This window comes from Cetorhinus maximus, chromosome 19 (genome assembly GCF_964194155.1).
Source record: "Cetorhinus maximus chromosome 19, sCetMax3.hap1.1, whole genome shotgun sequence".
Classification (NCBI taxonomy): Eukaryota; Metazoa; Chordata; class Chondrichthyes; order Lamniformes; family Cetorhinidae; genus Cetorhinus; species Cetorhinus maximus.
The window spans coordinates 58697462-58769550 of record NC_135897.1 but is presented as its reverse complement, the minus strand read 5'-3'; the positions used below and the strand labels follow the sequence as shown (position 1 = coordinate 58769550).

General features: G+C 43.1%; 1 long non-coding RNA gene across 1 annotated transcript; it reads left to right on the top strand.

The window, feature by feature from the left end:
• Positions 1-34309: 34309 nt before the first annotated feature.
• On the top strand, positions 34310-55383 carry LOC144694204 (uncharacterized). The gene is made up of 3 exons (XR_013579677.1): positions 34310-34469; positions 46412-46496; positions 55144-55383. It is a non-coding gene; the product is annotated as an uncharacterized LOC144694204 (long non-coding RNA).
• Positions 55384-72089: the final 16706 nt, after the last annotated feature.

Below are 72089 nucleotides of genomic sequence, written 5' to 3'. Positions count from 1 at the left end.
AGTGGAGAGCATTCCATCTCACTCCTGACTTGTGCCTTGTAGATGGTGGACAGGTTTTGGGGAGTTAGGAAGTGAGTTACTCATTGCAGGATTCCTAGCCTCTGACCTGCTCTTGTAGCCACAGTATTTACATGGCTAGCCCAGTTCAGGTTCTGGTCAATGGTAACCCCCAGGATGTTGATTGTGGGGGATTCAGTGATGGTAATGCCATTGAACATCAAGGGGTGATGGTTAGATTCTCTCTTGTTGGAAATGGTCATTGCCTGGCACTTCTGTGACGTGAATGTTCCTTGCCACTTATCAGCCCAAGCCTGAATATTGTCTACGTCTTGCTGCATTTGGACATGGACTGCTTCAGTATCTGAGGAGTCATGAATGGTGCTGAACATTGTGCAATCATCAGCAAACATCCCCACTTCTGACCTTATTGATGAAGTAGCTGAAGATGGTTGGGCTGAGGACACTACCCTGAGGAACTCCTATGGTGATGTCCTGGGGCTGAAATGACTGATCTCCAACAACCACAACCATCTTCCTTTATGCTAAGTATGACTTTAACCAGTGGAGAGTTTCCCCCCCGATTCCAGTTTGCTAAGGCTTCTTGATGCCACACTCGGTCAAATGTGGCCTTGATGTCAACATCAGTCACTCTCACCTCAGGAGTTCAGCTCTTTTATCCATGTTTGAACCAATGCGGTAATGAGGTCAGGAGCTGAGTGGCCCTGGCGGAACCAAACTGGGTGTCAGTGAGCAGGTAATTGTTAAGCAAGTGCCGCTTGATAGCACTGTTGATGACCCCTTCCATTACTTTACTGATGATGGAGAGTAGACTGATGGAGCGGTAATTCCTCGGGTTGGATTTGTCTGGGAAATCATCTGTGAGGCATGATTATGTGAGTATGACTATGTCAGGCTGATGCTTGACTCTTCTGTGAGACAGCTCTCCCAAATTTGGCAGCCCTCAGATGTTAGTAAGGGTCGATAGGGCTGAGTTTGCCACTGCCTAGGTCTAGTCCCATTTGCAGCTGTTTGGTACAACTGAGCATTTAAGAGTCCGGGTCTGGAGTCACATGTAGGCCAGAAAGATGGCAGATTTCCTTCCCTAACCGGCATTAGTGAACCAGAATGGTCTTCACAACAATTGACAATGGCTTCATGGTCATTTTAATTCGAGATTTTTATTGAATTCAAATTCCACCATCTGCCATAGCAGGATTCAGACCCAGGTCTTCAGATCATTATCCTCTGTCTAGGCTTATTAGTCCAGCGACAATGCCACTACGTCATCACCTCCCCCTAGGTTAAGTGGCAAAGATTTGGCAAATGGAGTATAATGTGGGAAAATGTGAAATTGTCCACTTAGGCAGGAAGAATAAAAAGGAAGCATGTTATTTAAATAGTGAGAGATTGCAGAGCTCTGAGATGCAGAGGGATCTGGGTGTCCTAGTGCATGAATCACTAAAGGTTAGTACGCAGGTACAGCAAGTAATTAGGAACGCTAATAGAATGTTATTGTCTATTGCAAGGGGAATTGAATACAAAAGTAGAGATATTATTTTTTGGTTATACATGGCATTGATGAGACCACCTCTGGAGTACAATATTGTTTTCCTTATTTATGGAAAGATATAAATGGAAAGGGAGCAGCTGTTCCCCTTAGTTGAAGGGTCAGTCACAAGGGGGCATAAGTTCAAGGTGAGGGGCAGGAGGTTTAGGGGGGATGTGAGGAAAAACTTTTTTACCCAGAGGGTGGTGACGGTCTGGAATGCACTGCCTGGGAGGGTGGTGGAGGCGGGTTGCCTCACATCCTTTAAAAAGTACCTGGATGAGCACTTGGCACATCATAACATTCAAGGCTATGGGCCAAGTGCTGGTAAATGGGATAAAGTAGGTAGGTCAGGTGTTTCTCACGTTTCGGTGCAGACTCGATGGGCTGAAGGGCCTCTTCTGCACTGTGTGATTCTGTGATTCTGTGATAAATGCATTGGAAGCAGTTTAGAGGAGGTTTACTAGACTAATACCTTGAATGAGAGGATTGTCTTATGAGGAAAGGTTGAACAAGCTAGGCTTGATATCTGCTTGAGTTTAGGAGAGTAATAGCTGACTTGATTGAAACATATAAGATCCTGAGGGGTTTTGACAGGGTGGATGTGGAAAGGATGTTTCCCCTTGTGGGAGAATCTAGAACTAGGGGTCACTCTTTAAAAATAAGGGGTCGCCCATTTAAGACAAGAGTTGAGGATAAATCTTTTCTCTCAGAGGGTAGTGAGTCTTTGGAACTGTCTTCCTCAACAGGAGGTAGAATCAGAGTCTTTGAATATTTATAAGGCAGAAGTCAATGGATTTTTGATAATCAAGGGTTATCGGGGTAGGTGGGAATCTGGTGTTGCGGTTGGGAATGTGGAGTTGAGGTTGCAATCAAATCAACCATGATCTTATTGAATGGAGGAGCAGGCTCGAGGGGCCGAGTTGCCTACTCTTGCTCCTAATTCGTATGTTCATATGTTTGTAAGTTATGCAACTGCGAAAGGAAAAAGGAAGCAGGCCATCAGGAATGGAAAATAGCTCTGGACCAGCTTTGAGAGAATCAAGTATTCACTTTAAGTGTCAAAGTAAAATGCAAACCGAGGTCTGGAATTGTTTGTCATGTTCAAAGTCACGTCTTTTTTCTTTATTCGTTAATGGGATGAGGGCGTCACTGTCAAGGCCAGGATTTGTTGCCCATCCCTAATTGCCCCTGGACTAAGTGGCTTGCTGGGCTATTCAGAGGGCAGTTAAGAGTCAATCGCATTGCTGTGGGCCTGGATTCACATGTAGGCTAGACCAGCTAAGGACGGCAGATTTCTTTCCCTAACAGATAATAGTGAACCAGATGCGTTTTTATGGCAATTGATGTTTTCAATTCCAGATTTGTTAGTTAAATTTAAGCTCCACCAGCTACAGTGGTAGGATTTGAATCCTTGTCCACTTGGACATTAGACTGGGACCTCTATGTATTAGTCCAGTGACATTATCACTATACCACCATCTTCTACCTAGAACATGGTAGTTTAAAGTCCAAGTTACCTTCAAAAAGTGTTGGTTAACATTGCTTTTAATTTGTTTATTACAGTAAAAGCCTTAAAACTTGAAATCTTGTCATGTGACCTTTTCAGTCAGTTACTGGGGTGCAAATATCTTTTTGAAAGTTATTAGTTTCTACTGAGATTTTAACAGCATTTTGCAGCTGCAGGATACTGAAGAACCCATTCCCTGTATTTATACCAAACCATAGCCTGTATTTATATTAATCTGACCTTCAGTCAAAACTGGTGACACAGATCCCAATGCAAAGACTCTAATGTAGGAATGTGAACTTTGCAATATTATAGACAAAGGAGGCTGTCCTGCATCTGTATGCCAAGAATGATTTTGACATGCAGTCAGGCACTTGAAGGTTTCATAAAGATTAAATGAACCAACGTCCTCATGGTTAACATTGAAATTACATAGGATGTGGTTGCATAAGATGTACACTTTATTGTGCTGAGCTCAACTCTCCAGATGTCTCTATTTTTCATCTTCCAATCTTACATTACAATGCTCTCGCTTTTAAGCTCAGCTAAAATGGCCATTACATCACCTCCTCCATGACATTCGCTCTTGGTTTTGCATTAGGCATTATTAACTCAACATACGAAGACTCTAAAAGATTCCATGACAGGGATCTCAGGACAGAACATCAACTCCCTTGTCCATTTACTTGGAAAGAAAACAATAACCTAATAGATGTATGCATGATAAGATGAGAGCTATTGAAGGTTATTTTATATTACAGCAGTTTTAACCTTACAGATTTGTTTATAATCTAGGGCAGGATTTCCCCCTTGTCGGCCCGCATGCCAAGCTGAAAATCCTGGCCCTACAGATATGGCCTGTTTGCTTTATTTTTGGGTTCTTAAACTACAGAATTAAAAATGAAAACAAGCTAAGTTTTTTTTTCATGTAAAATTGATTTCTTAACTTTTTCAAAATTTTAATCCCAAACATTTTCTGCAGCTTAAACAGACTGCCTGCTCCATAGTAGACCGCTAATACATCCGGCCATTCTCTCACACATGCCTGCAACAACAACTATGCAGGTTGGTACACAGCAACAAGTCTCCTTTGTGTAGGATGGGCCTCTGAGATCTGCAGAGCTTGCCATTCAGTAAGTTATGCCCTGAGCCTCACTTTCCACTGCCTCGACTTTTGCTCACAAGTGTTGTGTAAATCACTCTGTGTACATTTGCCTCTACCTCACTTTTTATCCCAATTAATGGAATCTGAGCCGGTGCTTGGAGAAGATTGAATGAGACATGGTGCTTTTTAAAATTCATTCATGGGATGTGGGCTTCACTGGCTGGGCCAGCATTTATTGCCCATCCCTAGTTGCCCTTGAGAAGGTGGTAGTGAGCTACGTTCTTGAACTGCAGCAGTTCATGTAGTGTAGGTACACCCACAGTGCTGTTAGGAAGGGAGTTCCAGGATTTCAGCCCAGCCACAATGAAGGAACGGCGAAATATTTCCAAGTCAGGATGGTGAATGACTTGGAAGGGCAGTTCCAGGTGGTGGTGTTCCAATGTACCTGCTGCCCTTGTTCTTCTAGGCTGTAGTGGTTGTGGGTTTGGAAGGTGCTGTCTGAGAAGCCTTGGTGAATTCCTGCTGTGCATCTTGTAGATGGTACACACTGCTGCTGCTGTGCATCGGTGGTGGAGGGAGTGAATGTTTGTGGATGTGGTGCCAATCAAGTGGACAGTTTGCCCTGGACGGTGTCCAGCTTCTTCAGTGTTGTGGGAGCTGCACTCATTCAAGCAAGTGGGGAGTATTCCATCACATTCCTGACTTGTGACTTGTAGATGGTGGACAGGCTTTGGGGAGTTAGGAGGGGAGTTACTCGTCGCAGGATTCCTAGCCTCTGACTTGCTCTTGTAGCCACAGTATTTAGATGGCTAGTCCAATTCATCTTCTGGTCAATGGTAACCCCCAGGATGTTGATAGTGGGGGTTTCAGTGATGGTAATGCCATTGAACATCAAGGGGCGATGGTTGGATTCTCTCTTGTTGGAGATGGTCATTGTCTGACACTTGTGTGGCGCGAATGTTACTTGTCACTTGTCAGCCCAGGCTTGGATATTGTCCAGGTCTTGCTGCATTTGAACATGGACTATTTCAGTATCTGAGGAGTCGCGAATGGTGCTGAACATTGTGCAATCATCAGCAAACATCCCCACTTCTGACCTTATGATAGAAGGAAGGCCATTGATGAAGCAGCTGAAGATGGTTGGGCCGAGGACACTACCTTGAGGAACTCCTGCAGTGATGTCCTGGAACTGAGGTGACTGACCTCCAGCAACCACAGCCATCTTCCTTTGTGCTAGGTATGACTCCAACCAGCGGGAGTTTTCCCCCTGATTCCCATTGACTCCAGTTTTACAAGGGCTCCTTGATGCCACATTCTGTCAATGCAGCCTTGATGTTGAGGGCAATCACTCTCATCTCACCTTGGGGGTTCAGCTCTTTTGTGCATGTTTGAACCAAGGCTGTAATGAGGTCAGGAGCTGAGTGGCCCTGGCGAAGCCCAAGCTGGGTGTCAGTGAGCAGGTTATTGCTAAGCAAGTGCCGCTTGATAGCACTTGCTATCCCTTCAATTACTTTACTGATGATGGAGAGTAGATTGATGGGGTAATTGTCCGGATTTGACTTGTCCTGCTTTTTGTGTACAGGACATACCTGGACAATTTTCCACATAGCCAGGTAGATGCCAGTGTTGTAGCTGTACTGGAATAGCTTGGCTACGGGCGCAGCAAGTTCTGGAGCACAAGTCTTCAGTACTATTGCTGGAATGTTGTCAGGGCCCATAGCCTTTGCACTATCCAGTGCCTTCAGCTGTTTCTCCATATCACATGGAGTGAGTCCAACTGGCTGAAGAGTGGCATCTGTGATGCTGGGGACCTCCGGTTGCAAATGCTTCAGCCTTATCTTTTGCACTGATGTGCTGGGCTTCTCCATCATTGAACATGGGGATGTTTGTGGAGCCTCCTCCTCCAGTGAGTTGTTTTATTGTCCACCACCATTCACGACTGGATGTGGCAGGACTGCAGAGCTCAGATCTGATCCGTTAGTTGTGGGATCGCTTAGCCCTGTCTATCACTTGCTGCTTATGCTGTTTGGCACACAAGCAGTCCTGTGTTATACCTTCACCAGGTTCACACTTCATTTTTAGGTATGCCTGGTGCTGCTCCTGGCATGCCCTCCTGCACTCTTCATTGAACCAGGGTTGACCCCATCTTGATGGTAATGGTAGAGTGAGGGATATGCCGGGTCATGAGGTTACAGATTGTGTTTGAGTACAGTTCTGCTGCTGCTGATGGCCCATAGCGCCTCATGGATGCCCAGTCTTGATTTGCTAGATCTGTTTGAAATCTATCCCATTTAGCAGGGTGGTAGTGCCACACAACATGATGGAGTCTATCCTCAATGTGAAGGCAGGACTTCATCTCCATAATGACAGTGCGGTGGTCACTCCTACCGATACTGCCATGGACAGTATGTTTTTCCCTCTTGTTGGTACTCTCACCACCTGCCGCAGACCCAGTCTAGCAGCTATGTCATTTAGGACTCGGCCAGCTCGGTCAGTAATGGTGCTACCGAGCCACTCTTGGTGATGGCCATTGAAGTCCCCCACCCAGAATACATTCTGTGCCCTTGCCACCCTCAGTGCTTCCTCCAAGTGGTGTTCAACATGGAGGAACACTCACTCATCAGTTGAGGGAAGGCGGTATATAGTAATCAGCGGGAGGTTTCCTTGACCGTGTTTAACCTGATGCCATGAGACTTCATGGGGTCCGGATTCGATGTTGAGGACTCCCAGGGCAACTCCCTCCTGACTGTATACCACTGTGCCGCCACCTCTCCTGGGCCTGTCGTGCCGGTGGGACAGGAATTACCCAGGGATGGTGATGGTGATGTCTGGGACATTATCTGTAAGGTATGATTCCGTGAGGATGACTATGTCAGGCTGTTGCTTTACTAGTCTGTGAGACAGCTCTCCCAATTTTGCCACTAGCCCCCAGATGTTAGTAAGGAGGACTTTGCAGGGTCGACAGGGCTGGTTTTGCTGTTGTTGTTTCCGGTGCCTAGGTCGATTCCAGGTGGCCCGTCCCAGACTTTGTAGCCGTTTGATACTGAGTGGCTTGCTCGGCCATTTCAGAGGGCATTTAAGAGTCAACCACATTGCTGTGGGCCTGGAGTCATGTGTAGGCCGGACCAGGTAAGGACGACAGATTTCCTTCCATCTCGTGAGCGAGATGGGTTTTTACAACAATTGACAATGGTTTCATGGTCATCATCAGACTTTTGAATTCAAATTCCATATCTGCCATGGTCGAACCCAGGTCCCCAGAGCCTTACCCTGGGTCTCTGGATTACTAGCCCAGTGACAATACCACTATGCCATCGCATCAATATCATGGCCTTAACAGAAACCCTGCAAAGAGGCGATGACACCTCACCTTAACTGAAACCTTCCTGTCTGGCTATACCTTTCATCACTTGTCTCACCCAGACCATCAAGGCGGCAGTGTGACTTTTATCACCAAATCACACATTGGTCTATCCCCAGACTCCTCTGGAACTTTCCCCTCCTTTGGGCATCTCATCTTGTTCTACGTCTCTCATCTCTCATTTAAAATCGCCCACCGCCCACCATGTACCATAAAAGTTTCTCAATGAGATATCGTCACTGCTTTCCTCCCTCAGCCTCTGCACAGAGTAACTTCTCACGCTCAGCAATTCCAACCTTCAGCTCAAGTCACCATGCTCTCCCTCCTCTGAGTTCATTCCCTCCTATCCTCCCTTAATGTCTCCCTCCATATAAAGTCCCCACCCTATATCACACCCATCCGCTGACATTGCTATCTCACATGGCATCTCTAATCATGTTGTTAATCACAGATAAGGCCATCTTTCATCACCAGCTTGTATAATTTTCCACCCACATCTTCCTTCCAAAGTTACTCCCTATTGTTTCTGCCTTGGGAAAATCGCTCTCCCAATTCATTTACACTGCACTTACTGTCTCACCTTCGGCCCTCCATTCACCACATTATTTCTATGGCTTCTGACCTGCTCAACTACATCCTCACCAACAGCTTTGACCCTCATTAAAACTATTACTCTCACACACCTTGGGCATTCCCCTGACCAGCTGCCACCTTTGCTTCCTTAAGTCCAAGGGATGCAAACTTGAACAGATATGACGGACAATTGGTTTAGCCATTCACCACCATGTTTGGTTTGACCATACAAAGCACTTTTGAGTCCTGTTCTTGTCTGCTAAAACTGCTCACTATTCCAGGATTATCCTGGAAGGCAAAGATGGTTTCTTTTCTGTACTGAGGAGCATCTTCTCAAATTCATCTCCACTGCCTCCTCCACCCTCACCTCCAACAAGCGTGAGCTCCTGAACTTCTAAGACTGAGACCATCCAATTGTTTGCCTCTTCCGCATCCCTCCCTTCCCCTAGCCTACCAAATGAAACTTTCTCTCATGTTACCCCCTAATCCTAGCCCTGAACTAGCATCTTTCTCTAGCTTCTCTCCTATCTCCCCTCATACTCTCTCCGAGCTCATCTTGTCCATAAGGCAACCTCCTTTGACCCTATTCTCACTGCACTATTGACCACCCAACTTTCCTTCCTGTCCTCTATGTTAGGCTGACACTGTTAATGGTTCCCTCTCCTCAGGTAAAGGCTCTCTTATCTCCAAATTTGCTGTCATCACTCTTCTCAAAAAAACCAACTCTTCACACCTCCGATCTTGAAAACTACTATCCACCTCCAAACTCTCTTTCCTCTCCAAAGTTCTTGAATGTGATGTCGCTTCACAAAAACATGCCCATCTTCCCCAGAAATGCATGTTTCACTTAGGCTTTTGCCGTCATCTCTGTATCAAAATGGCTCTTAGCAGAGTCACAAATGATATCCTATGTAACTGCGATCAAAGTAAACCAACCTTCCTTGTTCTTCACCATAATCTTCCAACCATCAGGGTGGGATTGCACTCGTCCATTCTTATCTATACACACTTTGCAGAGAATCACCTGCAATGGCTTCTCTTTCCAAAAGCAAGGGGAGATAATTAGTGCATGGCAGTGGCCTATGAAAGAGAGCACATCACTCACAGCATGACTGTCTAATGGATATTGCACTGCTGGACCCTCATTTGGTAGAGCAGCGCCGACCAGCTCAGGACTAGTCCTGGTCATCGCCGGCCAGCTGGATGGCCCTGTTTTTGAATTGTGTCAGAACTTTGATCTCCAGCATCGCTCCACCTGTCTCCGACCTTTCCCTCCTGTTGTGAGCCAGTTTGTCCTGCATGGATAGAGATGGGGAGAGTGTATCAGGACGCCTGCCAGGCCAGGTGATAAGTGTGCCTGGCCTTTGTGGGTGGTGAGTGGTCCCATGGACGGGAAGGGGAGAATGATGGTGTATGGGAAGGAGTGAATAGTGATGTCCCTTGAACTGGCAGTGAGTGAGGGCCCTGTGGGTGTGTGATGGGTTTGTGAGTGTGTGAGTTGGAGTGATGAAAAGAGTGATTTATCCTGGTGGAACTGAGGAGATCATTCATCCTTTTGCGGCACTGGATGGCTGTCCTCCTCTGCAGGCGTTTGTGCTGACCACTGCTGCCACCACCTCCCAAGCTGGGTTGGTGACTTTGCTGCCCATCCTGTGGCCAGAGTGGGGGAAGAGCATGTCCCGGTGGGCCTCCACGGCATCCAGCAGTCACTCGAGGGAACCGTAATTGAAGCCGGGGGCTGCAGTCTTTTTTCCTTTGCTGGCCATGTCTCCCGGGCAGCAGTGGTGAGCTGGTGGTGATGAGCACTTTGCTGGCGGCTGCCTTTTAAAGATGGCAGCCAGCACGATGCAACAGCAGGGTGGTGGCGAGTGAGAGCCCACCCGCCATGGAAACGGCATGTTTTGAAGGAATGAATAAATAATGAGGCGGGCTTGGGACGATACGGCGTGAAAACGTTTTTGTCGGCGGGTAGTACTCCATTTTACCCGCCCGCTACCGCACTTAGTGCAATTCTGGGAAAATTCCACCCATGGAGCTTTTTCTATGGATTATCAAACTGATTTGTATTACACTGTACAACCTTTTATGGAATAAAATCACCAGATGGCACAATCTTACCTACACATGTTTTTTTTTGTCTAATTGAGCCTTGACCACTGGAATTATAACAGAAGCATACTCATCATGTGGACTATTTGAATGCTTGAATTATGCTAGTTCATGAGAGTGAGCCAGCTGGCCCCCATATTGATTTGAAATGATGAAGTAAGATGTGTTGGCCATGTGTAGCTCAAGCATTACAGTTAACAAGGGGTATAAAAACTAAGGAAGCAAACACGGAAATTGTACCTGCATAGCTGCATTTCATTTAGCATGCACAATTTAACAACATATAATTCTAATTATCAGTTTCCTACTTGACTCAATGTTATCAATTAACTTAGCGTGAACAAAGTGCAGCTCCAAAGATTGATTGCAGCAGCTCACATGATATTTCAGCATTTTACAAAAATATTGCACGTGAAAAAACCTAGCTGGGAAATTATAATAAGTAACATTTACTTAAAATGCCATACTATGAGGATGGCTTTTGACATCAAAGGCTATTCTGACAGAAGCACAGTTACAAATCAATTAAAAATAGAGGGTATAAATACTTATTTCACTTTTTCTAGGCCTATCAAAGCTGTAATGTTTTCAATAAATACCTTGTGTGAAAATGGTTCATTAGACAGGAAAGTTATTGAAATGATTGCCTTCCATTGCATGTGAGAATCTGGAGCTGGGACGGTTGACAAATATTTTTAACTGAAACGTATATAACAGGTGGTATCTAGTGGCTCCACAGGCTCTAAAACTGTCTGACTGGTATAATCCTATGCACAGATTCCGACTAAATGACTCCAGGATGGCATAAGCAGTAACATTCCAGAACTGTGAAGCTGTCTGTGAGTAGAAGACAGTTGAAAAGAAACAGATGCAAACCTCCTCACATTTTAAATTTAATTTAAAAAAACAAGAAGTTAACTTTTGCATGATTCTACAGTAAATTAAAATGAAGAATTTTCATAAAAGACGATTCAGCGTAGAGACAGAATTCTTTTCTCATAATGGTGGTGTTTCTAGAAGTAAAGTGTGTTCTTGTGCTCTGTAGTAATAAGCGACCTATTAAGCAGAGAGCATACAACATTCTGAAAACTTTTGAGGTTTTGGCTCCACATTTTAATCGTTCAGCTTCCTTCTTGGTTACCTTGGAGTGATTTTCAGCTGCTTTATGCCCTGCTTATAAAGCATCTGGCAGCTGAAAATGGCAGTGAAACAATGGCTGGAATTTTCCAGCCCCATTGGCGTCGGGCATTATGGTGGTTGTGGGGGGGGCAATATGGCGAGAACGGCAAAACATTGGTTTCACGCCAGCGTGAAAGCAGAACAGGATCATTCAATGATGTCCGCCATGGAGTGAGTCCCACTGGAGGCCGGCATGAATCCAATTTGCACCCTGGTAATGGATGCAAAGTAAGGCCCGGCCAGAATCGTAACCCCATGCCAGATTTTCTGTTACACCAGCAGGAAAACATGCTGGCCCTGAAAAAGACTGGACAAGTGTGATGTGCAGGAGTCAGGGCTTACCTTTATGGCCTTGCTCAGATCGCAGACATCCAAGCAGAAGAAGATGCAGGAGCCCTACAGCTACCGGACCCTGGAGGATCGCATGCTGGGTGGATTGTCATGGACATAGCTCTACTGCAAAGCACCTCATGGAAGGTGGAAGGTCTCCGTTCGAACATCACAGTCCTGGCCATGGACTGCTATGGATGATCGGCGAGAGGCGGAAGAGGAAGGTCTAGGTGTGAGTGGGAGAGGAAGAGGTATTCCGGGGTGGGGGAGGGGTCGGGGTGAGGTTGAGTTGGGGGGGAATGAAGGCGTTGGGGTTGAGGTTGGAGGGGAAAATGAAGGTGTTGGGGGTTGAGGTTGGGAGAGGGAGGAGGGAGCATGGGGGAGGAAGGTGTAAAGGGAGAAGGATGCAGTAAGTGGAGAGGTAGCTATAAGGGGAGAGGATGGTATAAGGGAGGGAAATTGGAGGGGGAAGGAGTTTGGCAGGGGGAAGGTGTCCAGGGGGAGGAATGTATCTGGAGGGAGGAGGGAGTAAGGGTGGAGGAGGGAGTAAGAGGTGGGGGATGTTCAGGTGAACATGCAAGGGAGGGCTCTGTGTAGTAAATGACTCCTCCTGGGGAGCAAAGTGAGGGCGGGTATGTTAGGAGGGAATGGTGACTGTGAGAGGGCGCAGAGAGGGCCAGAAGAGTGAAGGTGTGTTGGTAGTGCTAAAAGGGATGGTGAGGGTGGCTGCTGGGACTCAGAGGCAGACATGGACTCTGGAGGTGGGAAGGAGGAGGTCGGGGAGGTCAATGTGGATGAGGTGGGATGCTCAGGAAGGTAGGCAACATACACGTTCACGTAAGGACAAGGGGCAGAATTTTGCCCTTGGCGGGGGTGCTCGGCAGGGGCGGGCGGGGACCAATTAAGGCCCGCAAGGAGCTGCCTCAGGGAGATTGAAGCGCTGTGTAAAAAAAATAAAAATTTAATAAAACATGTCCCCTCAAGTGACTCTGTCACGTAGGCTGAGACATGTTTTTAATTTGAAAATAAAGTTTTTATTTAACGTTTGTTTGCTTTAGGAAACCGCATCCCACTCATGGATTGAGCATCATTGCGCATCATTTTACACTCGGGCATGTCGGGCGCGCGCCCAAGTGTAATATTCTGCCCAAGGGTTTGGGTTGGTAAGTGATGGTGGCGAGGTGGAAGGTGAGGAGGTGGAAGGTGATGCCAGAGGCATCAACAATGATGGGGAAAGGACGTGCATGACTGGTGAAGGGGAAAGAATGGGGAAGCTGATCCAGAACTTCACTACGACCATTGTTGTCGAAATCAAAAGTGAGCGGAACCTCATGTTGGATGGGCACAGATGATGCATGGGAGTGTGGTCAGTGGGTGGGCGGAGATGCAGGTCAGCTCAGATGGACAACTGAAAGAGAACTGTAGGCAGCACTGAAAATACTCAGGACAGTAAGATGAGTGTGATGGATGAAGGCTCCGTGTGCGTGGGAGAGTGCCTGCACCAGGCTCCGAGAGGCCCTGCCACACACACACTGCTCCCTCCAGAATCACAAGTGGTCTGGCTGTATGCAGCTGAACTGCAATGGGGTGGTTGGGGTGGGGCAGGGTGGGGGGGGAGGGGGGTGGCTAGCAGGGTGGCCGGTGGGGGGACTCGTGAAGCTTGTAAATGAAGCTTAAAGACAACATTACACATTAATCAGTGAAAGTGAACATATTTTCAGATTATAAAGTGACAAAATGTGTTTACCTGTTCAACCACTTGTGATCAAGTTTCTTAACTTTTCTAGGCCTACCACTTCTAGGTACTGCCCTGGCATCTGCAGCAGGGGTGGAGACAGCCTGTGCAATAGTTAGCCCTGTTGCCTCTGATGACTTTGGCGTGCGTCCTCTGAAGATCCGAGACCATGAGGGCCCCAGCTTGCTTTGGCTGTCCTTCTGTGGACCAGCTGCTCCCACTGCAGTAATAGAAGATGAGGTTGAGGGGGGGTCACAGACAAAGGGGATTTGGAGGGAGCAGACAGTCTCTGAGCTTCCTGAGTGGATGACCCAAGGGTGTCCAGCTGCTGCTCTTCCTCCTTTCGGGTGCCCGATGGCCCCGGTCTGACTCCTTGAGGGGAAGGAGCACCTGGAGGGATGTTGAGGTGCTCAGTTTTTCGTTCGTGGTGTCACTGCAGGAACTCAACCATAGTTACCGTGATGGAGTGCATGTCTGCGCACATCTCCATGTTTTGTTGGACCAGGGTCTCCATGGTGTTCACCATCCTTCCCATAGAGACCTCCATGCATGAACATGTGGGCACCACTTCATCAGAAAGCAAGTGGACGCACTCCTCCGACTTGCATGCTGCTCTATTGAGGGCTTCCAACAGCTCTGCATGATGTTCCCCTGCCTTCTGCTGACTCTCCACGATGAGTTGGGAGGCTGAATCCAGGGGCTCGTCATCTGACTCGGACCTCACATAGCCTCTGCTCTGCAGTCCTCTGAGTGCCAGGAAGCACAGCTGAAGCTGTCTCCTCCTGCTGCAAATGTGTACCCATGCGGTGACCACCAGATTGTGAACCTGAGTCTGCTCTAGATTTAGGTCCCACCGAGGAGTGTATCTCTGCGCTGGTGGAGGGAGTGGGTAAGTGCTGTGATGGGTCTTCCAGGCTGCTTATGTCCAGCTCTTCAATGGAGGATGTGTCCTCTTGGCTGGAGGTGAGGACATGGATGGAGCTGAGGGACAGGCTGTCTGAGGGTGTCGGTCATTTGGCGGAGCTTCCTGTGAACCAAAGTAGAGATAATTAGTGCATGGCAGCCGAGCCAAAGGCAGGAGAGAGAGACATTCACAGTTGCATTAAGAGAGGGATGATGGGTGTTCAACGCCGACCTCACTGTTGCCGCAGGCACAGTCCACGTCCTTACCAGTCAGCGTGATGGCACGCTCCTCAAAGTGAGCGAGGGCCACTCCACCCCTTGGCCTGGGACCTCCTTGCTGTTATGAGCCAGCTTCTCCTGCCTGAAAACAGATGGAGAGAGTGTGAGCAGGACACAGGGCACTGCGTGGAATGTCTGTGTGGTGAGTGGAGCCATGGATGGGATGAGGATATGAGCGCCAGAGGATATAAGTGTGACGGAGATGTGAGGGTGTGTGTGAGAATTAGTGGTGTTGTCCATTGAGGTGTGAGATCCCTGTAGATGTGAGTTGAGAGTGATGAGGTGGTTGACTTATGCTGGCAGAACAGATGAGAACATTCACCCTCTTCCTGCACTGGATGGCTGAGCTCCTCTGTGCTTCGGTGGTGCTGGCTGCCACTGCCACTGCCTCCCAGGCCAGATTGGTGACACTGGTGGACCTCATGTGGCCAAAGCCAGGGTAGAGGACATCACAGTGGCCTTGCACTGCATCCAGCAGGTGCCCCAGAGAGGCGTCACTAAATTGGAGGCTGCTGTCATCTTTGCTTTTGGGACCATCTGTTGCCTGAAGCAGTCCTGGTCTGAAGACATGAAGTAGGCATGCACTCTGGTGCACTTTAAATATGGCACCCGGAGTGAGGAAGCTGAGGTCACGGCAAATCCGAGCCCACCAGCAATCCAGAGTGTTTCCTGTGAATGTATTATTAATGAGGCAGGGCAGGAATGCAACAATACAGCGCAAAAACCTGCCATTGCGGCTGATGGGTAAAATGACTTTTTTCACAGCCGCTTCCACACTTTGTGCACATCTGGGACAATTCCACCCAATGTTTTGGTAAATGGGTACCCAGCACCCCCTGAGAAAACAGGTGTTAAGCAAATCTAGATCAGGGTTCTGCCCCACATAGAAAATCCTGTTTTCTATTTTCATGTACCAATGAGTTGCTGAGGACTGAACATTACATTAGTGCAATGTAAATAGGATTGTTTCAAACAATTTTCTTTAAAGCTATTGTACTGAAAATGCAATATGATTAGCTTCATAATGATGCAATGTCAAGAAACTGTTATTTCAATATTCTAGTTAAATTTTGGGCCTTTACCTCTGCAAAACCAATGCATATCTTATCACGTGTTTCATTTACTAATAGGGAAGGAAGCATCAGGAATGTAGAATAATCTTTCTTATAATATCACTGAAAAACATAACCAGAAAATTTTTCTTTACCTTGGGTATTATTCTATACATTCTTAGTTCACCTGATCTCAAACTTCTTTGTGGTGTATATGTATTGGTCAACATGTCACTACTGATACATTTACTGAATTTTACAACAACACTAAATGCTGCTCATTTCTAAGTTAATGTCACATTTGTGAGTCATCTAGACAAGCAGCAGTCTGCAAAATTCCTTCAGTTCAAACTCCTTCAATTTGTTTGAAACGATAAATGACTTTCCTGTCTTCCTAAGTAACCTTCTTTCTTTATATAACAAAGACAGGATAGTTGGAGCATCCTCCCATCATAGTTCTGTGTTTGAGTGCAATGAGCCCCTTTTTACAATGTCTTGTAAACACATGTTTTCGTCAAGGCACCATCTGTCACCCAGTGTATGACTTACAGATCCCTTGTCATGGATAAATACCTGCTATCCTGGCTGTGATTCTAACATATAGGCCCAGAAATTTGATGGCACCAAATACATTTTCAGGCCCAAAGCATTTAATATTATGAACGGATTGTGCGCACTCATTATGCACTGCCAGCCGCCATTTTGGTGAAAGCAGAAAAAGAGGTGTCCAGAGTCCACACCTGAAACAGGTGTTCGTCCTTTTACAAAATTGGGCTGCTCTGGATGCAACTGATGCTGGGCCAACTGCATTCTGGAAAATGTGGTTTACATGCACCTACATGTCCTTGAAGGGGCTGCTGGAGGCTACCAGCAAAAGCATAGTTTTCTTTTCCCAACATCTTTACCTGAATGTGGACCAGGAGGTGCAGGAGAGCTCTCCCAGGCTCCACTGCAGAACCAGGGCCTGCTTCGCCTCCTCTCTTGCTTCTGATTGCCTCCCCTACCCCCTTGATCCCTCTTCCGGGGTCTTCCTGAGGGGCACTGCTAGTGACTCAAAATGTACATGCTCTTCATCTGAGAGTTGCCTCTGGATGCCCAGCAGTCACATAACATTTGGTGTAGTCTTAAAATGGTATTACAATATTATAAATATCTTAATACCTGTGCGATGTTGAGATGCCAATTACCTCCATTCAAGGTTATACTTTGAAACAATTGTGCTGAGCATGATCATGCTGAAATTAAAGTGAAAGGATGGCAATGTATATTTTCTTATGTTGGTAACCTGAGAATCTAATACTTAACTTGCAAAACTATCATTGTTGGACTTGTCTTCAGAGCTGGAGACAATGCCCTCCTTGACACTTGGCTCTTTCACTAGGTATGGAGCATCCTGTTCCTATCAGATCAAGGCAATAAAGCAAGCAGACAGGCTGCTGCATACACTGTGAATTCCCTCATGTCTGGTTCTACTTCGCTGCTGTAACTTTACAGGAAGCAGTGCAAGCTGCCTCTCTGGTGGCCACAATGGTGACAGGGACAGAGCCAGTGGCTAGCCAAGATGGATATTCTGGTGGGGGAGGGGGGGTACTCTAAATCTGAAGATAGGCAGCACTTGCAGCTCCACAAAGGCAGGTAGGATGGCAAAGAGTGGCAATGACAGTTTGGGCTACCAGAAGCAAAAACCGAAACGTGAAAAATACTTCTTTCCTGCTTTGCCAATGGGAATGTCTGGGGAATTGATCATCCATTCCAGCTGTATAGCAGGCAATCCAGGAGCATTGGCAACCATATAAAGGGCAGGTAGGTATGTTTTCTCTGGCATTCACCTGCACCCTGTACAACACTGCGTCTGTTCCTTTACTTAAGATGCCGCTGTATCTGACCTCCTGCCTATGTTGGCACTGTGTCAATTCTCCTCCTTGTGCTTCACTGTGTCCCTTCCCACCTCCACTAACCACACCCAATATTAGCACTCTTTCCCTTCCTGTGTTGGCGCTATGGAAAATGATAAAGAAATGAAATTGTACGCTGAGTAAAATGGCCTGCCAATCACTATCTGCCATCTTTTGGTACTGGTGTTGATCAATTTCACCCCTGGGTCTTTTCCTCTGTTGGCTGGGTGCCATTCCCCTTTCCTGTGTTGGCACAATGTCTCTTCCTACCAATGCTGCACTATCTCTACTCCTCTCTCTAAGTTGCACTGTATCTCTCTGGCCACTCATGCTGGCACTGCACTCCATTGTGCCCCCTCCCACTGCCCTCCAATCTGGCATTGTGTTTTCCCCTCTCCACTCTCCACTGCAACGCTCCTGTTTTTCTCCCATTTACTTACCAGTGTGACACCATAGCTTCCTGGGAAAGAATCTAATATCCAGATAATACCAAGTACCAGTATTACACTACCTCTCAAATCACTATAAACTTAAATTTTGATTTACACCACAATATTGCAACCAAAAATTTGGAATTGCATTTTTGCCAATTTGTTGCAATTTCACAGACTGAATGTAATTCTACAACCCGCATCACATTTGGCTAATTAAAGTGAAGGACTGAGGAACACCAAAATAAAGGAACAGGATACAATATTAGAAGCAATCAACTTTTTTCTCTTTTACTTAGTTGAATTTCTTTTCTGGGAGGAGGGGGAGGGGCATTGGCATTCATGGGAACGTGGTACTAGGTCTTGGCTTACCATGGCTTACAGCCTAATTCAGGTTCAAGTCCGGTCTGGCAGGAAATGCCACACAGTGTTTCTTTTTTACTTTGGAAGACAGACAGGCAGGATTTAGGGACTCAGCAGCCTATTAAATCATCCAGTCATCAGGGATTTTCAGAGATTACTCTGAAAGAACACACAACTGAGGCAGACTTTCCCACAGATTGTTCAATTACTCTATGTGTACTGCATAATCCATTCAGCCAGCAATACAGGCACTTTGTAAAATAAAAAAGTAACACACAGTTTTTAATAACTAAGTGACTTTAATTATCCTGGGAAAGTAACAGTTGCCTTGGGCTCTATGGCACATATTCATAATTAACGTTACAAAGAGGTATTGTGAAAAAATAAACCATGTTCATTACTATTAGACTCAAGATTTTCCTGACTTTAATGTGCTCCAGTTGAAAAGCGACAGTTTAAATGATTTGTAATGCAATCTAATCTGCCAGCAACCAATCAGCTACTGATTTCCAAAGGACGACAGTACCAGCAACAAATGTTTAATATTTTAACTCTCACTAAATACTTCACATTAAATGCAGATGTATTTCGATATATAATGTAAGTATATATATGAAGGGTTATTAGACTAGTTATCATGAATCATTTCAACTGAAAGGGTGTCTTCAGTTCAGCCTTATCAGTCTCGTGGATTTGTGAAAGCTGCCCTAATTGTCTTTGCATGCCTTAGTCTTGCATTCATCTGCTTGAGAAAGGTTTTATTAAAATGCTAAATTAATGACTTAAAAGAAAAACTATTTTCCAGAATAATCTTTCAGAACAAGGTTGCTGATTCCCCTCAATGTGCTATAACTATCCTCCTTGGGAGAAGGACAGAAGTAGAAGTACCTTTGGAGTCATGCCTTGATGACATGCCTGGTGATGGAAGTGTGTAATCAAGTCAACCCTTCATTGCAGACTCAGTACTCTTAACACTGACCTCACAAGTCTGTGATACAACAGGGCATTGTTGATAACTGACTAGCCAACGTAGCTCACTAATGGAACCTGCAGTCGTAGATCTGTCACAGGGCAAGGGATTCTTCCTGTTCAGTTCCAGATAACTCTGCAAGCCAAGCCATAACAGGTAGGATGGTTCTGGTAGGACATGAAGCAGAAAACTTACCAAGTGTCTTCAAAGGTAAGTGGAATGTTTTTACCTACTTAAACTCCAATAGTACCCTTTTTCACGCATAAGGGACTCTAAACCTCAGCCCTATTAACCGACTCCTAAACTTTCAGGAAAATGGGCTGTCCTGATAGAGACATGACATTCACTGCAGCAAGCAAAAATAAACCTGAGTGATAGAAACTTCTCAGTGGCTTGTTTTAGAGAATTTTAAATATGATGATAGATGACAGATGCATCTGCCAGACAGACAGCTGGCCAAAAATGAAATTGCTGTGTTATGAAGATTGGAAAATAAGCGTGTATCCATGATTCTCGACACAAGTTATTTCATTTTCCAGCAATATTTGTGGAGGCTGGATACCTTCACTCAGGGAGAATGCAAATCAAATGGTTTGTTGCCCTGGGTTATTTTTTACAGATAGTTTTTACAATATTATTAATTGAACATAGTGGTGTCCAGCAATAACATTGTTACCTCCCAGCTGCTGACGCTCGTTTCTCAATTTTGTGTATCAATTAGCATGCAAGACAAGCAATGAAACTAATGCTTTGAGGGGGCCTAAAATATCAGTGAAACAATTTAGGACTAAAAGAAATGGACAAGTGTTATGCATTTTATCATTTTATGTGTGGATATGTCCGAATCATTGGCTACTCTACGGAAATGGTAGGAGTCTCAGGTAACATCTATACATGCATACTTTTGATCAGGAGCCATCGTAATAATGCCTAGGAGCATAGACGTTGGCTGAGTTTCCCTTCCTTGACCCAAGCAAAGGGAGGCCAATGGCAGCATGCCTGCTGCTGCACAAACTGAGGTCAGCTAGTTCAGCAAATGGAAACAAAAGACTTCTAATCATGAGTGCTTCCATGGGAGAGATTTGTGCATAATATGCTGCCACATGCCAGATAATGTACGTTTCAAGATGATAAATTACACTAATCGAGTCTGTATTGCTTAATGCACGTAACCCTTTATTTAAATAGCCCTTTACTTATTTCTGTGTGAGATGAAGGAAAAAGATGTGACTGCCACAGTTGACAACTTTGACTTGACATCCACATGACACACAACTGAAGGTTACGAAATGCCCTGAAGTTGGAGCTGAGGGTCTTCAATGGAGTGGGCCGAAACCTCACTTGAGCTATCCTTTGATCATCCACAAGGTCGTCAAAGAAGAGTTTAGCTTTTCAAAGGCAAATGAATCACATCCAGATCATGCAGAGTTTTGTTGTAAAATAAGTCTTATGGAATAAAACCCTCTATTAGAACATATGATGGAGAGATAGCTGCTTGATGGAAGCTGTGAAAAATTAAACTTGTTAAATTGACCAAATTAAATCTCTGGTGGCCCTGGGATATACAGCGATGATGTTCTCTTTCTTGTTTGCAGTTAGCAAGAATGTTATTGCTTGACTTATCTGCCTGAACCAAGATAATTTAAAAATAATGAAGCAATGAGTTTAGCTGCAGTTGGTACTAGATGCATACCATAATGTTCCATAAAAACAATTTAAAGCATTCTCTGTGGTAAATGAAAGTACATGTATTATTTTGTCAAAAAAAAACAACTGTCACAATAGTTACCAAAACCAAATAGCAAATTCTTGTGGTTTTCAAAAATTACATAGTATAAATGAATTACAACTAATTTATGACCTGAAAGCTAATTATGACCCATCATGTAATTCACAAAGCCTCACTTAAAACTGTGTGATTTCTTAACAAAAGTGTTTGTTTACATTTGATGCAAAATAAAGAGGTTAATGTGCAGTCAATTGCATGATCCATATTTATGCCACGCAAATTGTACAACTTTTATGTAACCCTAGATAATTGGCACCAACTAGAAAAAGTAATATGTAATGGGTTCATAGTAAACATGTACACAGCAAAATATTGTCCAAATATAAACTTAGTTTTAGTAAGATCTTATGAGAAGGCAAGTTTTGGCACACTGCTTGGCATATTAATGTATAAGAAATGCTTGCCCTTGAAAATATGTCAAAAATGTTTTCATGGCCTTGTTTGTTCTGAGAAAGGATCCTAATCCTATAAACAGGTATTTAAAAATGTAAATGTTGGCCTTGTCAAATTTTAAAATGTATTCTTTATCTAAAAGCATTATGCCATAGCTACACAGCAATGCAATGATGACAGTCTAAGCCTCAAGCTTGCTTTCATCCAGCCAAGCCTTCTGCAATGAAGCATGCAGACTGTGGGAAAGGGCTGCTGAGGCACGCGCCAGATAAGATCATACAATAAATGATACAGCTCTCTGGAACACACCATCACTTTCATATGCAAACACCCTCATTTGGCCTCTATTCTTTTTATCCTGTGCTACTCACCTTTCTCAAGTATTTCCACCACAATAATCTGTCAGGTAGAAAATAACTGAACAGGCCCACTATTCTTCTCCCTGGTTTTCCCATGTCATGGACAGACTACAGTTTTTTTAAAAAAAAAATAGTTTTCCCTTTTATCTTCCCCTTTCTGGCCTCTGAACAAACTCCCTCTATTTCTTTTCTCTGAATAGGGCTTGACTAAAGCTACAGAAAAAGGGTCTTTATATTTTTAGCCCTTGCAACTGACATGGAACTGTAGTAGCTCTTAATTACTCAGGAAGTGACAATGTCAAGGGTTTTGAAGGCAGCCATGCACTTCTTATTGATTTCTGTGCATTGTTACTAGTCTAGCATCAGGATTAAAGCACAACACTTTTTCAGTGTTTTGATTTTTTTCTAATCTCCACCAAGAATCATCCAGTAATTTGGATATTAAACAAAAAAGGATGTTTGAGGTTGACTGGGAAATCCTAATTGCCAATTTGCAATTTATAAAGTCAGAACATGACCAATTCACTGGTACTTGAGTTGTATTAAGCCATGCTTAAAAAGAATTGAGAAAATGTTCTCACAATGTGGAAAGCATGTTGCCGTGCTTAAGTCATATTGAATATTTTATGTTTCTACAAAGAAAGCTGTAGAAATATCTAGATAAATAAAGCTTTCCTTTTCTTTCATAAATAAAGAGAGCTGAAGTAAATGATCTATTTCTAGTAGCGTGTAATTAATCTCTCCAGCAAAACGTTCTCAAAGGCAATAGTAAGATAAATATGTGAACATTTAGAAACAAAAGACTGAAAAAGACAGCTGGTCCATCTAGCTATCGTAATGTTACAGTGTAACGTCTACATTCTATCACCCCTATCTGCCCTTGCCCTCTACCCACCAGCCATGTAATCCCTTAGGAGGGACTAAAAGAAAAGATAAAAAAAACCTTAGGCCAATTTAGGAAAAAAACTCAGAAATAATTCTCTGGCCCTTGAAGGTGATCAAATATGGTCTAGGAGACCACAGTGACTGAGAGAGGTTTTAATCTTCTATATGCAGTTAAATTGCCAACACTCAGGAACCCATCTGGCTCTTTAGAATGACTGTATGAATCTTCACTTACTGCATAACTTATACCAGAGGTTATCAACTGTGAAAAGAAGAGCCTCCTAATATCTGACTCAGCTCTATGCTTACATAACTCATACTCATGACCTCCCGATTAACCTAAATCCATCTAATCAAATTGCCTACCTACATGGACCAAATATAATCATTTAATTATTTTGAAGACCTCAATCAAATCTCCTTGAAGCCTATGCTTTTCTAGAATAATAAGTCCCTGCTTTCTACATCTATGATACTAACTGAAGGCCTTTAGACCTGGTGTCAAAACAGTGGCCTTCCTCTGATCTTTTTCTGTATATATTATACCATGCAAGGGGACCAAAACAGGACACATATTCCAGATGAGGGCTGATGAGAACCTAACAGAGACAGAATAGTATTTCCTGTTTTGTATTTAACTGCCCTGAAAATACACTTTAACATTCTTCACTTTTGCAATATTTGAAGAGCATTGATCACAGACTCTCAATGATTTATGCACTGTAACACCCAGGTCCTTTTCCAGCTTAGTAGCCTAAAACAGGGGACACATACTTGGCAGTGCTTCTACCTTGGTGCATAATACATGATCTGCCCATTGATACTAGGTCTTGTGAAGCCTAAGCAGTGGTACTGAAAGGGGTCACTGGAGGCCATTCACAAAACAGCCACAAACAATTTTTTCTAGGTATTTTTGCTTATCAACAGCTGCTCAATGATTGTTGGCGGGCAGCTTGCCAATTCAGAGGATGGGAAAATTATAACCCCATTTGTCTGATTTGTGCTCAAGGACCACATTTCATTGGCAGTAAATATGACTAGAATTTAATGCACCTTCGGGATCAGGCTGGCAGGTGGGAGGAGTGTAAAATCGGGAGACATGGCGGGGGGAGGGGAGTTGGAGGGGGCACTGAGTCTATTGTCCCATTGCCTACCCACCTCTGTTGGAATTTTACCAGTGGCAGGGTAGGTGTCACATGGTCCACCCACCCTGGGCCAATTGATGCCCTTAAGTGGCTAATTAATGGCCAGTTAAAAGGCCTCCTCCCACTGCCATTGGTATATCCTGGCAGCCTGGCTATGGGCTGGGGGTTCCCCCCTGTTAAGTTACCCTGTGCCTACAGTGGCGCACCCAATGGTGATACCCGTGCCACCCCTCCCCCACCCTTTTTCCTGTGTCCAGCCACCTGATCACAGATCTCAGCCCCTTGCGCAGACCTGTCTGACTGGCCCCAGTGAAACCGTCCCACTTACCTTGGTGTCCAGCTTCCAATGATGCTCCTAGTGGTGGACTAGCTGTGGCCCTGGCATAGTCACTGTTTCCAGTAGCACTGCTGGGGCTGGAGAGCTGCTGGCCATCATGGGTGCAAAGGCCAAATCTGAGCTAATTAACGTTCAGACATCCACTAAATCAAATGGAGGTTTTCCTAGCCCTGTGGAGGTGGGCTTGACCACAGCCTTTCAGCGTGGGTGGAGGGGTGGCGATGGGTGCAGGGCCACTACCTTTGGGGGAAAAGTCTGGCCGAGATTTTTGCATATAACATTCATTCTGTTTTGGTTCCATTAAATTATTTAAAGTTGATCATATTATTTGCAAAGGTTAACTTCGAGGTTTGTTTTGATAAAGGTACTGAGCGGTGTAACACTAAACCATAAAAGTTTATCATTTCAATTTCTGATCTGTTGAGTTAATCTCAGCTAGGACAGCAGGTGCAATTGTGCTCAAGATCTTTTCATGGTGAGGATTCCTACCTCCCTCTGATGATTTTTTTTATACATTACAATCAAATACAGGAAGATTCCCTCTGGTCAGCATGTCCAGTTAAATTACAAAAATGGCCATTCATAACTTTGCTAAAAATAACAATTAGATGAAATTTTTCCTGCTTTTGTTCATCAGCACTGAATGGATCTTGTTTAATGATGTGATAAACAAGATTTAATTGCTAAGGTGTCCAGTTAATACATTCAAATGATTTATTTTCAGCATTAAGCTATCAGGAGATGAATTTTTCACAGGGCAAGATCAATTGTCTTTTTCTAATCGTTCATGGGATGTGAGTATCACTGGCTAGGCGAGCATTTATTGCCCATCCCTAATTGCCCTTGAAAAGGTGGCGATGAGCTGCCTTCTTGAAATGCTGCAATCTATGTGGTGTAGGTACATCCACAATGCTATCAGGAAGGGAGTTCCAGGATTTTAACTCAGGGACAGTGAAGGATTGGTGATATATTTCCAAGTCAGGATGGTGTGTGGCTTGGAGGGGAACTTGCTGGTGGTGGTGTTCCCATATGTTGGCTGCCCTTGCCCTTCTAGATGGTAGTGGTCGTGGATTTGGAAGTGGCTGTCTAAGGAGGCTTGGTGAGTTCCTGCAGTGCATCTTGTAGATGGTACACACTGGTGCTACTGTGCATCGGTAGTGGAGGGAGTGAATGTTTGTGGATGGGGTGTCAATCCAGCAGGCTGCTTTGTCCTGGATGATGTCAAGTTTCTTGGGTGTTTTTGGAGCTGCACTCATCCAGGCAAGTGGGGAGTATTCCATCACACTTCCGACTTGTGCTTTGTAGATGGTGGACAGGCTTTGAGGAGTCAGGAGGTGAGTTACTCATCACAGGATTCCTAGCCTCTGACCTGCTCTTGTAGCCACAGTATTTCTATGGCTAGTCCAGGGGAGTCAGGAGCTGAGTTAAATGCCACAGGACTCTCTCTATGGCACTAAAGCTGGCATATGCAAACCTATGGTTAGCAACAGGAAGATTTTTTTTGCTGGGAATGAAATTGTAAATTATTCATGAGCCATATGTGTGAGCTTTTCTGTAATGATGCTTGTTGAAAAATTGATATGGCATTTACGGACGTTCAACTCCAGGGGCTGTTTTTAATTTGTAATTCTGATAAATTCAGTCATTTTAAAAATCCAAGACTTGCAAAATTGGGCATCTCTGACATTTGAAGGTCTTCACTAATAGTCCATACTCCTGATGTCACCAGAGACCACATAAAGTTGACTATATACCCCAAATAATTTCTGATTGTTTGAGATTGTGGGACCATAAATCATTTAAAGGCTAAAAATGCAGATGCAGGGTACTTTTTCACAACCACTGCTAAGTTTCCATTCACTAAATGTACTCAATATTAAAGTTTACTTATTGAACAAAATGCTGCATCTTATTGCTAGTAAGCAGAATTATAACCCCCTGTTCACTCTGCTGACTTCATTCACTCTCTTTCAAAAAGCCAGCTATTTAGACCTCTAATATTTTGCATTATTTGCTCTCAGGATTTGGATGAGGTTGCAAAGGTTGCGTTTATTGTCGATCCCAGTAACCCTGAGAAGATGGCCGTGGGTTTTCTTCTTGAACCACTGCAATCCTTGAGCTGCTGGTCCTATCACATCGTGTTAAGTCGGGAATTCTAGAATAATGAATCAGGATTGAAAGAACAGCAATATATGCCCAATCAGGATGGTACATTCCCATGCCATCTCAGTGGTTAAATTTGCATGGGAGGGAGATGCTACCAAGATAACAGTGATTTGCTGCCGTGCCTCCTGTTGCAGCCCCATTGCACCAGTGGCAGGAGCAGTGATCAAGCATGTTGCTCTTTCCTGGTTAGCTTTAGGGAACTCCTGTTACAGTTACATTGTTTATTTGGCTGATCCAGTTAAGGTTTTGGTCAATGCCCAAGACCTTGATAGTGGGAGGATTCAGTGATGATGGTGCTACTGAAGGTCAAGGACAGGAGGCTGGGCTTTCAATTGTTCAAGATAGTCATTATCTGACCCTTACGTGGCATAAATGTTACATACCACTTTTCAAAATAAGCCTGCATGCGTGCCATCCAGGTCCTACTGTAGACCAGAATGGGCTACTTCAATACCAGAGGACTTGTGAATAGAGCTCAAAATTATGGAATGGCCAGAAACAGCTCCACTGATTTTATGATAGATGGAAGGTCATTGCTGAAGCAGAGATGATGGTGAAACTTGAAATGCTTCCCTGGGGAACTTCTGCAGTGATATCCTGGGGCTGTGATGAATGGTCACCAATCTTTATTTGAGCCAGTAATGGCTGCAGATACTGAAGGATTTTCCCTTTGACCCCCATCACCCACCTCCACTCCATCCCCAGCTGCTACTGATCCCTCAAACATACCTTTTGTCTTGTGAACTGATCACTGCAATGGGGTCCTGGCCAGCCTTCAATCCTCATGCCCCTCCAGAGTCTTCAGCTCTTATATTCTGATGAAAGAACGTCAACCCGATACATTAACTCTGTTTCCCTCTTCACAGATGCTGGCTGACCTGCTGAAAATTTCTAGCACTTCTGGATATTATCTGTGCTATCTGTATCCTACCTGAACCCAATCCTGCTTGAGCTTCATGCCCATCATCACTGGTTACAGTGGCCAATCACTCAACTGCTTAAATTTAAAATTCCCATCCTTGTGCTTAAATCACTCCATGATCATGCCCTCACTATCTCTGTATATAACAACTAAAAATTAAGAATTCCATCCCTGTGTTTAAATAGCTTCATGGTCAAGGCCTTTCTATCTCTGCACCTTCCTGAAGCTTTACAAAATCCACCCAGCCCAAGCTCTATTCCTTGGATTCCTCATGTGAATTTCTCCTCTTTTTCCTGTTGTAATGTGCCTTTAAGAGATTACAGCATGACATAACTAGAAGGGAAGTGTGTCATGCGATCCAGTCTTAGTTTCACTTTTGCTTTTGAGCAGAACACACACATACACAACTCTGCTGTTGATGTATTTGCACTTTCTACCTATATATAAATGTTTCCACGTGCCTAACCTTAATAAATGAACCTATAACATGTTTACCCAGTCCTTCGTGAGTGATTGGTGCCTTTATATCATTATAACAACACAAAATGATTGTCAGTGGGGGTTAAACAGTGTGGCAGCAAGATTATGTACAGGTATATCCTGGTGAACAGCCTTAGATCATGCTACATGTCATGGGACGATCCTTGACGCTCTGGTCAGACGGCAACAAAGTTTCAGCATTGGAGAGTGTTAAAATTGCAGTATGTTGACTGCACAGAAAACACAGGCTGGGATTGTATTCAAATGAAGAGCTGGTAAGCAGATGGATCCCTTGTGGTGAGATTGCCGCACCTAGCCTGTCAGCTCAGTGAGTGGGACAGCAAATTGAGAGGTCCAGCACCAGGTTAGCTCAGTCAGGAAAGGTGAGCGAACACGGTGTGGTTGTATCAACAGTGAGCAAGGGGCAGTCACACAAAAAAAAACCCCAAAAAAGTAATAAAATTGGGCCAGGGCAGGTTGCAATCATAACAGGCAGCTTCAGGAATTGCTGAACAATAAATTAAATAAAACAAGCAGGAAGGTCAAAGGGATATTGTCAGAATGCCTATAAAACCCCCCAGTTTGAATTGGGATGCAGCTGGCCTCCTTTCGAATTCAAAATGTTTAAATAATGTACAGAGTAATGGTTTCTTGATTCAGGTGTGTCTGATCCCCACAAGCACACCATAAAAATTCACCTAGCAATTGGTAATGAAGGTCTACACAGGCTGTGCACATCAGGATTAACAGCAGAAGAGTTAAAGGATCCCCAAAAGATATGGACTACATTGGAAAACTGGTTCATAATCAAGCTAAACTTCCGTATTCATCGACTAGAGCTCATGTCATTTTGACACAGCCTACAGACCCCATAGACCACTTTGTCAGCAGATGCAGAGAAAATGATATGTACTGTGATATTTCAAACACAGAGCTAGCAAAGAGAATTGTTGAGTTGATCCACTCCTTGCTGCAACAGAGACTGGGAGTGAGCCAGGCACACTCTCCCCCCACCCTCTCACACCCCTCTCTCTCACACACATACACACACACATACACGCATGCATGCACAGGTGCACGTGCTCGTCCTCTCTCACATATGCACGCACGCTCACCCTCTCTCACAAACGCACGCGTACATACACACTCACCCATACTCACTCACTCACTCACTCACTCACTCACTCACTCACTCACTCACTCACTCACTCACTCACTCACTCACTCACTCACACCCTCACTCACTCACCTACTCACCCACCCTCTCACTCACTCACCCATCCTCATTCACCCATGCGCTCATCCACCCTCACACACCCACCCTCCCTCACACTCGCTCACTCGCCCACCTGCACACTCACTCACTCAGCTTCACACTCACTCACACGCCGTCACACTCACTTACTCAACATCACTCATGAAATCACTATGGGAGTGGGTGTACTGAGAGCTGGAGCAAGGCCTGAGGCCTAGCGGTGCCCAAATGCGGGTGCCCGCTGATGGGAAGGCCAAGAGCTGGGAGACTGTTGGCGGAACCGGGATATAGCCAGTCGAAAGTAGCCGGGCCACAGCACCGGCAGCTGGGGGAAAGTGACCGTAGCCAGGCCAGAGCACTGGCAGCCGGGGAAAGTGACCGTAGCCAGGCCAGAGCACTGGCAGCCGGGGAAAGTGACCGTAGCCGAGCCAGAGCACTGGCAGCTGGAGGAAAGTGACCGTAGCCAGGCCAGAGCACTGGCAGCTGGGGGAAAGTGACCGTAGCTAGGCCAGAACACTGGCAGCTGGGGGAAAGTGACCGTAGCCAGGCCAGAGCACTGGCAGCCGGGGAAAGTGACCGTAGCCGAGCCAGAGCACCAGCAGCTGGGGGAAAGTGACCGTAGCCAGGCCAGAGCACTGGCAGCTGGGGGAAAGTGACCGTAGCCAGGTCAGAGCACCGGCAGCTGGGGGAAAGTGACTGTAGCCAGGCCAGAGCACCGGCAGCTGGGGGAAAGTGACCGTAGCCAGGCCAGAGCACTGGCAGCTGGGGGAAAGTGACCGTAGCCAGGCCAGAGCACTGGCAGCCGGGGAAAGCGACTGCAGCCAGGCCAGAGCACCGGCAGCTGGGGAAAGTGACCGTAGCCAGGCCAGAGCACTGGCAGCCGGGGAAAGCGACTGCAGCCAGGCCAGAGCACTGGCAGACAGGGAAAGTGACCGCAGTTGGACCAGAGCTTCAGCAGCAATTGTGGGAGAAAAGCAGGCTGCAGGCTGTGATTGGATGATTGGAGGAGCAGGGCCCCAAAGAAATCTTCAAAGTCACTGAGCCTTCATACAGAATTTCCAACAATCATTCTGCGAGACACATGGAGGGGCTTCGCGGCCGCATTGCAAGTTGCACCAACCTGACCTTTATTTGGAAAGGTTTGCTTCACAGATGGTTAGATTAGGCAAATTTATCCTATTTGTATTTCACCTCCTTCTGGTCAATTACGGAACAGCATTGATGACAACTATGCAAACACTGATGACCCAATTTGTCTGAGGAAGTCGAGGACATGATAGTGGACATCTTGGATTGGAGAAAACAAACAAGAAAACAAATAGATACCCTGCTCCTGATTTACTGAGAAGTTCTGCACTCAAGGCAATGAGCTATCACAGCAATTCCACAACCAGGATTAATTATGGTTTATTTGCTCTACGAAAAGACATATGATGAATAGAATATCTATTATGATTCATTGTCAGCAGCAAGGTCATAATTGTTATTCATCAATGAAGTGCATCCCACAAAGTTACCTCAGATACATCATACTAGCATTACTTAATACAACATTTTGAAACTTGAATCACAGAAGTTCAAAAATTTCCTCCTGGCTTCATGTATAAATGCTGTACCCAGAATGGAACTGAGCCATTTGGATCAGGGATGTCTTAGATTCTATCCTTCATTTGTGCTGAGTTAGCAAATCTAAACTTGGGCAGTACATAAGAACATACAAAATATGATTTAGAAGCAGGGGTAGGCCACTCAGCCCCTCAAGCCTGCTCTGCCATTCAATAAGATCAAGGCTGATCTGATTGGAACCTCCATTCCTGCCTACCCCTGTTAACTTTTCACCCCCTTGTTTATCAAGAATCTATCTAGCTCTGCCTTAAAAATATTCAAAGACTCTGCTTCCACTCCCTTTTGAGGAAGAGAGTTCCAAAGGCTCACGGCCCTCAAAGAAAAGAATTCTCCTCATCTCTGCCTTAAATGAGTGACCTCCTATTTTTAAGCTGTGATCCCTAGTTCTAGATTGTTCCACAAAAGGAAACATCCTCTCCAAATCCACTCTGCCAAGACCCCTCAGGATCTTAAATTAGGTTTAGTCATACTCTTAGCTTTACCACTGAACTAGGAGGAGGGATAGTATATCCATTATCTTCTCATGCATAATGCAGTGCGAGTGAGGAATATTGAAGTTCAAGGAAAAGAACTTGATTTTCCATAATGAGATTTTAATATAAGCTCCACTATGTATACAAAAGTAGTCGTCTCAAACTTTACAGAAAATATCAAGTCGTGTGAAAAAATTGTACAGAATTTTGGAAATTTAATATTATTTTACTTTAATTTGACTGTAAATTGGCTGAACATACAAGAGAATAAGGTACACAGGGAGAGTGCAGTTTTATGACTGGACACAGTGCTAATTAAATAACACCCTGTGGTCAGTTGTTGCTTCCTTGCTGTTAAAGGAGGTGTAAAACTTTAATTCAATAAAATCTCAGTCACAAGTAAACAACAGCTGGAGGGAACTTCTTTGGCAACTTTTCTTTCCCAATGTTGTGAATTAAATATATAGTTATAAAGATAAGGTAGTGTAGTGTCATGGAGCAGCCTGTGCCATAATTCTCCACACATTCAGTGCCTAGACTCAACCGAAAGATTTCAAGCAAAGATGAGGTACATCCTTAGAGAGAGAGAGAAAGAGAGAGATTAATAAGGGAGTCAAAGGTCAGGATTTTCCTGCCCTGCCATTGCAGGACCCATTGCGGGGAATGCAGCGGGCCAGCCAAAAGTCCGTTGACTTTTAGCGGGACCGAATGATCCCGGCGGTGGGTGGACCTGGAAAATCCCGCCCAAAGGATATAGGGGATAGGCAGGAAAGTGACATTGAGGCCACAATCAGATCAGCCATGATCATATTGAATGGTGGAGCAGGCGTGGGGGGCCAAATGGCCTATTCCTGCTCCTAATTCGTATGTTTGTATGAGAGAGAGAAAGAGAGAGAGAGAGAGGACAGGGGTGTGGGTGAAACATGGAGGGAAAGTCATCTCAGGTTGACGTTAAACACTTTTAAGTGGCTGTATATCATTGGCAGAGTCTTCGGAGCAGTTTTTTTTAACCACTTGTTTTGCCTGTGGAACATTAATAGTATATGGAGAGTAAAACTATGTGTAAACTTAACTTGAATTAAACTTCACTAAAATTGCTCATTTTAGTTTGGCTATGGGACTGGTTGTTTTCTAGTTCATAATCTTTACTAGATTAGCTAGTAAACAGAAAATGCAGAAACTCCTTTGTCTTAGAAACCCTTTGAATCTCTTTGAATCCATGCTGAAAATGCTGCGGTTCCAAGTTGGTTTGTTGTCGATGAACTTGAAACTTATTGAGAGTAATTTTCAACTTTGCTGAATGGTTGGCAACCTGGTTGAATGGACCTGTTGTTAGTAATTGTTCAATTTTGATCCTACTAATTTCAGATTCTACAACAGGCATACCGTCTGCTCCGGCAGGTGACTACTCAAGTGATAACACTGAAAATTACCTTCAATTTTATTCACAGTGACAGTTAGTCACTCAGCCATCTTTTAATATGGCAAAAGTAGGGCATAGATGACTGAAGGTGCTGGCACTGATGATGAAATAGAGGGAAGAGGAATGCACCACAAGCCAGATTTGGAGAATTCAGGCTGAAAGAGGTTGCAGATGTAACTTGGTAGGAGGTGGCGATGAAATTTGTAAATAATGATGAGGGTTTTAATTGAGTGCTTTTGGAAGCCAAGTGTAAATATAGGAGCAATGAGTGAGTAAGAACAGAATGTGGGCAGCAGGACTTTGGATGAGTTGGAATTAATATATGGTGAAACTTGAAAATCTGGTGAGGAAGACATTGGAGAAGTCAAGTCTGGAGACAGCAATGAGCATGAGTAAGAGTAATATAAAAGCCATCTTTGAGTTAGGATATGGGATTTGAACTTCAGTGCAGTTGAACAGGACCACTGATGTTGTGCTCATCTGGTTCAGCCTGAGGGAACAAATGAGAGGGGCTGGATAAAGGACAAGGTTAAAGAATTTTGGTAAGAACCAAACAAGATGGCCTCAATCTTATGAGAGTCACATTGGAGAAAGTTCTGAGTTTATCCTTGATTTGACAAGCAATCTGATAGCACAGCATTGGTCATGACGTTTGAAGGTTGTGGCAGAGAGCTCAAGTGAGGGTTTTGTCAGCACAACTATAAAAGCTGGCTCTATAGATCAAAATCATGAGGGGTCTGGACTGAGTAGATAGGGAGAAACTGTTCCCATTGGTAGAAGGAGCAAAAACCAGAAAGCATAGATTTAAGGTAATTGACAAAAGAAGTAATGGCGACATGAGGGAAAACTTTTTCACTCATCAAATGGTTAGGACCTGGAATGTATTGCCTGAGAATGCGGTGGAGGCAGGTTCAATCAAGGCATTCAAGCAGGCATTGGATTATTATCTGAAAAGCAAAAATATGCAGGGTTATGTGGAAAAGGCTGGGGAATGGTAATAGGTGAATTGCTCCTACAGATAATCAGCACAGACATGATAGGCTGAATGGCCTCTTTCTGTGCTGTAATCATTCTGTGATTCTGTGTACATTGATAACATCATCAAAATGTCATGTATAACAAGGAACAAGAGGGTAACAAATATGGAACATTGGAGTACCTCTGTAGTGGCCATGGTGAGGTGGGGGGAGGGGGTTTGGGGGTTGTTGGAAAGACAAGCCATTGCCAAAAATTTGGACAGATAAGAATTGAACAAAGTAAGAACAGTCTGATGGAGGTGTACCACAGAGAAAATACAATAGAGGAGGATGCCATGGTCAAATGCTACAATGGGTCAACGAGGTCAGGCAGGATAATACATCACAAACAATGTTGGTTCTGTGTGCAGAATAATAACCAGACTAAAGAGGTGTGAACAGGGAATGGTAGGAGGAGTGAAAGATTGGTTCAAATGCTATATCCAAAGATCTTAGAGCGGAAGGTCAGACATGAGGTGACATTAGGAGGGAATACCCTTAAAATGAGAATATAATATCTTATATTAAATGATAATTCAACATTTGTTTTTTTCTATCATAGAAAACCAGCCGTTGCAGTATGATTCTACACTTAAAGGGTTACTAATAATTGCCAGTAAATAACTACCACTGAGTCTGAGTCATGAAAACAGCCTCCTCCTTTCCAAGTTTTAAGCACAAGATTGCCAAGGGCGGGACCTGTTAATCAGCAGCTCCCAGCTCGCAGCATTCTGTCTTGAGTCAAGGCCAAACACTGCCTTTTTCTCGAGGCTGAGGAATGTCTAAGAGCCATGTGTCAAATCCCAGGACTGTGGGAAAGTACTGCTCCAGTGAACTCACACCAGCTGCCCAGCTCCAGGTTTGAAGTGTGGCAGGGGTAATAGGAGCTCAGATTAACAGCCTTTGTAATTGCTACATTGTTGTCATATGCTTTGGTATTTAAACATCAGCTTGATGATAAGGTCAAGTCTTTCAGCCATAACTAAGCCGACACATAATATTTTTCACGTTTTATCATTCCAGACCAATTTTGGCAAATAAACTGTATTTGTTAACCTGAATAATGTTGGTAACTGTCTACGCTGATGTTTCTGTTAGCAAAGATGCATTCTTTATGTACGGTATCAAGAGAAGAACAGAAGAAATCCAGAAATATATCCAACATTTGCTGCAGTTAGTGAAGCTCATGGGATTAACCTTCTGCCCTCTCCAGACTGTTTTTCCACCAAAACAGAATGCTGTTGGAAGGAGCAATTAGGATGGTGGGGGCAATGGGTTAATAGTCCAATTGTTACTAATTTTTTACACTAAATAAAGTTACTTCTAATTCATTGACCATCTGTTAAGGAAATACCTAAGTATCATAAATTTAAATCAGAAAAACCTCATACATACATTAGGCTCCTTTCTAGAAACGCTTCTATGTAATTGCTACTGGGATTTTCAGTCAGGTCACTGTTATCACATTACAGCAAGACATGAAGGTATATAGTAATATTCATATCCTGAACTATAATTTTGCTTTGAGGAGATAGAAAAAAGGATAGCACTGGCTTATGTCACCTGCTAACATGCACAAAATTCACACCCTCAAATTTGTTATGAAAAGCACAACACAAATCAGCCGATGACTGAAAAATCACTAAATGGCAAAACTCACTTCTCTCATAGTTGATTTCGTTCCTCCTGTAACAAGCAGTATCAAATACATCAGTCTCTTAGGAACAATGTTCAGAAAAAAAACTCAAGGAAAGCACTTAAATAATTTGAAATTAAGATTTTTCTTCTAATTACTCAGTAGTTTATTACACTGTATAAGGTGAAATGGAATCATTTTCAGGCCAGATGGTTTCATGTTACATCCCTAATCTGTACTGAGTTAGCTGATTATAAATCAGAGTGGTGGTCATGGTACTACAATTGGTATCAGTGTTTCTGGACTTGGAAAAGGGAAAAAAGCTAGGCTAGTTTCCTGATCCTCATCATTATCCATGACCTTGGCTGGAAAAACTCAATAGCCAGGTTTGCATGTGATGAATGACATAAAAAATTGCATCTGAGTCTGCCACTGGAATAGGCAGCCATACTTAGTCATGTAAATGCTGGAAGCCTTTGACAAGGTCTGGCATTGTGGATAAGCTGCCATTATATGGATTCCCACCAATGTGGCAGAACAAATCGTTCACCCATTGAAATCAATGGGATAAAAGTCATACAAGTTGTACAATAGATGCACAATCTGTTATTGCTCAGGCAGTGAAGTTGAAAATTATCTCCCGTGATTCATGCTGCCATGGTGCAGTGTATGATTATGTGGCTGTGTGAAAGTAGAAGGAAAAGAATAAAAAGCAAAAGATGCCACTAGCGCTGGGCTTGGGGGGAACATTGGACTCAACTGCCTCCCTTCTTACTACAGTCTCTGATCCTGAAATTTGTAGGGTTAATTCCTCATATCAAGACAGCCGGAGTTAGTTGGGAAGGACTCATCCAGTTGGGTCATCCAACTATTGCTTATTCTCATCTCTAGTGTGGAGCCTTTGTATGTGAGCAGGCATATATTGAAATCTGGAACAGGATAGTTAATGTCATCCAAGTGCTCAGCCTTGTGTGAATCTATGCCCCATGTTTATGTCCGCATTCAGGTAGCTTGTTGGTCTCAGCTTGGAAGATTTATGTGCGACATTAAAAAAATATTTAAATGGAAGCAAAATATTGCCCTTCAGCTATATGAACATTCTTGTGCATGCATGAAAACTGAAAAGATTGCCTAAGTTCTTTGCATGCTACCTCCAGGAAGCTGCATAAACTTAATGGCTAATTCATTGAACCGTGCTTCTCAAAGACCTCCAGTTCCTGCATCTCCTCCTCAGCCAACTCCTCTCTTCATTGCAGCACCAGGTTGTAAAGGGCGCAGCAGGCAGCATTGATGCGTTACACCCTCTGTGGACTATATTGCAGGGCTCCACCAGACCAGTCCAGGCACCGGAACATAATTTTCAGCATTCCTATGGTTTGCTCCACCAAGTTGCGAGTTACAGCATGAGCCTCGTTGTACCTTCGCTCTGCTGCAGTCTGAGGCCACCGTATTCGTGTCATCAGCCACACCCTCTGTGGGTAGCCCTCACTTCCTAGAGAGCCAACTCTGCGGCCTCCATGGACCCTGGAAGACATCAGAGATCTGTGACTGACTGAGAATATAGGAGTCGTGGACACTCCCTGGAATCCTTGCGCAGACCTGCAGGATGCATTTGTGGTGGTCGCACACCAGCTGCACATTCAGCGAATGGAAGCCCTTGTGGTTGACATAGTTGACAGCTTGTTGCAATGGAGATCTGAGTGCCATGTGAGTGCAGTCAACCACACCCTGCACCTGTGGGAAACCTGCGATCTGGGCAAATCCAATCGCTCTTGGATCCCAGCTCTCTTGGTCCCAGGTGAAATACACAAAATTGTGTACTCTCGCGAAAATGGTATCCATGATCTCATGGATGCATTTGTGGGTGGAGGCTTGTGAGATCCCACAGAGGTCACCTGTGGAGCCTTGAAAGGGGCCACTGACATAAAAGTTGAGTGCCGCAGTCACTTTCACGGCCATGGGCAGTGGATGCCCTCCTTGTCCCGTGGTGCCAAATCCTGCAGCAGCTGGCAGATGTGACCATTCAGTTCCCTAGACGTGCATAATCTTCAGCGACACTGGTTCTTGGTCATCTGCAGGAATGAAAGGTGGTGTCTATAGACCCTGGGTCCAGCTAGGTGCTGACCAACAGCAGCTCACTGTGGTTCTTCAGGGGCATGGGCAGGAGCCCCAGGCACCCCTTCTTCCTGAGGGTGCTGCTCCTCCGACTGCACAGCCAGGCGCCTCCATCATTCTGCATCATCTTCACTCTCTGTACGTCATGAGGCATACAGCTAGTTCACCAGGCTCCATGCTTCTGATGTACTCCTCCCGCAGGGTGAAAGAGAGACTTGTGGGTTAGCATGGGTGTACTAAGAACCTCTCTTGGTTAAGTCTGAAGGCCTCTTAACACATCCAGAGAGTGCTGGCTGCACTTGGATGGCCAGAGTTTAGTGCGCTGCATGGCTGCCCAAAACCCCAACCACCTCCACCCCACTCCTTCTGACCGATTGGTGACAGCCTTGCCCATTGGGCTGCATGCTGTGCCCTCAGCTCTGGTGCAGGCATTCTCCTAACCTGCATTGCAAGGTTGCACTGTTAGTTTGAACCATGGGGGAGACTGGTCCAAACATGGATGATGACATTGCAAGGGGCTGTGAGCACCTCCACCAGTGACTGCTCCATGGTCAGCTTTAACAAGGAGATTGTACAATGTGCCCAGTTGTCCAACTGTTCTGCAGTTCACTAAAATGCTCATTAGTTTGCAGTCTGTGCCCGAGGCGTGAAAAGCTCTGGAGCACTTGGTGGCGCTTGCATGCCTCTGCATTGCTTGAGTGGACAGAAAAGCTAGAGGCCCGACTCCACACATGTCAATGTGGCTGTACCTGAACTGTCTCAGCTACAGAGGAATGGTCACTTTATACAAGGTTTCCCTAATGCGTGGCCGCTCCCCCCGCAACCCTGGACATGCTTGTGCACTACCTTCAACTGCAGGGTAGCCCCCCCACCCTCCCCTCCTCCCTCCACAACCAGGCCGCCTCAACTGCAGGGCAGTCCTTGCCCCCACCCTCCAGTCACCTCAATCACAGGACAGCCCTTTCCCCCCCAAGTTGTACCTACACCACATGGACTGCAGCGGCTCAAGAAGGCAGCTCACCACCACCTTTTCAAGGGCAACTGGGGATGGGCAATAAATGCTGGTCCAGCCAGCGAAGCCCATATCCTGTGAATGAATAAAAAAAAAAGTTGCCTCAACTGCAAGGTAGCTCTTGACCCCCCCCACCCGCCTAAAGCCGCCTGAACTACAGGGCAGCCCTTGCCCCTCCTGAAGTCACCTCAAATGGAGGGCAGCACTTGCAACTCCCATCTCCCCCCCCACAAGTCGCCTCAAGCTTGAAGTCCAACAGGTGACCCAGGTGAGCGCTACACAGTTATTGTGCACTCACCTCCGAGTTTCCCTCAAAGTGCAGCCCGCCAAGTGCATGCCTTATATACGCTGTTGTGAAACACATTGGCATGCAAACACGCCGACATGGGCAGACAATCCAGCGGGGGTAGGGGTATTGATTCCAGTCTTACAATGATATGCAGATGTATTACTGTTGTAAGGGTGGCCGAGTTGCTACTATTGATGCCAGAGTCGATCTGCAGACACTTCTTGGGTGGAAACATTAAGTTTATTTAGAATATACTCAGCAGCAACTACGTGTGTGCTTTCAACTCCAACTCTATCTCTACACTGTCTACTGAGGTATCCTGTGTTACTCTCCTATTGGTTACTACAGATCATGTGATCTTCCTTAATAAATATTTATTCTTAAAGGTACATTACACTAAACAAAATGATAATTACTACATTCCTCCCCTTTTAGCTTGGCTATACATAGTATATTTACAAGTACATATTTTTCAAGACAACTTAATATTTACACTGGGTAAGGAATTTACAAATTCAGTCTTTCAGGTGGTTTCCTGGTGCGTTTGAAACATCGCAGCTCCACAACTTCAGGTCCTCTGTCAGGTACCTCCTTTTCTGGAGTTGCTTGAACATCAGGTGCTTCGGTGGGCACTTGCAGTTCTGTATCCTCAAATCTTACAGGAACATCAGACATGTCTGCCCTGGGTTGAGTATCCTCAACAGGAAATGCAGACCTGGTCTTGATCACTGGTGGAACCAATTCGTGGCGATTTGTCTCTCTCTTTCTTAAATGTTCCACATGGTTATGGATGATCCGGCCTTCCACCTCCATGGGGTAAGATAGAGGTCCACCCAGAAACCAATTTGGTCCTTCTCCGAAGTTCTTCACACATACTGTCGCTCCCACGGTAAATTTCCTCTCACGGCTATGCCAGTCGTGTCTAGTTTTCTGGCTTCCTTGACTCCTTTCCACCTTCCCTTCTAAGTTCGACATTATTAAGCTTAATCCCGTCCTGAGATAGCATTTCAACAATAACTCCGCAGGTGTGACACCTGTTGTTGTTTGAGGGGTAGTCCTGTAATGAAAAAGAAAGTGTGTGCTAGCTTGGTTGCCAAGGAATCACCAGTTAGTTTTTTCATACCTGCTTTGAATGTTTGAACTGCCCTTTTGGTCAGTCCATTTGAGGAAGGGTGATACCGTGCAGTTTTCACATGAGCGATACTGTTGAGGCTGATAAACCGTTAAACTCAGCACTTGTAAATGCCCTGCCGTTATCAGAAATGATTACTTCTGGTGGTCCGTGAATGGCAAAACTTTGACGTAGTTTCTCAATTGTAGCAGCCGGTGTTAGTGACTTCATCTCATATACATCCAACCATTTTGAATGGGCATCGACAAGGAGCAAGAAACATTGTTCCCAGGAAAGGTCCAATGTAGTCAATGTGTAACCACACCCAGGGTCTACCTGGCCACTCCCATGGGTGTAATGGAGCTGTCACTGGCAACTTTTGTAGCTGCTGACATTGCACACAGTGCTTCACTAAATGCTTTATTTTGCTATCCATCCCAGACCACCATAGATAGCTGAATGCTATGGTTTTCATTTGGGAAATTCCTGGATGTGCACTGCGTAGTTCAATTAAAAGTGGCTCCCTCCCCTTTGGAAGAACTATCACTCATGGTCCCCATAAAAATATGTCATCTTGACTGGTTATTTCATGCCTCCTGTTGAAGTACGGTTTCATTTCATCAGATATGAGCTCCTGTGACCAACCATGCAGCATTTGTTCTCGTACTTGAGATAGGACTGGGTCTCAACTTGTCTAGTCTCTGATCTGTTGAGCACATACCAGTGAGGAATCTAAGAAATTTAACAGTAAAACAAGTTGCTGTGAAACTGAGGCATGCTCATCATTTTCTTGTAAAGGCAAATGACCAAAGGCATCGGCGTTTGTGATTTGATTGCCAGGCCTATGTACGAAAGTGTATTCGTATGCTGCCAGAATTAAAGCCCTATTAGTATTTTTGTACCTTCTTTCTACGTGCTTTCTTCTTTCTAGCACAGATTTTAATCACAGCCTTCTTTTTGACTTCACTATTGGCCAGACTTCTCTCAGATGCAAGCTCAACATGTCTGAGCTCAGTGGCTGAGTCTCCCAAAATTTCATTATCTGTCTGCTTCTTGGAAAATTCTGAGACTTTTGCTTCCAAAGCCTCTTTGGCTTCATTTAGCTGATTCTTCAGCTCTTTCGTCTCTTTTTTGTATTCGTTTGCTGCCTCCTGGAAAATTGAACATTGTTGTGTCTTCTCTGCCAACTGATTCTTCAGTTTGTTCAGAGAGGTGCTGAATTCTATCTGTTTCACTTCACACTTTTCCAGAGGTACAAACTTTGACCCAAGGGAATCTTGTAATGTGTGAAAGTCTTTTAACAGGTTTTCTTTTTCCCTGTGAAGGTTGCTATTCTCACCTCGAACTCTATCAGGCAGGGTCTCTTCGAGTTTTTTCTGCTGTTCTTCCAGTTTTTGGCTTAAGACAGCCTGCATTGCTTCAGATTGTTGGGTTCTTACACACTCCTTTTTCAAGGCAGGAACACTTCCAGCTTCCTTTGGAATCTCTGTGGCCAATCAAGGTTGATCTCCCTTAGCCAATTTCACCCTAGGTGCTTGGCCCTCTGCCTCTCAGTACTAATACTGGTAGCTGTGCTGATTGGCTTCCATAATGGACAGTTACTCTGCTTTTACCTTTTACTTGAATGTCTTCACCCATATATGTTTAGAGCTTGGCAGTTGTTTCTTCTAAACTTAATTGATGTTCACCATTATTCAGATATCTGAAGATATGTTCCCCAGTTACTATAATGGAGGTTTTCAGGTCCTTTTCCATTCTAACAGGTTTGCAATTTACTTTCACTGTGACAAATATTGGTTCTGTCTTTCCAACTTTCAGATTAAGCAATGAGTAAATGTCTGAATTTGTTGTTTCAGGCTTGTGTACATTGTAGATTTCATTGGGTGTCTTCTTTTGTTTACAAGCCTGCTTGAATCTTTCCTTGCATTGCCTCATTATATGTCCATTTCTGTGACAATAGTAGCATTTGATTTTTTAAAACTGCCAATCGCTAAAAGACTGCTTGTTTCCACCACTGTTATATTTATTCTTTGATTTCACTGCTAAGCTAATTTTTCTTTATTCTTTGGCTACCAGGGGCTGTTTCCCGCTTCTCGGCAGAGTCTTGTATTTTTGTGCCTTTTTTGGTTGGGGTTTCCCACCTGATCGGGAGGACGGCGCCATTTTGCACCCCCGTCTTGCTTTTGAATCTCTTTCCATGGCCAACGCTATCTCTAGTGCCTTCTTGAAATCCAGATTCACTTTGGATAATAATCTTTTCTGAATAGTGTCCTCTTTCACTCCACACACAAAACGATCTCTGAGCATGTCGTTCAGAGTGGTACCGAACTCACAATGTTCCTTTAGCTGCTTCAAATTTGCCAAGTAGTAGGTAACTGTCTCCCCTGGGGCTATATTTCACAAATTAAACCTGAACCCCTGCATCGTGACTGAGGGCTTTGGTTGAAAATGACCCTTCATGAGGTATACCAATTCATCGAAATTCTTCAAATCTGAGGCACTGGGTACCATCAAACTTTGAATCAAACCATAGGTTTTGCTCCCACAAGTACTTATGAGGATCCATCGCCTTTTCTCTTCCCCCATAATCTTGTTCACTTGAAAAAAGAACGTGAGGCGTTCTATGTAATGAGACCAATCATCTCTGGATGGTTCAAAAGGATCTATTCTCCTAAATTGCAGCATTTTGAGAGGGGATTACTTCTTTGATTCTAACAGAGCTTGCTACTTACAATCACTGGGTGAGGTATAGTGCCAATGTCTTTTTAGTTTGCTTCCTTCTGCTCAATCCTGTTTTATCCTCATCGCCAGTTTGTTGTTAGCATGGCCGAGTTGCTACTATTGATGCTAGAGTCGATCTGCCGACATTTCTTGGGTGGAAACATTAAGTTTATTTAGAATATACTCAGCAGCAACTACATGTGTGCTTTCAACTCCAACTCTGTCTCTACACTGTCTGCTGTGGTAGCCTGCGCTACTCTCCTATTGGTTACTACAAATCATGTGATCTTCCTTAACAAGTATTATTCTTAAAAGTACATTACACATTAAACAAAACCACAATTACTACAATTACAATGAGGTTTCTGATGTCCAATGGCAGGAAACATGACCCGCCATTGATGGGCTGAGCAGATGATCGCAAACTGGTTTCACGACGTCATGAAACCGATTTCTGGCCTTCTCGTCATTTTGTCCCCTCATGCTGCTGAGCACGCCCAACACCAGCAGGCGCAGAAAATTTCGCCCACTGGCTCACTTGATATCTGTTCCACACATGCAGTGGGCTCCTTGAAACTGGTCCAATGTGCACTGGACGCATGCAGTTGTTATTTTAATGAGCTGTCTTCACAAAGGCACATGGCATCAGCTATGCTGGCAAAATGCGTGGAATGCACATGCTGTGATCTGGAGCTGCCAGCAGTCTGGTGGAATGGGCTTTTTTATTCACTCACTGTAACATAGCAATGACATGTTTACAGACCACAGCCATAGATCATTGGCAGAAACTGATTCCATTAACCCACACTTTCCTCTAGTAATGCTCATCATATCCTGCAGCCTGCTCAGATGCATTTGTAGTCAAACAAACATGGAATAGGGTGAATAGGACTGTTTCCTGTCCCCTTTGTATCAATGTCATCTGTCAAAACATTGCTTAAGGAGGGACTGATAGCAATGATCATTGATATTTTAGGTTGAAATAAGATAACTGACTGGAAGTTGATTGAAAATAAATATGAAGGTAGATAACAACAGGATAAACAGATAAGGTGCATCTATCAAATTGTCACATAAGCAAAGCAAAAACAACCATCTGGTGACCACCTCATGAGTTTTGGCTCACCTTTTGCCCTTCTACTTTTGTACAAGTGGCAGATGTTTTTAATCCTGAGGCTTCTCTCAACAGTAGTTATATTCAGCTGTTTAATATTTTATTGCAATATATATGTAAGTGTTGATATGCATGTCATTTACAAAATATCATCAACATGTCTCCTGACTGAATAAATGACAGTATAAATTAAATGTTATAAATAAATCTGAAAATGACTGATCTTGCTATTAGTGCATGAACCAGTATTACATTGAAAAGACTTCCCTTTACCACATACTAATGGAGAGCCAACCTCCAATAAACAGTTTAATATCTTTGTCATAAAAATATGTTAAGCATGCATACACTAATAAAACAAACAATAATTTTAGGTATTGCATAGGCTTTATATATAATTAATGCTTTATTTATTTAAAGATAAACTAAATGTTTTGGTGATTGTACCTTCTGGCTATTTAAAAACATTGTGGAAGGACATACTTCATAAATAAGTGGATGGTAGGTAGAGACTGAGGCTAGAAATGTTTTTGAAGCTGTTCCCAAGTCAGGCACTGTGACTTGACTAGGGGTGTGGTAGAAAATCTACTTAAGGTGTGGACTCCCTCATCTAAACACCAGGAACTGACAGGTAGGCAAACACTGACCTCACTGTATCAAATCCTTGCTCGTAATTGGCCACCTGCTTTACATTACTGCCCATATAACTTGCACCAGCCTCTCCACAAGCAGTTACGTTTGTCTTTTTATCAATTTTATTTATTTTCTTGAGAATATTTTGCTGTTACCTCTTCCATCTCACCTCTCCCAGGTCTTGTGTTTATTTGTCCAGAGAATAGATTGTGGAGGAATGCTTGGTCATGTAAGATTGGTGGCAACAAAGCCCTGCATTATCCTCTGGGACAGACTGAGCCATTCCTTAAGGGTCACAAATAAATATATACATAAGAAATGGTTGTTACTTAGAATCCCTATCTGTCATAAACAAATTTTATAAGGTGATTTTTAAAAAAAAAATCAGGTTTTCATCATCGTCCATGTTTTCAGGCTGTTAGCAATCTGACAGGCCATGGTCTTTCCTTGGCTGGAACCACCTTAATACCAGTCAATAGGGTGAGTAGCCTGATTTGATGGGAGAGCTTTATAGGCTCCCATAGCACATATAGTGAAAGGGAGCATCATCCACGTCCACAATCACTGGAAGCAAGCGTCCCATTGGATGTCGGCCCAGAATTCAGAGCCAGAGCTCTTGCGGGAACGCAAAAGCTCATTCTTCAAGATGCAATTACACAATCTGAACAGGAGTTTCTGGGTGGTGTTTACAACCTACAGATAATTCAGTTCAATTAGGAAAAAAGAGTACTGTTAGTAGAAACTGAAAATAATGAAGGCTGCAAAATGTATTTCTAAGATACATTAATCATTGCCAACCCTACCTTTCCCACCCTGTCCATCCTCAGAAATAGTCAGATTCTAACTCTCCAACCCTTTTTCCAAGGGAGGCACAATAAAGAAACAACAATAAAAAAAACTGAACTTCAACAGGTGTCCAGGCACACAACCAAGCCATAGCAAAAATATTGACACGTTCGGTATTTATTGCTCTCCAACGCCAAGAACTCTGTTGAAAATTTAAGGCCAGATTTTCATGAAGGAAATGGGAAGCATGAGTTGGGAAAGTTCCTGACTCACCAAACCCGTCTCTGTTAAGGAGATCCCTGCCTGCTATATTTTCATTCCCGGGAGGCAGGTGCAGGATGGAATCAGGCACACTGCCTCTGGAGGCAGGCTGAGGTGGCAATGGAGGCAGGTGGATGGTGAGGCTGGCAGGCTACAAGGCTTGCCTCCATTTACTGGGATAACAGCCTAGTTGTAATCATGACTGTCAGGCCCTCTAGCCCTCACTCCCCCTCACCATCCCTCCATCCCATGCCCCCTCCATGTCTCCCATATACCTCATAGCCCCTCATATTCCTAATGCCTTATCTATGCCCCTCATTTACCTTCCAGACCCGCTGTCCCAGAATCCACCATGTATAGAAATAATGAGCCACTGGCGGATCTGGCAAGTCTTTGAAATGATCCTGAAACTGGCAACATAAGCAAAGGCTCTGGAAATATATTTTGAAAAAACTGCTCAGCTTGCAATCTCTTAAAATGTTAATCAATCACAGCCATTCATAGTATCAAAGTAAGATGCTTTAAATCCACTTCACACCTCTTAATCTTACGGAAATAAATACACTGGCATTGAAAAACCATATCAAAGAAAGAATAAATTATTACAAGGTAATAAAGATGTCAATCAAACAAAAACAAAGCCTGCACTCCCTCTATAGTTGTGCCAACATTGCTTGCTGAGAGATAAGTGTATTAGTCATTATTGGAGTTCAGCCAAGCATTCACAATGAAATAATCTGGCAATTGTATCAACAGGAGCAGTTAGAAGAGATGGCCAGACATTGGTTCTTCCAGGTGGCTTCGTTATGAATGCTTAGTTGAGCTCCAAGAATGACTGATGTGCTTTTCTCTCAACAGGTAATATTGACACAGAAAGGGGAGTGCAAGTTTTGTTTGATTGACATCTTTATTAATTGGGAAAAATGTATTCTTTCTTTGATGTGGTTTTTCGATGCCTGTTTGTTTACTTATACAAGATTAAAAGGTGTGAAGTAGATAGTCATTTTTTTGTCATTGATACAATGAATGGCTGTGATTGAGTGACAGCTTTATGAGAAGGTAAGTGGAGCAATGTATTTCAATGGGAATGATGAAAGGCTTTTTTTTTTGGTTCCCAACTCAGGACTAGGGTTTCCACTTGGTTCACAACTCCAATGAGAGGCGATAAACCACAGCTCCTAACAGAACAGACCCGATTGAAATTGCAGGTAAATTTTAAATGCCCAGCTCCACAATAGAGCTGGCAAGGATGGGAGTGTTGCATGCAGGCTGGCTACCACCACTCTTATACTGTGCCGATGAAAATTGCTGGAAATGGGAATAGGGTAGAGGATCCTGGGATTGTGTTCCACCTGCCATTTTTAAAGACTTGACCCAAGTCCACAAAAAACCTGGCCTTAGAGCTTGTTCTAGATACCTTTTCAGGTTCCATGGTGACTGTTTCTCCTGTAAACATTCAGAGTGTCTTACCTTTAAGGGAGCTAACTCCCACACTCTGTTCCTAACTGTATTTAGGAGTGTAATAATGACACTCCATGGTGATATGCACTGGATCTCCATACCATTTGTAGGTATGCATCTTCAATCTTTCTGAAGGTGGACTGAATTACTAAATGACATGAGGCTTTTGTTTGATTTATTAAATGTCTTTATTTCACAACAAAATGGTTATGCAAAGAAACACATGTGCTCAGTTTACAGAATCACAGAATTGTTACAATGCAGAAGGAGGCCATTTGGCCCATTGTGTCTGCGCTGGCTCTCCGAATGAGCAACTTACCCAGTTCCATTCCCCCACCTTCTCCCCATAACTGTGCACATTCTTCCTTTTCAGATAAGTCTAATTCATTTTGAATGTTTCAATTGAACCTGCCTCCACCACACTCTCAGGCAGTGCATTCAAAACCCTAACCACTCGTAGCATAAAAAATAGATCCTCCTAATATCACTTTGCTTATTTTACTCATTACTTTGAGTCTGAGCCGTCTCATTCTAGGTTCTTTCAAGATTGGGAACAGTTTCTCCCTCTCTACTCTGTCAAGACCCCTTATGATTTCAAATATCTCTATCAAATTTCCTCTCAACCTTCTTTTCTTGAAGGAAAATGGTTGCATTATGGGTTCGTTTGATGTCTCAAAGATGAGGTCCTGAGACTTGTATGTTCAAACATAAACACTTTATTGGTACTCTTTAACTATGTACAGATCGCAGTTAATGTCGTGCATTATGCTGCTGCCATGCAGGTAGGCTGCTTATTTGCAGAGTGTTCTCTCAGAACATGTCTCTACATCATACTGCGGGCAGTGCTATTCTTCAGTCCCACATTAACCATTGCTCTGCCAAGCACCTTTACATTACAGTAGCATGCAGGCACATACATCATAAAACATCCCCTTTCTTCCAAAAGGAAACTTTCCTCCCTTCCAACTGATCATAACTATTTGTAATATAATCTTTACTTGCTATTCCTTCTCCCCGACCCCAAGTCCCTAACTATATAAATTCAGACGGTCTTGAGGCTTGACAGTTAGTTCTTCCACATCTCTGTCTGTCATGTTTGGAGGAGTGGTAGTAGTACTCTGTGTTTCCTTGGTTACCTCCCTTTGATTTGATTTTTGTTGACCTTTGGGTTATGTTTCCCTTTATTAACAACCCATCTGCATTTTTTGGACACTGTGGGTTTGTGCTGTTCCTTCTGAAGGAAATGTACTCTACATTCATTCCTTGAGTGGACTTGAATTTTGTTTCTCTGTGGTGTCCGCTATGTTCTTGTTGGATGTGAAAGTTTCACAAATGGAACCTTCATTTCCACTTGTTTCACTATTTCAGCCAAACATTTGTTTGCTGTTTTATTTTCAAATCATTTTGCCAGCTTATGTATCCTTTCATTCAGCTCAGCTTTTTCTTCTTCTAGTTCCTTCCGTTTCAGTGTCAGATTCACATTTTCCAATCTGATTTTTGTCTTTTCTTTCTCTGCCTGCAGTAGAACTTTGCCCTCGTCTTTTATTTTGGTTTCACTGTTGGCCAGGTCTATCTCTGGGGAAGTCTTAACTTGTTTCAGTTCTGTAATTGTGTTACTCATGGCTTCATTATCCACTCACAGCTTGGCAGTTCTATGGCTTTTCCTTTCAATGCCTCCTCACTTTCATTCAGCTGGTTCTTCAGCTCTTCTGTCATTTTCTTGTAGCTTTCAACTTCCTCTTGGAATATGGAACATTGCTGAGTCTTCTCTGCCAAGTAGTTCTTCAGTTTGTTCATAGTGACATTAAATTAATTTTGCTTCTCTTTGCCATTTTCCAGAGGATGAAACTTTGTCCTGAGGTCTCCTTGTAGCATGTGAAGATTCTTCAATAGGCTTTCCTTTTCTTTGCAAAGCTCACTTGTTTCATCTTGAGTTTTCCTGTAATTCACTAGAGTCTCCTTGAGTTTCTTCTGCTGTTCTTCCATTCTACTGTTTAAGTCAGCCTTCATTTCTTCATGTTGCTGAATGGCTATGCATTCCTTTTGCATTTGATCTTCAAGGGAAATCAATTGTTCTTTCAACTGTTTATTTTCTTATTGACCTTTTGCCAACTCACTCTGGGCTTCGGTGCATTGTTTCCTTGCTACTGATAATTAGGATGCAGCTTTTTCTGAAGTAATATTTAATGTCCTTTTTAGCTCTTCATGTTTTTACATGGCTACATATTGAATCTTCAAGGAGTCTTTCAGGATTGCAACTTCTTTGCAAAGAAGTCCTGCCTGCTGTTTTGCCTGTCTGTACATCTGGTTGAGTTTTCCCAACTTCTGCTTTGATTTGCCAACTGTGCAATTAATGGTTGTTATTTCCTCCTGATACCTTTATGTCATCTCTCAAATTTGTTTGTTCAGACTTTGAACAGCTTGTTTCGTTGAAGACTTCAGTTTATCGTACGTTTTCAAGTGTATATACTCAGCTTGAATATTGCGCTTCAAATCTGCCAGTTCAGGTCTGATGCGAACATTTTCCTGTAGAACAGCGTCATTTACTTTTTGTACATTTTGCTTCTTTTGTGTTACCTCAGATAGCTTTCCTTCATTCACAACTATCTGCTCACTGCACACTGCTCTTTGCTGTTGGACTTTTGGGTATTGTGCCAATTTTTTCCAGAAAAATCTATTTTTAAGCCTATCGGTTGCTTTTCAGCAGCTTCTTTCTTCTGCATGAAACTCTTTGGCTCATGCATTTCATTGCATTGATAGGGTTAGCAACTATCTTATGGTTTACATGGATATTGCCTCCCTCACTCTGGAGTGTTTTGTCATCCTCACTCTGTGGTCTTATGTTGTCCTCGTTCTGGAGTCTTTTGTTGCCCTCTCTCTGGAGTCTTTGGTTGCTCCCTCTCTGGGGTCTCTTGTAGCCCTTGGCAGTTTATTGGGGGTGTGCTAAACCTTCTTCTAGGATCTGCACTCTCCACAACTTGGAGTTTGTAATATCTGTCAAAGCCTTTTAATGTTTCACCAAATGTTGTTGATTATTATCTACACATTGGCTTTGGAGCACTTCACCCACAAATGAACCAAAGACAAATAAAAATTTATCAATTTGTACTTTTTCTGATTCCTGATTCAATCCTGTAATTCTCCTGTAAACTAAATATTGTCTTCTTTAAAACTCCCACTCTTTGGTCTGGTTTAGTCCTTTCCTTAACCAAAATATGGCTGGCTCTTCTCATTTTCTATTTAGTTACTGCTTTAAATGTCATTGCTCCTTTAAGGTTATCTGTACAGAAACCATTTTTTTCATTTCAGGCTGTCTGCAGCCTGTCGGTTTTTTCTCTGAATTTCTCATGTTTTTCCGATTTTGGTGGGCTCCCTGTTGATCAGACACTTATTTTTTTTTAAGCTCTTAAACTTTCAAGACTCCAGAGGTATTTTTCTTTAACAAGAAGCCCGGGGGGAGGGGGTGGAGGGGCGGGTGGTGAGGGGTTTAGGAGTTCCCGGGGGGAGTGCGAAGGGAAGGAAAGAGTTCTAAGGGGGGAAGGAGTTCCAAGGGGGGAAGGAATCTGGAGGGGGGGGATGTCCAGATGAACGTGCAAGGGAGGTCTCTGATGAGTCCATGACTACCTCCTGGGGAATGAACTGAGGGTGGGTGTGGTTTAATAGAATGGTGAGAATGAATTAGGCCAGAAATTTGCGGTAGGGTTGGAGGGTGAGGGTTCAATGAGGGTGAAGGGACGGCAAGGGTGGTTGGTGGGGTCTCGGAGGCAGACATGGACCCTGGGGGTGGGAAGGAGGGCGTTGGGGAGGTTAATGTGGATAGGGTTGGATTTGTGGGAAGGAAGGGAATGTGCACATTCACCTGGACATCCCTGAAAGAAAAGGGTTGTGGTTGGTAAGTCACGAAGAGGAGCTGGAAGGTGATGCCAGGGGGCTGACAGTGATGAGGGAAAGGAAATGAATGACTGAGGGTGGGGGAGTGTGGGTGATGAGAAGAGTGAATTAACCTGGCAGAATGGATGAGACCATTCATCCTGTAGCGGCACTGGGTAGCTGTCTTTTTTTGCAGGGCATTGACACTGTCCACTGCTGCCACTGCCCCCCATGCTGGATTAGTGATGTAGCTGCCCCTCTTGCGGCCCGAGCAGGTGTAGAGGACATCATGGTGGGCCTCCACCGCATTCAAATGCTGCTCAAAGGACACGTCATTAAACCCGGGGTCTGCAATCTTCTTGCCTTCCAGGGCCATGTCTTCCACGCAGCAGTGCTGGACTGGAGGCACTGAGAGGTGTGTGTGCAGATGCACTTTAAATGTGGCGTCCAGCATGGGGAAGCAGTGAGGTGATGATGAAACGGGTGAATGGGAGCCCATCTGCCATCGAACCGGTGTATTTCCTGGGAATGCATAATTAATGCATAACTAATGCTGCAGGACTAGGGCTATAAGGCATGAGAAGCCACCATTGTGGCCAACGGGTAAAACTTCATTTCTCCCGGCTGTTAACGCACTTAGTGCAAATCTTGGACAACTCCACTCTTTGACTCTGTGTCACTCACTGTCGTGCAATTTTTGTAGTTTTGCTCACCACCTTGTGAACTGACCAATATCCTTCACACTGCATCACGCAGGGTCTTGCAATTTTTGTAGTTTTGCTTACTAATCTTTGTGATCTGACCAGGTATTTTTTTACTCAGTATCACTTGAGGTCTTGCAATGGACCTCCACTTACTCTGGTGGATTCCTCAACTGCCAAGTCTGTAGCAAAGCTTCTTCAGCTGTTTCTTCAATTTTTCATCTGAGATGCACATCTCCCTAGTCCGGCTTCAGCTGCTTTTAGTTTTTCATATCTTGGAATTCTGTTCTGAGTTCATCATTTAAGATGCCTCCTTTCATTCCACCACTGCCACCATGCTGTGTTATGGGTTTGTTTGATGTCTCAATGATGAGGTCTTGAGACTTGTGTGTTTAAACATGAACACTTTATTGGTAGTCTTTAACTATGTACAGATCCCAGTTAATTTCATGCATGGTGCTGCAGCTATGAAGGTAGGCTGCTTCTTTCTAGAGTGTTAGAGTGTTCGCTCAGCCTATTACCATGTGACCCTATGCATCATAACATGAGCACTGCTATTCTCCAGTTCCACATTAACCCTTGCTCTGCCGGGCACCTTTACATTAAAATGTCGCGCAGGCACATACATCATGAAACAAAAAGAGTCCCAACTTCTCCAATCTATCTTCATAACTGAAGTTTCTCATCCCTGGAACCATTCTTGTGAATCTTTTTTGTACCTTCTGTAATGTCTTCACATTGTTCCTAAAGTGGTGTGCCCAAAACTGGACGCAATATTCCAGCTGAGGCCAAACTAGTGACTTATACAAATTCAACATAACCTCCGTGCTCTTGTACCCTATGCCCCTATTAATAAAGCTCAGTATACCGTATGCTTGATTAACTGCTCTTTCAACCTGTCCTGCCACCTTCAATAATTTATGCACATATAGACCCAGGTCCCTCTGCTCCTCCACCCTCCTTAGAATTGTGCTCTTTATTTTATATTGTCTCTCTGTGTTCCTCCTAACAAAATGCATCACCTCACATTTGTCCGCATTGAACTTCATCTGCCACGTGTCTGCCCATTCCACTAATTTGTCTATGTCCCTTTGAAGCTCGACACTATCCTACTCACAGTTTACAATGCTTCCAAGTTTTGTATCATCTGTAAGCTTTGAAATTATACCCTGCACACCAATTAATATAGGCAATTAATATATGTCAGGAAAAGCGAGAATCTCAACACTGACCCCTGGGGAATTCCACTACAAACCTCACTCCACCACAAAAAAACATTCATTAACCACTACTCTCTGTTTTCTGTTGCTCAGCCAATTCCGTATCCATGTTGCTACTGTCCCATTTATTCCATGACTTTGCTCACAAGTCTGTTGTGCGGCACTATATCGGAGGCATTTTGGAAGTCCACATACATCACACCAACAGCGTTGCCCTCATCAACCCACTCTGTTCCCTCTTCAAAAGACTTCAGCATATTAGTTAAACATGATTTTCCGTTAAGAAATCCATGCTGGCTTTCCTTAATTAACCCACATTTGTCCTGAATTATTGTTTCTAGAAGTTTCCCCACCACACCCTTTTCTAAACAAGGGTGTAACATTTGCAATTCTATAGTCCTCTGGGACCACCCCTGAGTCTAAGGAAGACTGAAAAATAATGACCAGTGCCTCTGCAATTTCCACCTTCACTTCCCTCAATATTCTTGGATGCATCACATCCAGCCCTGGTGCCTCATCAACTTTAAGTACAGATAACCTATTCAATATCTCCTCCTTTTCAATTTTAAATCCATCTAGTGTCTGATTTATCTTGTCTTTTAACACGGCCTGGGTAGCATCTTCTTCCTTTGTAAAATTGGATGCAAAATATTCATTTAGTGCCTCAACTACGCCCTCTGCCTCTATGTGCAAATCCCTTTTTGGTCCTTAATAGGCCCTACTCCTTTTTTACCAGCCTTTTACTATGTATATGCCTATTGAAGACTTTGGGATTCTCTTTTACGCTAGCTGCTAGTCTCTTTCATTCTTTCTCTTTGCTCCTCTTATTTACTTCTTCACCTCTCCTCTGAACCTTCTGTATTCAGCTTGGTTTTTAGTTGTATTTTCTACCTGACATGTGTCAGAAGCACACGTTTTCTTCCTCTTCTTTAATTTTGTTCAATTGGTAAAAAAAAATACTTAATGATATAATGTAATGAAAGTGCAACTCCATTCCACTTTGCTGGGTCATCTTATTTAACCGGGACGGACTACCTTTGCATTCTGTCTGACAGTTCAGGGTAGATCCTTTTTACTGTGGTTCATTGTTCTTCACAACTTTTTACTGCCGACTGCCTGTGGTTACCTCTTTCCAAAATGCCAGACCGCCTTTTGATGACTATGTCTCTCTTCTTAACCCCCACAGACCAAGATTAAGGAGTTTTCTAAAAAAAAGTGTGAGAGGTGTTTTTTTCCAATTACTCAAATAATATTTACTCAAATAAATCATTTATTGTTTAGTCTTTGGGTAAAGATGCTTCATTCTATACCTGGGTACCTGTCTTTAGCTCCTAAAATACCCATTGCTTTTAAAAACTGAGTGTTAAAAATAATATTTAAAAGCAAAATGGTCAAAAATCCTGAAATATGATATTCACCCCACCCAAAATCTAATTATATGAAAAGGTGACCTAAGGGGTTTTATAGTGCACTTTCCTTGGCATATGCGCTGAAAACTGTAAACATGCACATGCCCCCACGTGTGCTCATCCATTCTTCCAGTAGAAGAAGCCGATGAGCACTTTGGCAAGAAGAGATTAATGAAAATGATATGCTACATGTTACTTTCCAGCACTGGTCAAGACCTGCCTTCTTGCAGCCTTCATTAGGTATGACTGATTAGTGAACATGAGACTTTTTTTCTTTTTGTTAATTTTGACCGCAGAAAGTGGAATCTCCCCAGACTATCTCTAGCAACTGAGCTAAAAAGAATTGAGTAAACTCATGTTGAATAGATGTGAATGATCACTGAAATATACAGGCTAACTTTTGTTGTCTGAAACTGTCTGAAGACATTCCATCTGAAACCCAAACCACAACTTCAAATCTTTCTTCTCTCTATAACTTTAACCTCTTGAGAGCTCTGTTTAACTCAATATTATATTATGCTCCCTCCATTGGGCTTAGTAAGAAATCCTGGATTGGACACTTGCCACACCCTTGTCCTACAGCAGTCACTTGCCAGAGATCAAATGCTCCCTTTGTGGGGCAGGGTGCAACAGATGCTGCTTTTTACACAACTTTTTAGTATCTCATTCATATCATACTTCATCAGGGCACAGATTAAAGTTCCAATTTACAATTTTAATCATTGGTATATGACACTTCTCAAAGGCTTCATCATCAAATCATAATGATACAATCTATCTTCTTGAAGCATAGCAATTTATTGATGTCTGGATAGGCTGTAGGCTGGGCATATATCTGCAATGTGCTTCTTCCACTTATGCCCCAAATTCCCTGCTTGTGTGATGTGATGGTACATAATATAAGGAAATAGGCCAAAATTTAAAAATCACACAAGAGCCCATATAATCCTTGGAGGAGGCCATACTGGGCATCATTGCATACAAGAATAGGAAATGATGAAGCCATGGGCCTCCAACAAAGTCAGGGCTAACAGCATCCTGCTTTCATGTCTTGATCCTCATCATACTCGCTGACAGAGAAAAATGCATATGGCCCCAAAACATTGGCCACAATATAATGCAAAACAAACTGTATGGATGAAGATATTTCTTGTAGCCAAAGTTTTACCATTTCTTACTTTTCTATTATTATAGGCCTGGAAGAGCAGCTTAACAGCACTGGCAGTGGTCCACAGCAACAGGGTAACCTGCGTATCTCTCAGTAGTATTTGCAAGCGCAACCACAACTACACATTTCCCAAAGGATGGACTTAGTAAGCTTGCATAGATCGCAAAAAAGCAGGGGAGGAACAGGGATCTGCTGGCTGGATGGCTACATGCTGCTTCCATTAACTCCCTGTACTTTCCCAAATACAACAATGTAGTGATGTTCGACTTCTGTGTCTGTTGTTTTTTGGTGGGCAAAGAGCCATGCTGACCATCACATTAGTCAGCAGTTTGATACTTCTTTGATCAGCTGATACAGTAGTGCTAGAGTGCACTACAGGCAGAGAATTTGGGTGCCTTGTCTCCCACTGACATACTCATGGCTGTTGCAGCCTGGGTTGAGGTGCATGTAGCAGACAGAAAAGCTTTTCAACTAGCTCCCTGCTCACTCAGAGTTTGCAGTGGCAAATTTCCTTGTCATTGGTACATAGATATGCCAAGGTTTGCAGATATGGCTGGTCACATAGTAGCAAGTGTAGGTGCCTAGCATGCCTTTTTGCATCATGTTCCACTTCAATGATTAAATATTGGAGCATAAATTTAACATGATTGCAACTGTTTCATTGGCATAAAACTGGAGAGTAATAAACAATTTAACAGGGCAGAGACCTGTGCCTAATCTATATGGGATTTGGGCCATTGTGAAATTGTGTAGGAAATGTGAGCTTTTTTATATGTTTTGTATCTTTCTTTTATACTTTTTTTATACTTTGTGTGGACCAATGAATTTCTTTTAATGTGCATTTTGTAACAGTTCCTGATAGATGAAGGATTAATTGCAGTTGTGTAAGTACTGCCTGCATGGCTTGAGTTAATTGGAACAAATGTATGGATGGATTGTTAATGTTTGGATTGCGACTACAGCCCAGGGCCCATGACAATGGGTTGTGATCACAATTGATGGTTAAGGTAAGCATTGATAGACATATAACAAGTTCAGGACACGACAACACAGGAAGAGCCCCTGGCTACTGAGGATAAAAAGGACAGTGAAAAGAGATTCAGTGCACAAATGTCAGGAAGACATAGGGAGAGAAAGGAAGAAACAGTAGTCATGAGCCGTTGGAAGTCAATGGGAAGCAAAAACCATCCAAACTAGGATATTGACTGTTCATTCCCTCCGTGACACCCTGGTCCACTCCTCCATCACCCCCTACTCCTCAACCCCCTCCCACGGCACCTTCCCATGCAACTGCAGAAGATGCAACACCTGCCCCTTCACTTCCTCTCTCCTCACCGTCCAAGGGCCCAAACACTCCTTTCAAGTGAAGCAGCTTTTCACTTGCACTTCCCTCAACTTAGTCTACTACATTCGTTGCTCCCAATGCGGTTTCCTCTACATTGGAGAGACCAAATGCAGACTGGGTGACTGCTTTGCAGAACATCTTCGGTCTGTCCGCAAGCATTACCCAGACCTCCCTGTTGCTTGCCATTTCAACACTCCACCCTGCTCTCTTGCCCACACGTCTGTCCTTGGCTTGCTGCATTGTTCCAGTGAAGCTCAACGCAAACTGGAGGAACAGCACCTCATCTTCCGACTAGGCACTTTACAGTCTTCCAGACTGAATATTGAGTTCAACAATTTTAGATCTTGAACTCTCTCCTCCATCCCGACCCCCTTTCCGTTTCTTCCCCCTCCTTTTTGTTTTTTCCAATAATTTATATAGATTTTTCTTTTCCCACATATATCCATTATTTTTAAATGTGTTTCCACCCATTGTTTATCTCTACCTTTTAGTATTCCCCCACCCCCACTAGAACTATCTGTACCTCATCTGTCCTGCCTTCTACTCTTAATTAACACATTCCTTTAGATAATATCACCACCTTCAACACCTCTTTGTTCTTTTGTCTGTGACATTTTTGGTTATCCCCACCTATTACTGGCTGCTTATCCCAACAACCCCCACCCACCCCTTAAACCAGCTTATATTTCACCGCTTTCCTATTTTTACTTAGTTCTGTTGAAGGGTCATGAGGACTCGAAACGTCAACTGTGCTCTCCTCCGCCAATACTGCCAGACCTGCTGAGTTTTTCCAGGTATTTCTGTTTCTGTTTTTGTTTAGGATATTGACTGCATTTCTTTGTTCAGTTTCTTAATAAATTGCCCTGACACCACTCCAAGTATCTCCTTGCCTGAATTTTATTGTCTGGTTTCTGAACTTCTCACAATTGGTCAGCCTTTTTTTAAGTGAGCATGTGGTCACCTGTCATAGAGTCATAGAGATCTACAGCACAGAAAAATGCCCTTCGGCCCATCGAGTCTGTGCTGGTCAAACAAGTGCCTAACTATTCTAATCCCATTTCCCAGCACTAGGCCATAGCCTTGTATGCCATGGCAACACAAGTGCACATCCAAATACTTCTTAAATGTTATGAGGGTTTTTGCCTCTACCACCCTTTAAGGCAGTGAGTTCCAGATTCCCATCACCCTCTGGTGAAAAAATTCTTCTTCACATCCCCTCTAAACCTTCTGCCACTTACCTTAAATCTCTGCCCCCGGTTATTGTCTCCACCAAGGGAAAAAGCTCCTTCCTGTCTACCCTATCTATGCCCCTCATAATTTTACACACCTCAATCATGTCCCCCCTCAATCTCCTCTGCTCCAGGGAAAATAACCCCAGCCTATCCAATCTTTCCTCATAACTAAAACTCTCCAACCCAGGCATCATTCTGGTAAATCTCCTCTGCACTCTCTCCAGTGCAATCACATCCTATAATGCGTATTCCAGAACTGCATGCAATAGTCTAGCTGTGGCCTAATCAGCGTTTTATAATCACAGGTCTTATTTCAGTGATGCTCCTTGTTTCGATGAGATTTCACTTACTCTATGGGCGGAATCATCCCAGATTTGCACTAATTGCGATAGCAGGCAGGAAAAAGAATGTTTTACCTGCCGGCCGTAATGGCGGCTTTTCATGCTATATTGTCCCAATCCCACCTCACTAATCATGCATTCCGAGGAAACAAGCTGGCTCTCCTTTGTCCAGTACGTCATTACCTCACTGCTTCCTCATGTTGGGTGCCATATTTAAAGTGCAGCTACACATACACCTCTCAGTGCTTCCAGGCCAGAACTGCTGCACAGAAGACATGGCCCTGAAGGGCAAGAAGCCTGCAGCCCCCCCAGATTCAGTCCCTGGAATGCCTTTTTCGGACTCTGTGGAGGCCCACCATGATGTCCTCTACCTCCGCTCTTTGATATCCCATGAAAGTTCATGTGCCCTCTTTTTACAGTTACTCCTTTTCTGATGAAATCCTGTAAATGTTTCACTTACATTTCACTTTGCAGTCACTTAGTTGGTAATAGGTTACGCATTGGAAACCAAAAAAGAGCTTGTCATCATTAATAACTAAAATTACATATTGCAGAATAAAGAGACATTTTGCCAAAGCTTTTCATCTTGCACTCATCAGGACAATTCACAAGTCTACAATATAAGGGAGAACAACAAATTGATACTGTAAGAGAAGACAGTGCTGATTGATTGGCAAGTGGACTTTGATTGGTAGATGCATTGCCATGGAGAATGCAACAGTTGATGGTGACTGATAGTTAACTGCTAAGCATTATTTGAAATTTAAACCAGGCAGACCCTGATTGGCCAAGGCATTGTCCTGAGGACTGAACCAGCAAATTGCTGTCACTTATTTGATTTAGCTGAAAGAGACACAATGTGCGTACATGTTCTTTCTGTTTGTAAAGAACAAGGTCCTGTGTATTAATATATTTAGCTTCCAGTACACGTCATGTGCCACACTGCGAGCCTGACTGATCATTTTAAATTGGTTGTCAATGTAATTCTTAGCACACTGAGGATTATTGAGCAAATGTTGTCCAATCGCAGAATCACTTATAATGTTGGGCACTGTTTTGAATTTTGCAAGCATGGGCTGGTTGGGTATGGTCTATACCTTGTCTGTTGTGAACAACGGAAGGGGCATGCTGTTCGATACGATCTGCCAGACATACGGCCTACATACCTAGCATCACACTGGCACTGAAAGTCATATACCCACATGTTGTATTATCGGTTCATTTGATGTTTTAATGATGAGATCTTCAGGCTAGTATGTTTAAACATGAATCATTTATTGTTAATCTTTAATGATGTACAGGTCCCAGTAAATGGCATGCATGCTACTACCAACTGTCACCAACTGCCATCAACTGTCACCAGCTGCTTCTAGAATGTTCTCTCTGGGTCTAATATCATGTAACTCTATACATCATACAGTGGTATGCATTCTCTAGTCACTCGTTAAACCTTGCTCTGCCGAGCACCATTACATCACAATAGTATGCAGGCATATACAACATCATACAACATCCCCCTTCTCAAAAGAAAATTTTCCTGCCTTCCAACAGACTATAACTATTTGTGATGCAATCTTTACTTGCTATCCCTTCTCCCCTGCCTCACGTCTCTAACATTATAAATTCAGACTATCTTGAGGCTTGACAGTTCTTCCACATCTTGGTCTGTCACGTTTGGAGGAATAGTAGTGGTACTCTGTGGCTCTGGCGCTTGATTATCCTCAATTGATTTGCTTTTTGAACTCCTTCGAGTTGCGTTTCTCTTTATTAACAACGCATCTGCTTTTTCTGGATGCTGTGGATTTGCCCCGCTCCTTCAGAAGAGAATGTGCACTCCATTTATTCTCAGAGTGGACTCGGATTTTCTTTATCCGTGTTGTCCGCCATGTTCTTGCTGGACTTATAGGTTTTGCGAATGGAATCTTCATTTCCGCTTGTTACACAATTTCAGCCAAACATTTGTCTGATGTTTTATTTTCAGATTGTTTTGCAAGCTTATGATTTTTTTTCATTTAACTCAATGGTTCTCAGCATGCCAGAGACATCCAGTGTTTTTTCTTCTCCTAGTTCCTTGTGCTTCAGTGTTGGATTTACATTTCTGTCTTTTCTTTCTCTATCTGCAACAGAATATTATCCTTGTGTTTTATTTTGGTTTCACTGTTGACCAGGTCTGTCTCCAGCGAAGTCTCAACTTGTTTCAGTTATGTAATTGTGCTACTCATGGCTTCATTATCCACTTGCAGCTTGGAAAGTTCTACGACTTTTCCTTTTAATTATTCCTCATTTTCATTCAATTGCTTCTTCAGCTCTTTGGTCTGTTTCTTGTAACTTTCAGCTTCCTCCTAGAATATAGAACATTCCTGAATCTTCTTTACTAACTGCTTCTTCAGTTTGTCCAGAATTCTTCAAAAGTTTCCAGAGGAATAAACATTGTCCTGAGGGATTCTTGTAGCATAATCTTCAACAGATTTTCCTTTTCTTGCTTCATCTTGAGCTTTCCTGTTATTCAATAGAGTCTCTTCAAGTTTCTTCTGCCATGCTTCCATTCTGCTGTTTAAGACAGTCTTCATTTCTTCATGTTGCTGAATGGTTACACATTCTTTAGCATTTGATCTTGAAGGACAATCAACTGTTCTTTCAACAGTTTATTTTCTTGCTTACCTTGTGCTAAACCATTCTGAGCTTCAGTGCATTGTTTTGTTGCTACTAATAGTTCCAACACAACCTTTTCTAAAGTAATATTCAATGTTCTTTTTAGCTCTTCATGTTTTTTCATGGCTATTTATTGATTCTGCAGGGAATCTTTCAGGGTTGCAACTTCTTTGCATACCTTTTCTGTCTTCTGTTTTGCCTGGCTACACATCTGGTTGAGTTTTCCAGCTCCTATTTTGATTTACTAACTGTGGAATTGAGCCACATTATTTCCACCTGATACCTTTGTGCCATCTCTGAAATTTGTTCAGATCGCTAACAGCTTGGTTCATTGATGACTTCAGTTTGGCGTGCATTTACAAAGGTAAATATCCAACTTGAATCTTGCACTTCAAATCTTCCAGTTCAGCTGTGACGCTAATATTTTCCTGTAGAACAGCTTCATTTACTTTTTGTATGTTTTGCCTCTTTTGAGTCACCTCAGATAGCTTTCCTTCATTCATAGCCATCTGCTCACTCCACATTGCCATCTGCTGTTTCAGGTTGGGTACTGTGTCAGCATTTTCAAAAAACTCTGGCCAGGATTTTGCCCTCATTGGGCGGGCTTGGTGGTGATGGGCGGGAGCAGTTGGGAAGCCGACCACTACCCGCAATCGGGGCTGGACCATGATTTCACACTGGCGGACCAATTAAGGCCCGCCCAGTGCTGAACACACGCGGCAGAGCTCAGCGCTGCCTGTGTGGAGGAGGGGGGGTGCGGGGAAGAGGGTGAGAGCGAAATTCGCAAATGCACCCGGCTGCATATGGAAAATCTCCCTGAGGCACAGAGCTGCCTCAGGGAGATGAAGAGTTGTGAAAAGTAAAAATGAAGATTTTTTGAATGTTTGAAAACATGTTCCCTCATGTGACTCTCTGTCACATGAGCAGGAACAGGTTATTAATGAAAAGTTAAAATTTTATTTTATTTTTAATTGCTGTTGTGAACCTCATCCTGCTCATGGATGAGGTTTCCTAAAAATGCAAAGGCCGCTTGGCTTTTTCGCCTGCCAGCCAACCATAAGGTTGGATGGGCAGCGAAAAATTGATTTCAATTACATTTTTAATGGCCTTAATAGGCCTTTTAATTGTTGGTGGACAGGCTGCTGACTCCCGCGTGCGCCCACCGACCGAAATATCGCACGGGAATGAGATGATGTCGGGACGCTCACCCGACATAATCACGCATCATTTTACACTCAGTTGGGTCGGGCACGTGCTCACCCGACGAATGTTATATTCTGGCCTCTATCTTTAAACTATCTTGTGGTTTACTTGAATATTGTCTCCCTTGCTCTGGGGTTTTCTGTCATCCTCACTCTGCAGTCTTTTGCTGCACTCGCTCTGGGGTCTTTTGTTGCCCTCGGGGCTTTATTGAAGGTATGTTAGACTTTCTTCTAGTGTCTGCACTCTCTACAACTTGGAGTTTAAAATATCTATCAATGCCTTTTAATGACACACCATATGTTGTGGATGTGTAGTACTTCATCTACAAATGAACCAAAGATGAATAAAAACTTTTCAATTTGTACCCCTTCTGATTCCTTATTTAAATCCTGTAATTTTCCTGTAAACTGACAGTTATCTTCTCCAAGACTCCCATACTTTGGTTTGGGTTAGCCCTTTCTTTAACCAAAAAATGTCTAGCTCTTCTAATTTTCTATCCATGGCTGTTTTTTCTGTAGCAGTTACAGTTTTAAATATCATTGCCCATTTAAGGCTATCCATGCATTTTTTTTACTCATGCTGTCTGTAGCTGTCGGTTTCTTTGTCTGTGATTTTCCCATGCTTTTTTGGGTTCAAATGAATCCTCATGACTGTGGGCCTTTTAAAATAATTTTTAAACTTTCAAGACTGTTAACTCTGCAGAAGCTCTTTTTCTGATTGAAAAGGATTCCTTCACAATCGTGGGACATTTCATTTTTAAAAAACCTTTACAACTGTATCAAATTGCTCCTCCAAGCTGCAAAATCAATTTCAAAATGACTCTTCTTTCTGAAACTCTCCTGGTCTCTTTTTTTCACTCTGCAGGGTCTTCTTTTGCTCTCCCTGCCTTTTTATACTCTGCAGGTTTTTTTTTAACCTGCAACTGTCTTTCAGCTTCTGTTATCTACTGAGCTTCTGGGGTTACCATCTATTCTATAATGTAATATATACACTCTTCTTTTTTTTGTAATTTTGCTTACCCATATCTGACCAGATTCCTTAACTCTGTGCCATTCAGGGTTTTGGCTTCTTTTTTTTTTTGTAGTTTTGCTCACCCATCTTGTGATCTGACCAGTCTTTTTTTTTTACTCTGCATCACTCAGGGGTCTTGCAATGGACTTCCACTCACTCTGCTGGATTCCGCAACTTCTATGTCAGTAGCGAAGTCTCTTCACCTGTTTTTTTTCAATTTTTCTTCTTAGGCACATGTCTCTCCCGTTAGACTTCCATATTCTTTAGTTTTCCATATCTTGGGATACTGTTCTGGGTTCATTGTTTAAAATGCCACCTTTCTTATCACTGCTGATCACCAATTTGCGTTATGGGTTTGCTTGATGTCTCAATGATGAGATCTTGGGATTTGTATGTTTAAACAATAAACATTTGTTGTTAATACTTAGCTATGTACAGATCCCAATTAATGGCATGCATGGTACTACAACCAATTTTCACCAAATGCCACCAGCTGCCACCAGCTGCTTCTAGAATGTTCTCTTTGAGTTTAATACCATGTGATTCTATACATCATACAGTGGGAAGTGCTATTCTTCAGTCACACGTTAACCCTTGCTCTATCAAGCATCTTAACATCACAGTGGCATGCAGGCACATTTAACATCATACAATGCCACATTTCTCATTTGTGTGATAGGCAGAATGTCTTTTTGGCTTCACAGCAGCATCCTGTTAGTGGTGAATACCACTCGTGTTTCTATTGTATAGTAGCATCGTGAAACAGCTAGCTTCACTTGCTGCTCAAATTTCAATGCCAGCGTGATGCTAGGTATGTAGACCATAAGCCCCAAAGACTGGTGGATTATATCAAACAGTATGTCCCAACCACTGTTCGCAATGGGCAAGGCACAGACCAAGCAGCCCGTCCTTGCAAAACTCAAAACACAGTGTCCAATATTAGATGTGATTCCACGATTGGATAACATTTTGTAAATAATTCTCAACATGCTAAGAATTACGCTGATAACCAATTTAAGATTGTCCACTGAGCTTGCAGTTTGGTGCATTTGCATTGACTGGAAGCTACATATATTAATACACAGGACCCTGTTCTTTGCAGACAGAAAGAACATGTACATAAATTGTGCCTGTTTTAGTTAAACAAAATAAGTGACAGCCATTCGCTGGTTCATTCTTCAGGGCAATGCTTTGACTAATCAGAATCAAGCTGCCTGGTTTAAATTTCAAACAATTTTTGTCAGTTAACTGTCATCAACTGGTGCTTTCTCCATGGCAACACCTCTACCAATCAGAGTCCACCTGACAACCAGTCAGCACTATCTTCTCATACATTACAAATTTGTTGTTTCCCTTACATTGTATTCTTGTGAATTGTCCTGACAAGTGCAAGTTGAAAAGGTTCAACAAAATATTTCTTTTTCAAGAATACTCAAGTTCTGTACCACCAAACGACTATTAAAATTACATACTAAAAAAATTTAAAACCATAAATATTGAAAAGCTCTGTTTAAAAACAATAATAAAGAGGTACTACAAAGCAAAAAAACTGCACAGAATTAAAGCTTTGTCCTATTAAGAGATCCATCCAATATGGCATTTTCCTTGCATCTATTGAAAACAGACTTGAAAGCAAAAAACACAATCTCAGCCACAAGCCAGAAGGCTGCCAGGTATCAACAAAATAATTTTGCATGCATCCTGTGGGCTTCAAGAGGTTATGGAATTATACATATGCAAACACTGTAGCACACAAAATACAGCCAGCCTGGAAAAATGCAGTCAGAGAGAATTGGACACAAAGTGTTTCTAGTGCTTGCTTGCTGAATTTACTGAGCTTTCTGTGCCCATTCTGTTCTATGCCGCAGGCACGGGCTGCTTGCAAAATCAAACTGGCTAACGTTCTTTCCTGCCAATCAAAGCACAATTTACTTAGTTTTATCAGTTTTCAGCTAGGCTGCTGGGTTTATAATCAGTGCTTGGAGCAAAAACTGACACTGAAACCCTGCTTCCTGCAGGCTGAAATATGAGGCAGTGCTGGTATGTGAAGGAGGCCACAGATCACTGCTGAAGTGGTGCAACTTAGAAGTGAATGGATTTGATAGAGGAAGGATCAGGCAAATTATGAGAAGCAAACTATGGAAAATAATAACGGAACTTGTCAGTCATATAACTGAATACATGAAAAAGAATAAAAGTCGGGCAGCTGTTCTCAGCAAAGTTGGGCTTGTACTTCAAAGCATAAGGACCTCAGTTGAGAATATGCAAGACAGGGTGGAGTTCACTTTCTTTATTTTTACAACTGTCCAGTAATTTGTGTTGAGTTTTTGCACAGACACAAAAGTTTATTGACATAACAGATGTTGACTGATGTTTTCAAAGCATTCTAAAGATTTAGGAAGTACTCAGAACATGCCTAGTGTAAAACTAGTGTGATCATTTTAACTTTTCTATAAAAGGCTTTGCTATGCAGCTGTACAAAAATGTTGAAGTATTAGAAAGTAGCAATTAGTTAATGTGCAGGTTAATGAAATTGTGAGTGATTCAGAAAAACGCTGTATTTAGGAGAATATATTTTAAATAACCTTTTATTTTCTAACTCTTCTATCATTTATATACTTAATTTCTCCATTTTATAATTTTTGAGCATATTCAATTGTCTTTATATTGCTGAAAAAGAGACTTTTTTTGCTGAAGCTTTTCGTCTTGCACTCATCAGGAAAATTCACAAGAATACCAAATGTAATGGGGACAACAAGTTATATTTTATAAGAGAGTTCTGACGGTCGGTAAGTGGACTCTGATTGGTAGAGGCATTGTCATGGAGAATGCAACAGTTGATGGTGACTGACAGTTAAGTGCCAATCATTGTTTGAAATTTAAACCAGGCAGTTTGACTCTGACTGATCAAGGCATTGCCCTGAGGAATGAACCAACGAATGCCTGTCACTTATTTCATTTAACTGAAACAGGCGCAATGTGTGTTCATGTTCTTTCTGTCTGCAAAATATACTAATATATGTAGCTTCCAATACATGCAAATGCACCACACCTCGAATCTGACTGACAACCTTAAATTGGTTTTCGTCCGCCTACATACCTACATACCTAGCATCACACTGATGCTGAAATTCATATACCACATTACTCATTTGTGTGATGGGCATAATGTCTTTTTGGCTGACAGCAGCATCCTGTTGCTACTGCATAGCAGCACGTGAAACAGCTAGCTTCACCTGTTGCTCAAATTTTAAAAACCTGCTCTTTCAGGGTAATTTAAGGTAGACTGGGTACTTTTTAGGGTCAAAAGTAATGGCCTTATGTGTGTTCATGAGTTTGCGCGATATACATCTCTAAATTATCTGATCAGGGTAGCCATTATCTCGCAGAATTTCTTTGATCTGCCCTATTTTGGCATCAAGCTTGCATGGTGCGCAAATGGCTCAGGCCCTATTTACCAATAAGGCCAATCTTATAGCATGTGGAACTGTAAGAATCCCAACGCGTATATTGACCATTGAAGGTAGGCTTGCATTAGACTGTGGTAGAGAACCCCCTGGAAGATTTCTCAGCTAGTACATCAAGAAAATGGAGTTCATTTGCCTGCTCCATTTCAAAGATGAATTTGAGTACAGAATGGAGCTCATTAAGACATGTAAGGAAATTATTACATCCAGCTGCAGATTTAAGTATAGCAAATGTATCATCCACATAGCAGAAATATGCAAGGGGTAGGAACTTAGGTGTCATTCCATCAAAGGCACGTTTCTCATGGAACCCAACAAAGATATTTGTGAGAGCTGGACCTAGCTTGGCAGTTAACTGTCAGCCACCATCAACTGGTGCATTCTACATGGCAATGCCTCTACCAATCAAAGTCCGCTTGCCAACTAATCAGCATTCTCTTCTCATACAGCATAAATTGTTGTTCCCTTTACATCTGGTATTCTTGCGAATTGTCCTGAGAAGTGCAAGATGAACACAAGAACATAAGAAATAGGAGTAGAGGTAGGCCATTCGGCCCCTTGAGCCTGCTCTACCATTCAATAAGATCATGATTGTGGTCCCAACTCCACTTTCTTGTCTTCCTCCCCATAACCCTTGACTCCCTTGTCTATCAAAAATCTGTCTAACTCTGCCTTGAATATGTTCAATGACCCAGCCTCCATTGCTCTCTGTGGGAGGGAATTCCAAAGATTAACGACCCCCTGCGAGAAGAAACTTCTCCTCATCTCCATCTGAAACGGGAGAGCCCTTATTTCTAAACTGTGCCCCCTAGTTCTAGATTCCCCCAAAAGGGGAATTATCCCCCCAGCTTCTACCCTGTCAAGTCCCTCAGGACCTTTTATGTTTCAATAAGATCACCTCTCATTCTTCTAAACTCCAATGGGTATAGGCCCAACCTGCTCAACCTTTCCTCAGAAGACAATCCCTTCATTCCACGAATCATTCTGGTTCTCAGTGACCAGCCTGTGTCTCCCAATGACCAGCCCGTGTCTCCCAATGACCAGCCCGTGTCTCCCAATGACCAGCCCGTGTTTCCCAGTGACCAGCCCGTGTCTCCCAGTGACCAACGTGTTGCGGAAAAGCTTTGACAACAAAAGTCTCTTTTATCAGCAATACTCAAGTTCTGAACTACCAAATGACTATTTATTTTTATATTATTATAACATTGTAGACCTCTTAATACAATAGCCTTCACTTAGGTACCCTGCTTCCCCAGCCTATGGTTTAATACATGCATACTTATGAATCCCTCATTAATAGAAAAACAGAAAGAAGCACTCATTGTAACATATGTCCAAATACAGCACCTCAGAGACCAGCTACAGGGTTATATTATAGAAATCCTGGCCAGGGTTTTATGACCCTGCTGCGGCTAGTTCCCCCCCAACTTTCCCCCCCTCCCCTTCTCCTCCCACACCCACCTACCCCCCCACCCCCTCACCCCTCCCCCCGACCAGTGGATGCGGCAAGCTGTTCAAATCTCCATCCAGTTCGACGGGACCGTAATATCCTGAGCAGGAGGGGCTGTAACATCCTGGCTCCTATATTTTTATGTTTTCTATTTAATTGAATAATATCCTATTAACGTCCCTTCCTGGCTCCACTGCTAATTGATATCGTTAATGGGTCCCTCTCCTCAGGTATTGTCCCCTTCCCCATCAAATCTGCTGTCATCATCCCTCTCCTTAAATAATCCACTCTTGACCTCTCTGCCCTTACAGACTACTACCAATTGTCAACTCTCCATTCCTCTCCAAAGTCCTTAAGCATGTTGTCGCTTCCCAAATTGGTGCCAATCTTTCCTAGAACTCTATGTTTGAATCATCCCATTCGGGTTTCCATACCTGATGCACTATTGGAATGGCTCATGGCTCATTTGCTAGCATTCTCACCTCTGAATCAGGATGTTGTAGGTTCAAGTTCCACTCCAAGTACTAGAGCACAAAATTATAGGCTGAAAATTCAGTACAGTACTATTGCAATGCTGTACCATTGGAGGCACTGTATTTCTGATGAGATGTTAAGCCAAGGCCTTGTCTCTCTCAGGTAGTTGTAAAATATCTCCTGACATTATTTTGAAGAAGAGCAGGGTAAATAAATGGTGTGTCCTCATACCTACCTGCTTCAATAATGTCCTGCATGAAAGGAAATCTGTTGTCTTTGCCAGTCTAGCCCACAAGTGACTCCAGATCTATAGCAATGTGGTTGACTCTTAACCGTTCTCTGAAATGTTCTAGCAAGCCATTCATTTGTACCAAACTGCAATGAAAAAGCATAATTAAATTGAAATTGGGCAGATCATTCAGCTTTGACATATGCGTCTCTTCGGATATGCCAATGTACGCCCAACTCAGTTGACCCTGTAAAGTCCTCCTTGCTAACAGCTGGAGACTTAAACCAAAAACTGGGAGAGCTGCCTCACAAACTAGTCAAAGCAGCAGCCTGACTTAGTCATACGAATGTATGAACAAGGACCAGGAGTAGGCCATTCGGCCCCTCTGGCCTTCTCCACAATCTAATAAAATCATGGCTGATCTGATAGTAACCTCAAATCTGAATCCCACTTACCCCCAATAACCTATCATCCCCTTGCTTACCAAGAATCTATCCACCTCTGGCTTAAAAATATTCAAATACTCTGCTTCCACCACCTTCTCAGGAAGAGAGTTCAAAAGACTCACGGTCCTCTGAGAGAAAAAAAATCGTTTTAAATGGGCGATGCCTTATTTTTAAACAGTGACCCCTAGTTCTAGATTCTCCCACAAAAGGAAACATCCTCTCCACATCCACCCTGCCAAGACCCCTCAGGATCTTACATGTTTCAATCAAATCACCTCCTACTCTTCTAAAGTCCAGCAGAAACAGCCCAGCCTGTCCAACCTTTCCTTATGAGACAACCAGCCCATTGTAAACCTTCTCTGAATTGCTTCTAATCTTCCTTACATCTTTCCTTATATAAGGTGACCAATACTGCACACAGTACTCCAGATGTGGTCTCACTAATGCTCTGTATAACTGAATCATAACCCCCCTACTTTTGTACTCAATTCCACTTGCAATAAATGATGACATTCCATTAGCTTTCCTAATTATTTGCTGTACCTGCATACTACCTTTTTGTGAATCATGCGCTAAGACACCCAGATCCTTCTGTATCCCAAAGCTCTGTAATCTCTCACCATTTAGATAATATGCTTTTCTTCTATTTTTCCTGCCAAAATGGACATTTTCTAACATTATACTCCATTTGCCAGATCTTTGCTCACTTACTTAACCTATCTATATCTTTTTGTAGCCTCATTGTGTCCTCTTCAGAACTGACTTTCCTACCTATCTTTGTGTCATCGGCAAATTTGACAACCATCCCCTCCATTCCTTCATCCAACTCATTTATGTAAGTCGTAAACAGCTGAGCTCCCTGCACTGATCCTTGTGGCACACCACTTGTTACATCTAGCCAACCTGAAAAAGACCCATTTATGCCTACTGTCTGCTTCCTGTTAGCCAGCCAATCTTCTACCCATGCCAATATGTTACCCCCTATACCATGACCTTTTATTTTCTGCAATAATGATGTGACACTTTACCAAATGCCTTCTGGAAATCTAAGTACAGTACATTGACTGGTTCCCCTTTATCCACAGCACATGTTACTTCCTCAAAGCGCTCCATTAAGTTGGTTAAACATGATTTCCCTTTCAGAAAATTATGTTAACTCTGCTTAATTACCTTGAACTTATCCATGTGCCCTGCTATAGCTTCTTTAATAATAGCTTCTAACATTTTCCTTATAACAGATGTTAAGCTAACTGGCCTGTATTTTCCCATTTTCTGTCTCCTTCCCTTTTTGTATAATGGAGTTACATTTGCTATCTTCCAATCTAATGAGACCTTCCCCAAATCTAGGGAGTTTCGAAAAATTAAAACCAACACATCAACTATCTCACTAGTCACTTCTTTTAAGACCCTAGGATGAAGTCCATCAGGACCTGGGCACTTGTCAGATTGCAGCTCCAACAATTTACTCATTACCACTTCTCTGTGATTGTAATTTTACTAAGTTCCCCCCCAACCTTCCATTTCCTGATTTACAGCTGCCTCTTGGATGTTACATATATCCTCTATACTCATAATCAAAGAATCATATCTTTTAGTCCTTGTCCCAGATTCCTCCATCACCATTCATGACTTTTAGCCCCAGGAAATCTCTTGGTATCAGGTCAAACATGCAAAAGGAACCTTGTGATGATTCACCTTTTGCCCTCTCTCAGCTGATGAATCAATACCCCTTCATGTTTAATACAACTTGGAAGAAACACTTGAGGATTGGGTCAGAATGTATTATACATGGGGGAACTTCAATGTCCATCACCAAGATTGGCATGGTAGTGACACTACTGATTGAGCTAAAGGACATAAGTGCCAAACTGGGCCTGTGAGAGATGGTGCGAGAACCAACATAAGGGAAAATTTTATTTGATCTTGTCCTCATCAATATATCTGCTAATATACATATGTCCATTGAAGTATTGGTAGGAGTGACCACTGCACAGTCATTTTGGAGATGAAATCCCACCTTCACCCTGAGGATATCCACTATTGTGTTATGTGGCACTACTATTGTGTTAAACAGGATAGATTCAGAACAGGTCTAGCAGCTCAGAACCGGAATCTATGAGACACTATGAGCTAACAGCAGCAGCAAATTTGTATTCCACTACAATCTCTAACCTGATGGCCTGGTATATCCTGCACCTCTACTATTACCATCAAGCCAGGAGACCAACCCTTGTAAAATGAGTCATGTAGGAGAACATGCCAGGAGCAACCTAAAAATGTGGTGCTAACCTGGTGAAGCTACAACAAAGGAACAGAACATCATGGAAATAGAAAAATAATTCCATAACCAATGGATCAGATTGATTCTCTGCAGTCCTGCCACATCTAGTCAGGAATAGTGATGGACAATTAAACAACTAACAGGTGCAAAAGTGTCCATGAACATCCCATCCTCAAAAATAGGAGAGTCCAACACATGAGCACGAAAGGCAAGCAGAAGGATTTGCCACCATCTTCAGCCAGAAGTATTGAGTGGATGATCCATTTAAGCCTCCTAGTCTTGTGCCCAACAGATGTTGGCCTTCAGCCAATTGAATTCATGGAACATGATACCAAGAAATGGCTAAGTGCATTGGATACAGCAAAGGGCTATGGGCCATGATAACATATGGTTCAGGTGCTGAACACTTGTGTGCCATGGACAGAATTTATGTGTCCCTTTTTATTTCCCATGATCAACATGTGTTTATGTAAGGGGGTTGTATTTTCTTAACCTCAGAGTGAGAATACCAATCAAATTATTACTAGCAGTAAGCTTTCATAAGTTCAAAAATAAAAGAAGTTGTTTATTAGGACACATTTGCCACAGAATTTAAAATGCGGCATCTTATTTACGCACCTCACGTCCACTCTCTCACACACAAAGATTCAATACAGATGACGGTAAAAACAATATTGTTTAAACTTATAATTATCTCAGGTTCTTTTGTGGCAGGCCTGTAGTTTCTTAGATTAAATTGATGCTTTAGCTGAAATGAAGGCCTTGCAAAACAGTGAATTTTCAGTAAGCTAATCCTAACCCTAACCCTAAACTTCAGTAAGCCTGGTAATTTTGTAGTCAA